Below are 65,948 nucleotides of genomic sequence, written 5' to 3'. Positions count from 1 at the left end.
TACAAGAGAGCAAAATATAATGTTTATTATATTTAAACTGCTACATGTATATGTAAAACTCAATAACTATGTTTATGATAGTTAATGAGTATCTTATACATAGAAAATGTTTACAATGATGACTGTGGAATGTCAACGGAATATATGGCAAAGTAAGACATGCATACAACGTGTACAATACATTTTTTGATCATAATTGTGGAAATACGTGTACATTTGTACCTTAGCATTAAACGCTTAAACGTACGGAATTAACTGTACGATGGTTATTACACCCCTTGTTAGTGTTCTTAACATTTTGATATGAATACAAGGAAATCTTAACCTTGTGGTCATGTATAGTTACTTAGTACACAGAAAAAAGTATGTACAACAAGTTGCTTTCTTTAAAAAAAGAAATGCAATCGTGAACCTAAATGCCTGTTTGGTATATATTATCAAATTGATAACAGTGTTGACGAGACCATTCGTTGGCGCGCTCAGTTATCCAATTGACTGAGTCAGATCATGTAACAGTTTGTCTGTTACGCCCACTTAATACGTTGTTTTTACAAGAGACATTTAAACGTACGGGGTCGCCAAAGGGTTCCCAACGCCTGAAAACAAGTAACTCGAAAAAAAATACTACAGGCGTATTGATTAACATTGAATATTTTGACATTCTTCACCGATAATTGATATTCAAATTATTTATCATATCGCACGTTCTTTAAACATTAAAATACATTTTCACTAGCTTCAAAAGTAGTAATGAATTTGTAAGCAATAACCTTTTTCGGACTTAAAAGCGATTTTACAATTATCGTTTTCTAAAATTTGTACTGGCTCTTCGTATCTCTCAACATTTATTCATTTTTAGAACGAATGCATGGTAAACCTTAAATCGTGGTGCAATTAAAAAAAAGTAAAAAAATATAGTTTTGTACGGTCTTTTTCGTACTTGCAAAATATAGGACAGTAAAATGCTACATGTACATGTATTTGGGCTTAGCATTTACTTAATGAAATAGGAATCTTTCAATTCAATATCCTAATTCAATTAATTGTTGAATAATTTTATTTACTGGAATATAAAAATAAGAAGATGTGGTATGATTGCCAATGAGACAAATCTCCACAAGAGACCAAATGACACAGAAATTAACAACTATAGGTCACCGCACGGCCTTCAAAAATGAGCAAAGCCCATACCGCATAGTCAAGCTAGAATTCAAATTAGTTGGTCCAACGTTCTACTGACTTACTCAGCTTTCGGACTAGGTCTTGAAAATTATTCAGAATAATACATTTTAGTTTGATGAATGGGAAACTGGAATTTTTCTGCTAACCACTTTACTTGATAAAAACCCATGCTTGGTTGCAGATCCGTATTCCTGAATTCCTGATTACGCATATACCACCCCTTTGTTCTGAGTGTGTGTTTTATTTTTTAATTAAATTCATTTGGGGGGAGGGGGTGCTTATATCGTTTCTTATGAACATACTGGAACACTATTTTTTAATCTCAGTGTCGTATTTCTTTTTGTCCCAAATCCTAAATTGAAATTAATTAGTTTTTTCACCTTTTTTTCTGAATGATTGAGGACTGCTAAAAAAAATATGTATCACTCCGAAACATAAATACATTTAATCAGGTCGGGTACACTATGATCAATCATTGGTATACTAACGTTCCAGCTAATATAATCGTTTGTTTGCATAATAAGCAATATCACTGTGTCTAAACTATCCCGGCAAAAATGTTTGGACTCAATAGTATCTAATATCCGGTACGGTGACGGACCATCAACAGACAGAGAAAAGGTAGGATTTCTGTTTTTTTATTTGTTATTTTTATGATATTGAAGAATGTACATACACATATAACTATTTTCGATTGTTGGATCAAATATAATGTTAGCTCTTAACAAGTCACAATTCAAGAAACATGCCGAACATTTAAATTGGGTTAAGATTATATTCAACTTTCTAGGACCATATAAATAATGTTGAGATTGATTCTCATTTCGAAGTTCGTGGTTTTGTGAATTTTGATAATGAGTCTACATTTCGAACAGACATGTTCAGATTATTCAAAAGTTTAATTGTGGAGGGGATAAATGATTGTGAAATCAATATCAGCCTGCAAAATGGTAAACAAATATCTTGTCCATTTCGCAAGGGATATTGTGTTGTACTTTGAATTTTAGGGGGAACAAGACTACATAAATATTCAAGGTGTTATTATTCTGAATTTTATAAAACAACTGTAGTTTTCTTCGTTCCTCTAAAGTTTCCCAACCAAACTCTTCTAGGACAGTCTCAGAATTTGTGAAACCAGGTAAACCTGTTACAATTCTTGTAGCTTCAAGTTGAAGCTGTTCTAATTTAATTGAAAACCCTTTTCCACAACTGGCCCATACTTCAGTTGCATATTCAAAAATTGGTCTAATAAATACAAGATGTAATTTTTCCAAATTTTGTCGGCTAAGTTGATATTAAAGTTTTCGCAGTACATTCAGATGCTTTTTAACACTATTTGATTTAATTGCAATACTCATAGAAGAAGATCGTATATTAATACTGAACGAATAACAATGAGATGAAGAACAACGATCAAGAGTTGTTGACGTATTTTCTAAACTATGTTGAAGTCCTTCCTTTAATCACAAAGTGATTAAAAATTGTTCTAGAGTTGTCTCTCTTTATCTGTTGTTAATTGTAATTCACAAATACCAAAATTAAAATACTACAGACTTTCTGTATATTATACTCATTTGTGTAGAGGTTCCATCCTCTGTTTTTCATTTATAACTTTTACAACTTATACAAAAACAATCATTCTAATTACACATACATTTTATTACACCAACTTGTATTTACATTTTCATGACTAGAATATACATTTTTACTTTGTGGCATTACTTTGGCTACAGAGTATTCTATAATATTTTGTTGAGGCGCCAGGGTGACTACCGATTACCTATACACAATGGCTATCAGCTGACCTATGTTGACATAGTGTCATAAAAACACGGTTACACCACCACCTACCATGGGGAGTGACCGGGGAAAACACTCGTATTACCAATGCTCCAGTTATTAGTGCCCCACCTGTTGGCAGGTGTAGGCCTCCCCTCTATAAGATGAGGTGGAGGAGGTCCCAGAGTTACCCATCTGTAGACCCCACCACTAACCACATTTTCCAAACCTGCAAATTGTAGAACTTGTCAGGCCCAGAGCAAGGGCCGAGTGAAATAATCCCCCAATCACTACCAGTCTCCCTGGACCGCCACATGGGAGCCCAAGTCAGCTACCAAATCTGACTTGGGTTCTCACCTCCACAAAATTTTCATTATTGAAGCATTGGAAAAGTTGAAATTGTTGTGCGTAGGAAAGACTCAACCCCCCCCCCCCCCCCCCCCTTGTATATTATTTAAGAAAACCTGATTTCCAGTTTGTGATAAATGAGTTCCATCTGTTCTGTATAAAGACACTTCACTTGCCCTAATGTTCTCATGTAAAATAGCTTTCCCCCCATTTTCTATTACAAAGTTTTTGACCACTGAATTCACTCTTTTTCTCTTCTGTTCGATTATGGCACCCGCATTCAAGGGTGCAAAATGCCAGTATCTGCGCTGTAGCATTGACGACCATATTATAATAACATTTTTAAATAAAGCCTGGTAACGTAGGATAGAACATTTTACATTTTCAATTAAACCCTTCCCTGTCAATTCTAAATCTGTCAAATCATTAGCTCCACAGTGAATAATAATAAAATTAGAAGAAGGTAAAGATTTTCTTTTTACATACAGTAGGGAGTCCAAATCTTTAATCTGTAAACCAGGTTGCCCAATCCAGTGTGTTGTAACACCTTTGGACTCCGGTCCCAGGTTGGTCCTACCAAATTTCTTCGCCTCTACATTGTCCCAATGAACAAGGGAACTTCCAACAACCCATAAAATCTTGGGACCTGTGAAAACTTGTATCTTGTTAGCCTTTTGAAACTAGAAAAATTGCAACCTAATATAGCGAGAATAAGCATGCGATTTCTATCTGCCTAATTTCATAATTACCTCCTCTGAGACCCCCTGCCTGGCTAGTTCCGTGGCTCCCCCAATTCTAAAACTATGTGACCTAAAATTACCTTTACTAATATGAAGAAAATGTAAAGCCTTTTCCAGTATACTGCTGAATTTGTATCTAGTTAAAGGCATACCATTATAATGAATAAACAAATCTTTATTGTTACAGGTAGGTCGTACCTTTAAGTATTCGTTAATGAGTCGTATCGAAAAGTAGTTTTTTCTGTTCTCAGGTATCAATAAAGTAACGGACTTTCCCTTTTGGTCAGTTTTTGACCACCTTACCCTTAGCTCCAGGACTTTTTTCTTAACTAAAATATCAGAAATTGTTTAAGTTGGAGCCATTTATAACAGACTTAGTTTTTGAAGTAGTGATTTCCCCTACCCTTAGAAAACATAAGAAGGCAACTGAAAAAACTGCTGAAAATAAAGCAGCTTCATATTTATTCTTACATACTTTATCTAAACAACCTATCATATCTGCTAACAATTGCACTGTGATTGGTGCTCTAATGTCATTACGTTTCCCTCCTTGAATTCTTTTTATTCCTTCTAATGCCTTGCCAATTATAAAGAATTTTGTAGTATCCTGTATGCCTTGTATTTTATGATGGTATGAAACTCCTGATATATAAGATGATATGGTACCCCCAGAAAGACCTTGTACTGACAAAAAAGCTATAAAATTTAGCAAATCATTGACTGGCACTGGCCAATGCTGTTTCAATTTGTAAGATGATCTAAAATTACAAAGTTTTGACAGAGCCAAATTGTATGATTTTTGTGTATTTTTGGACACACCTTGATTGACAATATAATCCGCCACCTGACTTAAATGTTCCAGATCTGTGTTGGAATTTTGGTTGGCCACTGGTCTGCTTCTGGAGCTAGGCTTCTGAACTTCCCCCACTGAGAACGAGAAAGACAATCAGCAATTTGGTTTTGTTTTGAAGGGATATAAATTGCCTAAACTGACGTATTGTTTTTAGCTCACCTGGTCCAAAAGGCCAAGTGAGCTTTTCTCATCACTTGGCGTCCGTCGTCCGTCGTCGTCCGTCGTCGTTAACTTTTACAAAAATCTTCTCCTCTGAAACTACTTGGCCAAATTAAACCAAACTTAGCCACAATCATCATTGGGGTATCTTGTTTAAAAAATGTGTCCGGTGACCCGGCCAACCAACTAAGATGGCCGCCATGGCTAAAAATAGAACATAGGGGTAAAATGTAGATTTTGGCTTATATCTCTGAAACCAAAGCATTTAGAGCAAATCTGACATGGGGTATAATTGTTAATCAGGTCAAGATCTATCTGCCCTGAAATTTTCAGATGAATCGGACAACCTGTTGTTGGGTTGATGCCCCTGAATTGGTTATTTTAAGGAAATTTTGCCGTTTTTGGTAAAGATTTGTTTATTCATTATAATGGTATGCCTTTAACTAGATACAAATTCAGTAGTATACTGGAAAAGGCTTTACATTTTCTTCATATTAGTAAAGGTAATTTTAGGTCACATAGTTTTAGAATTGGGGGAGCCACGGAACTAGCCAGGCAGGGGGTCTCAGAGGAGGTAATTATGAAATTAGGCAGATAGAAATCGCATGCTTATTCTCGCTATATTAGGTTGCAATTTTTCTATTATGGATTGTTGGAAGTTCCCTTGTTCATTGGGCCAATGTAGAGGCGAAGAAATTTGGTAGGACCAACCTGCGACTGGAGTCCAAAGGTGTTACAACATACTGGATTGGGCAACCTGGTTTACAGATTAAAGATTTGGACTCCCTACTGTATGTAAAAAGAAAATCTTTACCTTCTTCTAATTTTATTATTATTCACTGTGGAGCTAATGATTTGACAGATTTAGAATTGACAGGGAAGGGTTTAATTGAAAATGTAAAATGTTCTATCCTACGTTACCAGGCTTTATTTAAAAATGTTATTATAATATGGTCGTCAATGCTACAGCGCAGATACTGGCATTTTGCACCCTTGAATGCGGGTGCCATAATCGAACAGAAGAGAAAAAGAGTGAATTCAGTGGTCAAAAACTTTGTAATAGAAAATGGGGGGAAAGCTATTTTACATGAGAACATTAGGGCAAGTGAAGTGTCTTTATACAGAACAGATGGAACTCATTTATCACAAACTGGAAATCAGGTTTTCTTAAATAATATACAAGGGGGGGGGGGGGGGTTGAGTCTTTCCTACGCACAACAATTTCAACTTTTCCAATGCTTCAATAATGAAAATTTTGTAGAGGTGAGAACCCAAGTCAGATTTGGTAGCTGACTTGGGCTCCCATGTGGCGGTCCAGGGAGACTGGTAGTGATTGGGGGATTATTTCACTCGGCCCTTGCTCTGGGCCTGACAAGTTCTACAATTTGCAGGTTTGGAAAATGTGGTTAGTGGTGGGGTCTACAGATGGGTAACTCTGGGACCTCCTCCACCTCATCTTATAGAGGGGAGGCCTACACCTGCCAACAGGTGGGGCACTAATAACTGGAGCATTGGTAATACGAGTGTTTTCCCCGGTCACTCCCCATGGTAGGTGGTGGTGTAACCGTGTTTTTATGACACTATGTCAACATAGGTCAGCTGATAGCCATTGTGTATAGGTAATCGGTAGTCACCCTGGCGCCTCAACAAAATATTATAGAATACTCTGTAGCCAAAGTAATGCCACAAAGTAAAAATGTATATTCTAGTCATGAAAATGTAAATACAAGTTGGTGTAATAAAATGTATGTGTAATTAGAATGATTGTTTTTGTATAAGTTGTAAAAGTTATAAATGAAAAACAGAGGATGGAACCTCTACACAAATGAGTATAATATACAGAAAGTCTGTAGTATTTTAATTTTGGTATTTGTGAATTACAATTAACAACAGATAAAGAGAGACAACTCTAGAACAATTTTTAATCACTTTGTGATTAAAGGAAGGACTTCAACATAGTTTAGAAAATACGTCAACAACTCTTGATCGTTGTTCTTCATCTCATTGTTATTCGTTCAGTATTAATATACGATCTTCTTCTATGAGTATTGCAATTAAATCAAATAGTGTTAAAAAGCATCTGAATGTACTGCGAAAACTTTAATATCAACTTAGCCGACAAAATTTGGAAAAATTACATCTTGTATTTATTAGACCAATTTTTGAATATGCAACTGAAGTATGAGCCAGTTGTGGAAAAGGGTTTTCAATTAAATTAGAACAGCTTCAACTTGAAGCTACAAGAATTGTAACAGGTTTACCTGGTTTCACAAATTCTGAGACTGTCCTAGAAGAGTTTGGTTGGGAAACTTTAGAGGAACGAAGAAAACTACAGTTGTTTTATAAAATTCAGAATAATAACACCTTGAATATTTATGTAGTCTTGTTCCCCCTAAAATTCAAAGTACAACACAATATCCCTTGCGAAATGGACAAGATATTTGTTTACCATTTTGCAGGCTGATATTGATTTCACAATCATTTATCCCCTCCACAATTAAACTTTTGAATAATCTGAACATGTCTGTTCGAAATGTAGACTCATTATCAAAATTCACAAAACCACGAACTTCGAAATGAGAATCAATCTCAACATTATTTATATGGTCCTAGAAAGTTGAATATAATCTTAACCCAATTTAAATGTTCGGCATGTTTCTTGAATTGTGACTTGTTAAGAGCTAACATTATATTTGATCCAACAATCGAAAATAGTTATATGTGTATGTACATTCTTCAATATCATAAAAATAACAAATAAAAAAACAGAAATCCTACCTTTTCTCTGTCTGTTGATGGTCCGTCACCGTACCGGATATTAGATACTATTGAGTCCAAACATTTTTGCCGGGATAGTTTAGACACAGTGATATTGCTTATTATGCAAACAAACGATTATATTAGCTGGAACGTTAGTATACCAATGATTGATCATAGTGTACCCGACCTGATTAAATGTATTTATGTTTCGGAGTGATACATATTTTTTTTTAGCAGTCCTCAATCATTCAGAAAAAAAGGTGAAAAAACTAATTAATTTCAATTTAGGATTTGGGACAAAAAGAAATACGACACTGAGATTAAAAAATAGTGTTCCAGTATGTTCATAAGAAACGATATAAGCACCCCCTCCCCCCAAATGAATTTAATTAAAAAATAAAACACACACTCAGAACAAAGGGGTGGTATATGCGTAATCAGGAATTCAGGAATACGGATCTGCAACCAAGCATGGGTTTTTATCAAGTAAAGTGGTTAGCAGAAAAATTCCAGTTTCCCATTCATCAAACTAAAATGTATTATTCTGAATAATTTTCAAGACCTAGTCCGAAAGCTGAGTAAGTCAGTAGAACGTTGGACCAACTAATTTGAATTCTAGCTTGACTATGCGGTATGGGCTTTGCTCATTTTTGAAGGCCGTGCGGTGACCTATAGTTGTTAATTTCTGTGTCATTTGGTCTCTTGTGGAGATTTGTCTCATTGGCAATCATACCACATCTTCTTATTTTTATATTCCAGTAAATAAAATTATTCAACAATTAATTGAATTAGGATATTGAATTGAAAGATTCCTATTTCATTAAGTAAATGCTAAGCCCAAATACATGTACATGTAGCATTTTACTGTCCTATATTTTGCAAGTACGAAAAAGACCGTACAAAACTATATTTTTTTACTTTTTTTTAATAGCACCACGATTTAAGGTTTACCATGCATTCGTTCTAAAAATAAATACTTTTAGACAAGATAAAAGTTGAGAGATACGAAGAGCCAGTACAAATTTTAGAAAACGATAATTGTAAAATCGCTTTTAAGTCCGAAAAAGGTTATTGCTTACAAATTCATTACTACTTTTGAAGCTAGTGAAAATGTATTTTAATGTTTAAAGAACGTGCGATATGATAAATAATTTGAATATCAATTATCGGTGAAGAATGTCAAAATATTCAATGTTAATCAATACGCCTGTAGTATTTTTTTTCGAGTTACTTGTTTTCAGGCGTTGGGAACCCTTTGGCGACCCCGTACGTTTAAATGTCTCTTGTAAAAACAACGTATTAAGTGGGCGTAACAGACAAACTGTTACATGATCTGACTCAGTCAATTGGATAACTGAGCGCGCCAACGAATGGTCTCGTCAACACTGTTATCAATTTGATAATATATACCAAACAGGCATTTAGGTTCACGATTGCATTTCTTTTTTTAAAGAAAGCAACTTGTTGTACATACTTTTTTCTGTGTACTAAGTAACTATACATGACCACAAGGTTAAGATTTCCTTGTATTCATATCAAAATGTTAAGAACACTAACAAGGGGTGTAATAACCATCGTACAGTTAATTCCGTACGTTTAAGCGTTTAATGCTAAGGTACAAATGTACACGTATTTCCACAATTATGATCCAAAAATGTATTGTACACGTTGTATGCATGTCTTACTTTGCCATATATTCCGTTGACATTCCACAGTCATCATTGTAAACATTTTCTATGTATAAGATACTCATTAACTATCATAAACATAGTTATTGAGTTTTACATATACATGTAGCAGTTTAAATATAATAAACATTATATTTTGCTCTCTTGTACTTCTTGTAAGCGACACTAGTAATTAATCATACTGTAACTGAAATAGGGTATCTTCCCAATTCCCCACAAATCATAAAATTCGGGATTAGATTTTTTAAACGTATTTACTAATATGCATGCAAAAATGCAAATGAACTCTCTCAAGAATTTAAATATTCAAATCCTCATATTTCACACCCATTTGCTAGTATAGGAACAACAGCCGTATATAAATACGGCGATTAGTTATGATACTATAAGTTGAGCAGCCAATCAAGAAAGCAGCCACTTTTTTTTCAGCAGCCAACTTTAATGATATGTCTAAAATAACAAACAAGAGTGCACACGCTGAAATGTCTCGCCTTCTTTACTAATCATTGATATTATGTTGATAGTCCTAAATATAAAGCTTTATTACAACTGTCACATAAACTTAACATTAACCAAGAAAACTAAACATTGACCAATGAACCATGAAAATGAGGTCAAGGTCAGATGAACCATGCCAGGCAGACATGTACAGTTAACAATTCTTCCATATAACAAATATAGTTGACCTATTGCTTATAGTTTAAGAAAAACAGACCAAAACACAAAAACTTAACACTGAGCAATGAACCGTGAAAATGAGGTCAAGGTCATATAAAACCTGCACGACTGAAATATAGATCATAAAATATTTCCATACACCAAATATAGTTGACCTATTGCATATAGTATTAGAAAAAAAGAACAAAAGTCAAAAACTTAACTTTGACAACTGAACCATGAAAACGAGGTCAAGGTCAGATGACACCTGCCAGCTAGACATGTACACCTTACAATCATTCCATACACCAAATATAGTAGACCTATTGCATAAAGTATAAGAAAAACAGACCAAAACACAAAAACTTAACTATAACCACTGAACCATGAAAACGAGGTCAAGGTCAGATGACACCTGCCAGCTAGACATGTACACCTTACAATCTTTCCATACACCAAATATAGTAGACCTATTGCATACAGTATAAGAAAAACAGACCAAAACACAAAAACTTAACTATAACCACTGAACCATGAAAATGAGGTCAAGGTCAGATGACACCTGCCAGTTGGACATGTACACCTTACAGTCCTTCCATACACCGAATATACTAGACCTATTGCTTATAGTATCTGAGATATGGACTTGACCACCAAAACTTAACCTTGTTCACTGATCCATGAAATGAGGTCGAGGTCAAGTGAAAACTGTCTGACGGGCATGAGGACCTTGCAAGGTACGCACATACCAAATATAGTTATCCTACTACTTATAATAAGAGAGAATTTAACATAACAAAAAATGTTAACTTTTTCTTCAAGTAGTCACTGAACCATGAAAATGAGGTCAAGGACATTGGACATGTGACTGACGGAAACTTCGTAACATGAGGCATCCATATACAAAGTATGAAGCATCCAGGTCTTCCACCTTCTAAAATATAAAGCTTTTAAGAAGTTAGCTAACGCCGCCGCCGGATCACTATCCCTATTTCGAGCTTTCTGCAACAAAAGTCGCAGGCTCGACAAAAACTGTATAAGACTCGAACGTTCCAAAAAATTCAAAATCTTAGTTAAATATAATGGTACCTCCTTTGACAGCGGAATTCGACATTTTCACATCTTGTTGTGATTCTCAAAAGATGAAACTCCGTATTATATACCAATGACGCCACCGACACTTCTTTTTATGTTTATTTAATAAAAAAATGTACAATAATTTAAAATCGTGTTTTTTTTTTCGTTCTTTTCTCGTCTTTTTAAATTCCTCTTGATTAGGAGCTACAGAAACAATGTATGAATAGAAAATAAAAAAATATCTAAGTACAACTACCATTATTATGAGTCATTCTCTGTAAGCATCAAAGAATGTCAAAGAAAATGAGAAATGCATACTCCAGGATTTATTTATTTTTATATCATGGGTTTGTCATGGTGCACTGACAAAAAAAATAATAATCATTTCAAAAGTTGAAGTGTTTGTTGCCATGGAAACAAATTACTTTGAATTTGCTTGAAAAACATCGTGAATGATCAATGAAAAGTCCATTTTTACCTATTTTTACCACATTTATTGTAACAAAATGGGAACATATATTGCCACTTTTTCTTTTGCTATTAAAGTATTATATATTAGTGTTTCAAAATAATATTTTTAAGTTTCGAAAATTCTTTCATCTTAAGGTAGATAGGGTGTCTTCCTCCATCTTGGATTTTGAAATACCAGAAAACAATCGGTCTAGATCTTTTATAAAATGTGCAAATTTCGAGAGTAGTAGGCAATTCATGTATAAGAATTTTCATTTCAATATAGAAATTACATGTTTTATCATAATTATGGTTGTATTTTTCAAAAAACAGAATACTTTTGTTTGATTCAATTTTTTCAAACTTTGCCACATAAGGGGAGGCAACTCAAATGTAAGGGCAGATAATTCAGATAAAGTTACTTTTACAATAGAATATGTTAGGAATTTTACTATTTTATTATGTAGCAAGAAAACGAGTCCCGTGAATCCATTTTTTCTTTTTCTTATCTTAAAGCATAACATTAGAGCTATCTTCTCATATTTTATCTCAAAATTCTATGGTGTAGTTTTCGTTTTATGGCAGAAAATTGGGTTTTCCATGCATAATCTATTCAAAATCTGTCAATTTTGCACAACCTGTAGCCTGAAAATAAGCCCAGTGACCCATTCTTTTTATAATTTTTTTTTAAAAGCATGATATAAACTACATTTTGGCAAATTATTAAAAAATTCTATGGATTATAATTTAGACACCCCATCTACCTTAAGTAAAAATTTTGAATTTTAAAATTTTAAGTTTTTCCAAAAATCAGGATTTGCAAAAATTCACAAAATAACCCATTTTTATGGCCCGAAATGTTTTATTCCAGATTTTGTGGCATACATGTAAACGAAGATCATCATTATAGAATATTGCATCTGATGCATTATTGACCAAAAAATCTCACTGACAGAGGGTATATTTTTTTTTTTAATTTGATGGAAAAAAGGTAATTTTTGAGTTTTTTAAATTTTTTTTTTTTTAAATCTTATAAAACATTTCTAGACATAAACACTATTCATGCAAATATTTCAAATTAAATGATCAGTTATGTTCGAGCAATAATAAGAAAACAAACTACACACATTTTGATACCTTACATAAAAGCAATGATAATTAAATACAAATTTCATGTATAAGTACGAAAAATGGGAGATTTTCTCCTTCAAATGATCTTGGTCGGTTGACTTTTTTTTCATTTTTTCCTGATTAGCCAACTGAAACATACATTTTGCATGCAAGTTGTTGGAAACTGGTTGCATAATAATGAAATATCAAGGTTTCAAATAGTTACCTTTTCTTCTTACATGGGTGTCGCAATTGTTTTCGTAACCATAGTAACCATTGCTATCAGTTTACAAAAAATAAAATCGGAATACAAATTTTCAAAACATTAGATTATATAAATAAACATGTAAGTTTGGAAACTAGCGAATAATTTGGTTTAGAATTTGGCAATCTGCCAAATGTTGCATTATTAATTTCAGTGTACATGTGTAGGGGTAACCTACTGAATGAGCTATTGACCAATGATCTCTATCGAACAATGCATACATTTGTCGATCCAAATACTATACTAGGCTTATATCCAACATAATAAGATTAAGAGATTGTAGTTTTAATTTCAAAAAAATATTTTAAGTTCTATAAATGTTTGATGCAGCAATGATTATAATAAAATAACAAGTATATCCGGCACAGAAAAGAATATCGATAACTTTGGTTTATTTTCTTAAACTATTTGATTCAAAATAATAAAACAACTTTGATATGACTGTTTCATTATTTTGGAGTTTAAGTGGGAAGAATAACATATGCAGTATCCTATAAATCTATTAATCGAAATTGGGTTGTTTATATTTTTTATTTTATTCTTTATTTTTTTTTTTGGGGGGGTGGGGGGGGGGGGGGTGGTGTCTGTTTTAATATCATAAAATTGAAGACCGATTGTTGATTCAACAAATTGACACAAATATAATCAATACATGTATTAAACAATATCAGTCAGGGCCCGTATGCATAAAACATCTTAACTTAAGTGTTCCTTAAACTTAGATTTCACTAAGAATTCACTTAGTTAAGTAAAATTCTTAAGTCGTATGTATAAACTTACTTAAGTCTTCACTTAACTAAGGAATACTTAAATCGGAACCTTTCTCTAATTACCGTATGATATATATTAGCTCATCACATGTACTCATCCGTGTATAAGTTTGTTGTGATTATTTTCATTGATTGATCAATACATACTTTTATTTTAAAGAGTTGGGGTTAAATTGATATTGGTATGTAAAACAATTCAATAGTACGTAACATAGTACAATGTTGAAACAGATGAAAAATTGGCGAATAAGAGAAAAGGTTGACGTTTTGATGGATGAGCATGGGAAGAAAAAAAAACAATATTTGTAATCCAAAACTTTACCCTACTTAATCTTTAATTCATATTAGATGGATGTAATATTTTCTGGAGACCAAAATATGTTTTAAACTGTAACAAAACATGATAAAGGTTTCAATGGTGTAGCACCACTGTAGCATTGTAAGCATGTGCTTACAAATGATTTTATAATTTTTTTTCAATAAGAATTTTACTATAATCGTTCATCTTCTTATGGGCTGCGGTCTCCCCTTCCAGACCCCCTGCTTACATTTTCTTTTGGGGTTTAAAAAATCTATTTCGATTTGAAATAAACATTTTTATCACTTACCTTTTACAACAACAAAAAAGGGGGGTAGGATCAATTTTCCACGAATCCATATAAAATCTAGGGCATTTTTCAAAAGTCCTACAATCTTTACTAAACACATTATTAGATTCATGTGTTTACGGTAAGGTATTATCAACATCTTAGCGTACTTAGCAATATTTTCGTTAACAGCAATATATCACTGAATATATAAGGAAATATAATTTAATACGGTTTAGATCTCATAAATACGTTATATAAACTTCGAATTCCATAGGGTAGCAGTGGCGGATCCAGAAATTTTCATAAGGGATGGGGCCACTGACTGCCATAAGAGGAGGGCCGCTCCGGTGATTCCCTAAACAATCAACCAAATTGTTTCAACAAAATGGAGGTCCATGCCCCCCTGAAATCCGCCTCTTGGTAGGTCTTAAAACTTTTCGATTTTGTCCCTGTAAGTGAAACAAATTTAGGGGAAATTTGCCCTACATCTTTAGAATAAAACTAAATAATTGAAATTTCAAATGATGCTCCCCCCTCTCCCCTCCCCCCCCCCCCCCCCCCCCCCCCCCCACACACACACACAGCAGAAAACAGGGCCCGTATGCATAAAGCTACTAAAGTTAAGATTTTCCTTAGTAAACACTTAAGTTAAGGAAACTCCGCCCTTTTCACGTAAGTGGTATGCATAAAAAATCTTAAACTAAGTATTTCCTTAGTCAAATCTTAGTTGTTTTAAGTCACGCCCACAAAACTTAAGTGGTATGCATAAAACCCCTTATACTAAGAAAACGCCTAAGATTATACTTAAGTCTAAGGTACCTATGGAGCTACCTTAAGTTTTCGAAAATAGTTAAAAATCAGTCGAAAGTATGCGTTTTTTGCAGAATATTAATAGATTAGCTACCGTTTAATTGATTATTAATTATATCAGTAATATTTCGTTTGTTTATTACTAAATATAACGATCATTGTAATTTTCTTAAAATCAAGTATAATCAACACATCAAGAGATAACAGAGGGTAGTTTTATAACTTCATTCTACACATATTTCTCAATCTCGTTGTTGTGTATACCGAAAAGTATTCCCTTTTTACACGCATGGAATTCGTGCTATTATTTTACTTTTGTTTACTCTATACGTGCATATTTACACAAATAACTTTTAACGTTAAATTATTAAAATACACCGCGTGGTACCAATTGTAACCATCAGTAAAAAAACAGTATGAAGGAAGGAAGAGATGAAGATCTTCAGGCATGCAACATCCTGTTTTCTGTGTGTGTGTGTGTGTGTGGGGAGGGGCGGTCCATCGGTTGAATATTTTCAATTATTTTGTTTTATTCTAAAGATGTAAGGCAAGTTGTTTCACTTACTGGGACAAAATCGGAAAGTTTTAAGACATACCCCATGGAATTCAAAGTGTATATTACGTATTTATGATACCTAAACCGTATTAAATTAGTTTTCATATTTTCTTATTATATTAAGTGATAGATTGCTGTAAACGAAAATATTGTTAGTACGCTAAGATGTTGATAATACCTTACCATAAACATATGAATCTAATAATGTGTGTTTTAGTAAAGCTTGCAGGATTTTTGAAAAATGGCCAAGTTTTTATATGGATTTGTGGAAAATTTATCCTACCCCTTTTTTATTGTTGTAAAAGGGAAGTGATAAAATAGTTTATTTCAATTCGAAATAAATTTTTTAAAACCCCAACAGAAATTATAAGCAGGGGGTCTGGAAGGGGGCGGCAGCCAACCAGAAGCTGGACGAATATAATAAAATTCTTATTGAAAAAAAAAAAATGTTTTATTAAATTATTCGTAAGCACATGCTTACAATGCTACACTGGTACTACGTCATTGGAACCTTTATCATGTTTTGTTACAGTTAAAAATATATTATTGTCTCCAGAAAATAAACAGGCACCTCCATCCACCAACACCCATGAAAGATGAATTAAAGATTACTAGTAAGTAGAGGGAAGTTTTGGATTACAAATATGTTTTACTTCCCATGCCCATCCATCGACACGTCAACATTTTCTCTTATGCGCCAATTTATCAAATGTTATGTTACGTATTATTGAATTGTTTTACATACCAACATAAATTTAACCCCAGCTACTAATTAAGTATGTATTGATCAATCAATGTAAATATAATCATAACAAACTTTTACACGGATGAGTACATGCGATGAGCTAATACATATCATACGGTAATTAAAGAAAGGTTCCGATTTAAGTATTCCTTAGTTAAGTGAAGACTTAAGTAAGTTTATGCATACGACTTAAGAATTATACTTAACTAAGGAAATTCTTGGTGACATCTAAGTTTAAGGAACACTTAAGTTAAGTTGTTTTATGCATACGGGCCCTGGATATTGCATGCCCGAAGTTCCTCATCTCTTCATTTCTTCCTTCCTTCATACTGTTTACTAACGGTTACAATTGATACCACGCGGTGTTTTATAACAATTCAACGTTCAAATTTATTTGTGTACACATGCACGTAAAGAGTAAACAAAAGAACATAGCAGCATGAATTCCCTGCGTGTAAAAACTGAGTACTTTTTGGAATACACAACAACGAGTTTGAGAAATAAGGGTAGAATGAAGTATATAACTATCCTCTGTTATCTCTTGATTTGTTGGTTATACGTGATCGGAAGAAAATTACGATGATCGTTAATATTTAGCAATAAACAAACGAATTATTAGTAGTTTATTACTGATATAATTATTAATCAATTAAATTGTAGCTAATATATTAATGTTCTGCAAAAAACGCATACTTTCGACTGATTTTTAACTATTTTTGAAAATTTAAGGTAGCTCTATAGGTACCTTAGACTTAAGTGTAATCTTAGGCATTTTCTTGGTTTACGGGGTTTTATGCATACCACTTAAGTATTGTGGGCGTGACCTAAAACAACTAAGATTTTACTAAGGAAATACTTAGTCTAAGATTTTTTATGCATACCACTTAGATAAAAAGGGCGGAGTTTCCTTAACTTAAGTGTTTACTAAGGAAAATCTTAACTTAAGTAGCTTTATGCATACGGGCCCAGGATTCTACTTCGTCAAAATTATCTCCCCATTATGCCACCATTTTTTTTTCAATCGTAAAATTGGAAGCCATTGTAGGGATGACGCGCTGTCAATTTAGTTCTTGAAAACCGATTAATTTATCCACATAGCATCATTACGATCCTAATATGCCAGTTGTATTTTAAAAGACAAATGTATCTACTAGCTATTAAGCATCGTTTAATGTACGGTTAGGTATTTAGTAAACTTTAAAATACTCGGTTGTCAGAGGGAATTTTCGAAAGTTCAAAATCACGAAAAAAAATTCTAATTAATTATTTCATGGAAGGGCAGACTAAAAATTTTCAGAGGTTGAAGACGAATTACCCATGATAATACACACCAAAAATGCACAATTTTTTTAAGATAAGCATTCTTAAGATCCAATTTTAAATATAAAAATAAGAAGATGTGGTATAATTGCCAACGAGACAACTCTCCACAAGAGACCAAATGATACAGAAATTAACAACTATAGGTCACCGAGAGCCTTCAATAATGAGCAAAACCCATACCGCATAGTCAGCTATAAAAGGCTCCGAAATGACAAATGTAAAACAATTCAAAAGAGAAAACTAACGGCCTAATTTATGTACGAAATAATGAACGAAAAACAAATATGAAATAAACGACAACCACTGAATTACAGGCTCCTGACTTGGGACAGCCACATACAGAATGTCGAAACGTACATAAATATTATCAGGAGAAAATTAACAGCTTCAATCATCTCATCACATGTAAAGTCTGTCGTCAAGGGTTTTCAGTGAAAATGTGTTATTCAAACACACCAACTCTGTTGTTATGACTCATTACAAAGGTATCTTACTTGACCCATATATTTCATTTTTTAGTACTGTGAGTTTCTAATGTTATTATATCAACCTGTAGCCTAAATATATAAAAATAATAGAATATGAAGCGAGATGATGTATCAAATATGTTTGCTTTATACGTTTTCGAGACAAAATAGTCAACTCAAACACGCCTGAACATCAATCTTTTATCTTTCTGTGGAATTTTTATATGCGGAATTTATGCTTATGTACAAAAACGATCCACATGTATTCACACCTACCACAATCAGCTGTTTTGTAAAAAATTGTCATTAATTTAAAAGTTAACAAATATCTCAAAGGTCCATACTATAATTTAAGTAAAAACACGTATATAAGATGCACAAAATCCTAAATTATGCACCTATACATTAAACTTTTAAATCCCATAGAAACAGATGTAAACAATTCAAATATACCAACTTGGCCTTTTTTACCTTCTCTAGTAAAGAGTTCAATTTCTTTTGTTTAATTTCAACTAAATATCAGCCTGATATTGACATGTTCAATGAAAATTTGAATTTGAATTTGAAATTATTTTGTAGGAAGAATAAAATCGAGCAGCTATTGTTTTTCTAAAGAGAGATTTTTTTTTTTTATCAAATTCATAGATTCTGCAATTATGAATTATAAAGGCAAACTTTATTAGAATTATGCAAAAACGTATACTAATCATGCTAAAGTTAGTTTGGGAATATCTTGTGCATAAGTTTGTGCTTTTTCAAACTTTTTACTTCTGGAAAGTTTTTGTTGGGTTAATCAGTTTTCTATAAACAAAAGATCAGATATTTTGCACTGTGTCCAGGGCTCTAGACCACTCAGCCACCTAGACTGAACTAAAAACTCAGCTTTCGGTGTCCTAGTGTTACCTTTCATCGTCAGTAGAATCTAGAGTTGTAACACAGTACATGATATATTAGGCATGAAGATGGAATTGATTGCAGATTAGCTAAATTATCTGTTCGTAAAGGATCGTAAGATTCAGTCACAGAAATAATTATTTGATAAAGTACGTCTAAACAAGTGACAAACAAGTGACAACTCTACGACAGATCCGTCCATTGGATCACCAGTGAAGGTGATACACGGCTAAAAACACATATTATATACATATAATTACTTTAAATATCAGCACAACAATGTTAAATTGTTCTTCCCTCGCCGGGATTTAAAATCATGCTATTGGGATATCGTGACAACACCGCCTGCACTGTGTCCAGCGATCTGGAACCGTCTGGACACTACATGGATCCAAAGGTGCTCCTTAACGTATTTTTCATATCAACCACACATTTGCAAGTCCACCGTTTCAGTTATATGTCAGTTATTTGTACTGGCACATTAGACGAGGAAAATTTCAAAATTTAATATTAATAAATTATTATGTCGCATATGCTGTACAAAATAGTCCACGTAGGATTTTAAATACTTGTTCACATTAAAAAACAGATTCACAAAACATGTATATCGAAATGTTTTCATTTCATGTATAGAGAAATAGATATTAAAATGGTTTTAACTGAAATACTGGACATTTAAGGACGCCGAGTGTATGGAAAGCCTGTTTGTAGTTTTTCTGTCGTACATTTCAATTGTTTATTCAGTTCCATGGAGATATATGTATAACACGATTCATCACAACTTACTTAAATCAGTTATTAACAATGATAGTTGTAGTACTTAGATTTTTTTTAATTTTCTATTACATTGTTTCTGTACCTCCTAATCATAAGGAATTAATAAAAAAAATTAACGAGAAAAGAACGAAAAAAAAACGATTTTAAATTGTACTTTTTTTTATTAAACAAACAGTGTCCTCCTAAAAAAATGGCTGCTGGCATCTTTGGTATATACGACGGATTATCACCTTTTGAGAATCACGACAAGACGTGAAAATGTCGAATTCCGCTATGAAAGGAGGTGCTTTTATATTTAACTAAGATTTTGAGATTTTTAGAACGTTCGAGTATTATACAGTTTTTTGGTTTTTATACATATAGAGGTATTTTTAACCGTAGTCCCATAACAGTGTGAACAACCGTAATGATTATATTTTTAATAATACCGATTCATTTACCTTTAACTTGTTTGTCATCGGCTATCGATAACAATGATTTTACGCTCAATCAGTCTGTCAGAGGCCTTCCAGTGGGGATTTGAATAATCACTTGTTTCACATTTCAATACATAAATTTAAACTTTCTTTCAACAAAATTTAAAAGGAATTTGTTTTAAACTTTCTTATTATCATCACACCCAACAGTTTCACTTGAAATGACAATAAATGTGCAGAGCTAATATCATTAAATTATAGAAAAATATATTAAAGGTAAAACATGTCGATTTTTATTTTGTACCATAAATGTAAACACAAATGAAGAAAAAGTATAAAGATGAATTCTTTTTTCGGCAATGTGTTTAAAAATTGTGTTGTATGTCATGCAGAACAATTGTAAACACATAGTAGTCCATCATGCATTGCAACTCATTCAGTGGATTGGTCGGTCAATAGCCCCCAAAAAAATGCATTATTTGTAAACAAACACAAACACTGATACATGTATTGGCGGAAGTATTAGAATGCTAAGTATTACATATCCGTATAAGGAAATCAGATACAGATCCAGTATTTCGAAAAAGAAAAGGGGGTGGGGTTGGGAACTAGACAACGTTAGGAGTAGGACATGTAAAAAGTCTATGCATTAACCATTATATGAAGCTCATTACCCCCCACTTAACTCCGCCTCTGGAAATGTCCCGACCTGTTAATTGCAGCAGTTGAATCACAACAATCTAATTAAAAATTGTACTTACATTTTTTAATCTATCCATGCATTAAATAATGTGTTCATAATATCTTGGTAGTAGAGTAATAAACCAAAAGCCTCATACTAAAAAGATTAATTGTAACACAAAGGTTGTAACACTGTTACGTCTAGGTTAGTCTATGGAAAGGTATATACTATGAAATTTAGAGCGAGGGGCTTGCCCCGAGCTCTTAATTTCATAGTATATACCTTTTCATAGACTATCCAATTTAGCACATACTTACAACTCGAGTAATCTTTTAATTGCTCTATTGATACTTTATTTTGGCTGACTACTTGTATCACAGGTGTTGTAAAACGGAGCTCATTAACGAAGTTTTGTAAATCTACTCACTATAGTATCATTGTAAATTATGTGATTTTAAAAGGCCCTTGACTCCAGAATGAAAAGATGGTAGCTGCTGGTGTAAGTATGTTTATTGATATAAAGCGGTGTTTTAACATCATGTACTTCTTTACATGGTAAGATGACAAAACAAATTGACCAAAAGCAGGCAATAATTAAATTGCAGTGGAAGCTTTACATGTCTTGAAAACATTTTTCAATTTAACAGTAAAACTAAAGCTATAATAAATTTGAAACATATAGATAGTAGGCAGTGGTGAATCCAGGGGTTGGGGTTGGAAACCCCCCTTTTTGGACGATCAATACTTTTAAATGGGACATTTAGTTGGAACACCCCCCCCCCCCCCCTGTAACCTGGGTTGGAACCCCTTTTAAAAATGACTGGATCCGCCCCTGGTATGTCCCCATAGATAGTCTAGCGGATAGTCATTAAAAAATACCAATAGATCAAAGATACTAGGGTTTATGTTTTTTTTTTTTATTTCAAAGTAAAAACTAAAAGATTTATCAGAACATGTATTTATATATAGGTGGCACATTCTCTTCAGACATTATCACGGTTTTTCAATTCATGACATCGTCCTGAACAGGTATGAAATATTTGCCACTGGACATTAAGCAACCAATAATCAATCAATCAATTTATGACGAAATAGATCAAGTTGCCTTAATTTCTCTTCACAAGGTTTCATAGTATACACTTTTTTGTGTACAAAGTAATTGCATGGATGATAAATTATCACAATTTTAAGATGGCGTTGTACTCTAATCAAGGTATAAAAAACCATATTTGTTACTCTTTATTTAAATGAATGAAACTTACAATCGTCAAAAACATTTTTTAGATCCAAAGATTTTAATAGCAGGATATTTAAAAATCAATGTGAAAACTAATAACAAACTATTAAATTAACTTGGAACACAGCATTTTATTTCAAAATAGCCAGTGGCAATTTTTGTTTTAATATCTTGATTACGATACAATGAAATCTTACCCTTGTGGTCATTCATGCGTAGTTACTTAGTACACGGAAAAGGTATGTACTATGAAAATTAGAAGGCAAATTCAAGCAATTTGATTGGACGAGAAGTTGTAAGTATGTGCTAAAGGGTTTTGTTTGTCTAATAAACTACAAGATATCAGGTGTTACAGTTCATCAGCTCTCCGTTTATTATTTTACACTGAGCATACAACTTATGCTAAATATTAAACGTAGACACAAAAGAAGAAAAAGTGAGTTGAAGGTCCCTGTTCTCGATAAAGTACGTAGTAGTCCATCATGCATTGCAACCCATTCAATGGATTAGTTAATTCTCTAAGTCAATAAATATTGCTTATTATGCAATCAAACAATTATATTAGCGGGAACGTTAGTATGCCAATGAATGATAGTGTACCCGTCCTGATTAAATGTATTCCGAACGATTGGATGTCTGACAATGAAACAATTTCCAAACTTAACACATTTATCACTGAATTAGAGGAATCTGAAATAAACCAGTCAAATTTAGACAATAAATATGAAGATTTTGTTAAAATTGTACATACTGAAATGGATTTAAAGCTAAATAAACGTAAAACTAATATATATGATGGCAAAAGTAACAAAAGGAGACGAATGAAAAAATCGTGGTGGAACGACAACTTAACACTACTTTGGAACGATGTATGTAAAGCCGAGCGTGCGTGGCATAAGTGTCATAGCGGATGCAAGAAAGATTTACGCCATATATTTGTAGAAAAACGGAAATTATTCGACAAAAGCAGTCAGAAAGCTGAACGACAGTTTTGGTACCACAGTCAGGAACAACTTCTAGATGACCAACAACGGGTTCCTCGAGAGTTCTGGAAGAAGATTGGTAATTTGAAAGTCGGCGTTGGAAATGAACGACAGAAATCTATACCGATGGAAGTGACACTAGACGATGGGACAACTAGTACAGATACAAACACTGTGTTAAATAAATGGAAAAACTGTTTTGATAAATTATTAAATTGTAATAATCAGACCATTGACACTAATGTACGTTAGTATTAATATTCCAGATGATTTTTTAGATAGGGAAATATTGTTTGAAGAATTAGTAAATGCTTTTGCTAAAAGTATTATGGCAAGTCACCTGGTATTGATCAGTTGTCAGTAGAATTATTTAGAAATAATGCATTGATGTTAACTTTGCATAAGTTATTTAATATATGTTTCAAGTATGGAAAAATTCCTTCTGTATGGGGTAAAAGTATTATAACCCCAATTCCTAAGTCTTCAACTTCAGATCCACGAAACGATACTAAATGATAGATTAGTGTACTGGTTAGAACAAAGAGATATTATTCATGATGAGCAAAATGGCTTCCGAAAAGGTAGAAGTACCATTGACCATCTAAGTACATTAACTTCAATTATTGAAACTAGAAAACTGAAAAAGTTATCAACATTCACAGCTTTCATAGATTTTAAAAAAGCGTATGATACTGTTAGTAGAAAATTATTGTTTACTAAATTGGATGATTTAGGAATTAGTACACATTTTTTACGTACATTGAAAGCTATATATTCACATGTAGAATGTTGTATTAAACTTATTGGTAATATGACAGACTTGTTTAGCGTTAATTCAGGTTTAAAAGAAGGATGTGTATTATCGCCTGTTATGTTCAATATTTTTATTAATAGTTTAATTGATGTAATAAAAGCACTAGACATTGGTGTAGACATTGATGGTGAAAAAGTTGGTATACTTTTATATGCTGATGACATTGTATTTATTGCTGAAAATGAAAATAATTTACAGACTCTATTAGATGTATTAAGTAGTTGGTGTGTTACCAATTGTATGAATGTGAACTTAGATAAAACTAAAGTTATCCATTTTAGGAACCCTTCGGTTCAACAAACATCTAAGTCTTTTTTTGTTAAATAATAATACAGTACAAATAGTATCCTGTTACCTATTATATCTGGGTCTACTGTTGACAGAATATCTCGATTATAATGAGATGGCTAAAGCTGTAGCAAGGTCTGCAAGTCGAGCTCTAAGTTTATTGATTGTTAAAAGTAAAGCACATGGTGGTTTCCAGCACAGTACCTTTACAACATTATTTGATACTCTGGTCTGGTCAGTCATAAGCTACTGTGCATCCATTTGGGGCACTCGTTCATTTTCTTGTATAAACGCTGTCCAGAACAGAGCTATCAGGTTTTTTATGGGTGTTGGCAAGTATACGCCAAATGATGCTATTAACGGGGACATGGGGTGGATACCACCTAGTGTAAAACAATGGACATGTATCTTTAGGCACTGGGCAAGATGTAGTGTCATGACCAATGACAGAATAAATTATAAAGTTTTCAAATGGTCACATAAATGCTGTAAATAATAAGAAAAACTGGTGTCATATATGAAAAAACTTAAAGGTTGTAATTTTGATTTGTATACTAGTATTGATAGTGTGCTGCATAAGAATATTGTTCTACAACTTGAAAACGTTTTATTTAATAAATATATTGCAGAATGGCAAACGAAAATTTTGTCACAGGGTAATGGTAACAAGCTTCGTACTTATAAGCTATATAAATCACAATATTGTACAGAGTTATATTTAAAACAAAATATGTTTATTAAATTTAAAAGTGCTTATGCAAAATTTAGGTGTGGCGTTGCTCCACTTACTAAGTAAAATAGAAACAGGACGATATGAGAATAAACCAATAAATGAAAGATCTTGTTTTATGTGTAAAAATGAAATTGAAGATGAAAAACATGTATTTACTTTATGTCCTTTATATGCAGACCTTCGAAATATATTGTATAGTGAAGCAGTAAAACATAATGATCAATTTTATAACTTGTCTAATGACGAAAAGTTTATATTTTTATTCAGAAATGAAGAACTATGTCAGATAGTTGCTAAAACCTGCTTAAATATTTTATGTAGAAGAACAAATTTCTTATTTATATAAAGCTGATGATGTAATTTAAATCTTAGATATATATAGCTTTAAAATTATGTTAAATATTGTATATAATTAATCATTTAATAGTCTCTCATAATTCTTAATAGAATGGCGCTTGTATATGTTTTAGTATTTAAGCTAATGATATTTTACTGTTAGTTTTAATATACTATATGTTTTATATATGTTTTTCAATATTTTATGTTATACGCAATGTTTCATATGTATATTGGAATGTATAATGTTATACAAGTGGTGAGACTTTAATAAAATATTGAATCTGAATCTGTATTTATGTTTCGGAGGGATACATACTTTTTTTAAGCGGTCCTCAATCATTCATAGAAAAAAGGTGAAAAAACAAATTCATATCAATTTAGAATAAGGGATAAAAAGAAATACGACACTGAGAGAGATTAAAAAATATTGTTCCTGTATGTTCATAAGAAACGACCCCCCCCCCCCCCCCCCCCAACCCCCCACACACACACTCACACACAAATGAATTGAATTAAAATTAAAAAAAACGCACTCTCAGAACAAATGAGTGGTATGTGCGTAATCATGAATTCAGGAATACGGTTCTGCAACCAGCAGAAAGATTCACGTTACCCATTCATCAAACTATAATGTATTATTCTGAATAAACTAGTCCAAATGTTGAGTCAGTCAATAGAACGTTAGACGTAATTTAAAGATTACTATTTCATTAAGTAAATGTAGCTTTTTACTGTTCTATATTTTGCAAGTACGAAAATATATTTTTTAATTTTTTTTTAATTGCACCACGATTTAAAGTTATCATACAATGTCATTCGTTCTAAAAATGAATACTTTCAGACAAGATAAAAGTTAAAAGATACGAAGAGCCAGTACAAATTTTTATAAAGCGACAATTGTAAAATCGCTTTTAAGTCCGAAAAGGGTTATTGCTCACACATTCATTACTATACTTTTGAAGCTAGTGAAACTTTATTTTAATGTTTAAAGAACGTGCGGTATGATAAATAATTTGATTATCGATTGTCGGTGAAGAAAGTCAAAATATTCAATGTTAATCAATACGCCTGTAGTATTTTTTCGAGTTACTTGTTTTCAGGCGTTGAGAAAACTTTGGTGATCACGTACGTTTAAATGCCCCTTGTAAAAACAACGTATTAAGTAGGCGTAACAGACAAATGGTTACCTGATCTGATCCAGTCAATAAGGCAATTGAGCCCGCCAACGAATGGTCTCGTCTACATTGTTATGAATTTGATTCTATATATAGCTGCTGGGGAAAAAAGTGGCTGCTATCTTTATTGGCTGCTAAAAGTGGCTGCCAGCTTGGGTCTGGTTGAAGTGTTACTATAACATGTATAAGTACGTTTATTATACTAGTATAAAATTTGAATGAAAGCGAGATGTCTCATATTCTTTAATGAATCAGCAACCCAACAAAAAATGAAATCGGTTATATTTATTACACACCACCCTTTATCATGTTCATTTCGAAAAACTACGAAAGACTGGTAGGATCACACGGTTTTTTTTTTTTTGGTTTTTTTCGTTTTTATTTCTCATTTCCACTTTAGACATGGATTTTTGTCTTACTTCCAACTTGACATTTCTCATGCACTTCAAACTTGACAATTGTTGCTGTTGTTACTCAATTTATACTCTGACGCATACGAACTTTACCGATGGCACTAGAGGCTGTTGCATTTGATTTAGTGACAGCTTATATAAAAGCTAGACTTTTGTTGGAAACAATGGGTGATATACCTAAAAACTTTCTAAATTCAAAATTCCATCTTTTATTCGAAAGGGTGTCTATCTTTGAAGCAGAAAATGAAATTAACGTAACGAAACTCCGTGCAGCAAGGCGACAAAGGTAAAGAGCACAATTTGAAGAGTATTTTAGAATATATTTGTGTAATCATTTCATTGATCATGTAATAAGTCATCTGAACACCAGATTTATAGAGGGAATAAAACCCGTGCTCTTAAATTTGTATTTGCTGCCACGTTACCTCGACAAACTAAATGACACTTATTGAAAATATTGACAGAGGAATACAAAAAATATGTTCCGTTCCTGACAATTTTGCCGAATGAACTTCATCGGAGGCGAAATAACGTGCGCAATAATTCAGTCCCGAAATCTTGCACACTTGAAACTTCGCTGAGCTAAACTGATGAACTGATGAATTGATGGACATCAGTCATATTATGCAATTATTGTTATGTTTGCCATTTGGTTCATGTTGCTGTAAACGTTGGTTTTTTAAGCTCTTAGGAAGCTTAAAACATGGATAAGATCATACATAACCGTGTCTTGGCCACTCAATGTTACACATACATAGAAGTGACACAGTGAGTGAAAAAGACACCATGTCAGTTCTACATGTAAAAAATGAAATCATCTGGCCATCGTAATATTAATCTTGGTTTTGGCCATTTTAAACAACATGACAAGTAAATGAACTTAAAGTATTGTTTTCTATCACATTATCCATTTTATAAGTGAATGAATTAAAATGTATCGTTATTTGAATTGCATCTTTTCCCGAAACTCCTTTTCAGTCATGATTGGGATTTCGCAAAATAAGAATCTGCACCATAAAATGCTAAACATATGGGGTATAGGCGGCCCAAAGACAACCGTCTGAATATTTGATTCTACCATAACGAAGGTTAAGTTACGGCCTAAAATGAACAGTAGATAGAACAAACCATAAATCTTTGTATCCCCCAGTTCTTTCTTTATATGAAAATCTTGTTTTTGTCGAGCCTTCGACTTTTGTCGAAAAAGCGAGACATAGCGATCCTACATTCCGTCGGTGTCGTCGGCGTCGTCGTCGTCGCCGGCGGCGGCGTCCACAAATATTCACTCTGTAATTAAAGTTTTTGAAATTTTAATAACTTTCTTAAACTATCCTGGATTTCTACCAAACTTGGACAGAAGCTTGTTTATGATCATAAGATAATATTCAAAAGTAAATTTTAAATTTTGTAAAAAAAACAATCCATTTTTTCCGTATTTTGCTTATAAATGGACTTAGTTTTTCTGTCAGGAAACATTACATTCACTCTGTGGTTAAAGTTTTTGAAATTTTAATAACTTTCTTAAACTATCCTGGATTTCTACCAAACTTGGAAAGAAGCTTGTTTATGATCATAAGATAGTATTCAGAAGTAAATTTTGTAAAAAAAAAAATCCATTTTTTTTCGTATTTTACTTATAAATGGACTTAGTTTTTTCTGCCAGATAACATTACATTCACTCTGTGGTTAAAGTTTTTAAAAGTTTAACAACTTTCTTAAACTATCCTGGATTTGTACCAAACTTGGACAGAAGCTTGTTTATGATTTAAAGCTAGTAACTAGAAGGAAATTTTGTTTAAATTTTGTTCCATTTTTTCCGTATTTTACTTATAAATGGACTTAGTTTTTCTTCCAGTTAACATTACATACAGTCTGCAGTTTTAAGTTTTTAAAACATTTATTAGATTCATAAACTATCCTGGATTTTTACCAAACTTGGACAGAAGCTACTTAAAATCAAAAGATAGTATAGAGAGGAATATTTTTATTAATTTTTTTCCTCATTTTTGTTGAGCCTGCGATAAACAGCAAAAGTAGGCGAGACACTGGGTTCCGCGGAACCCTTACGAATTTTTAATGCTGTAAAGTACATGTTTCGATATTCTTTCGAATATCTAAAAAACATTTCAAATACAAAAATCTATTTGTATTTGAGAAATGTATTTTAATCTTCAAATTCAACCTTTTCCTTTTCTTTCGAAAGTTCATTACAAATGTTTAAACCAAATACCACAAAAGGATTGTTACAGGACAAAGAAAGGCACACTTCTTAGAAAATCATTCTAAGTTTTACACAACTTCGATAAAGATATCCTTGATTTCTTAAAGAAATTGACATAGTTTATTTTCAATTATTAATTAACTACTCTGTTATTGGACTTAATATGATGAAAACTGCCTATGCAATATAAAAGTGTCAACTCGGCCAATACAAAATAACTCGGCCAATATTGATTTTTATCTGTATTGGCCGAGTTCTAATCCGGCTAATACAGGATTTCGGAACGTCTCTACTTTTTAGATTGAAAGTCATGATAAACACAATATAAAGGTAAACAGTCGTTTGGAAGACGCAGTTTTCATTTACTCACCATAAACATGCCGAAATGTTCAGTATGGCATATATTTCAGGCTAAAGACAGTCACATTCATTTAAAAAGCATTTTGTAAGCAGACAATTGAATTATTTCAGGTTTGGGCAACGAGTAGATTATCACAAAGTTCATTTCTTGTCGACCTCAGGTACGAATCGATTTACTGTTTACTTTCGCTTTTCATGTTTTGTAAACTGTCATTTATGTTTCAACCCGAACCAGGCATATGCATTGTGGAAGGGTGACCTGTAGTTGTTCAAATCTTCGTGCTTCGGTCAGTTGGCTTATGGATAGTTGTATCATTTTCAAACATATTCAACTCCTACATTAACTTTTTTAAATAATCAATTTGTTTCTGCATTACACATGCAATGGCAGTACCTTTCCAATTACTATTTATGAGTTGCGTCTAAATATGAATTGTAACACTTTATAGTGACTTGAAAGGGTAGAAAAATGCATCAGATGAGAAAATGTAGAAGACACCCTGAAATTAAACAGCACCAGATCATTTGATATTGCAGCTTATAAATGGGAACTCAGATTTGGATAGTTCTACTCCAAGGTAAAAAAATGTTTATCTCTTGTGAAATGAAATAAAAAAAACCATTTAAACACCGTAGTTAATTAATAAAGATATTATGACGTTAGTATTTCTGTATTGGCGTTGTTATTGGTCCTCGGCCAGCTGTATTAGCCTTCGGCTTCGCATCAGGCCAATACAGCAAGCCTCGGACCAATAACAAGGCCAATACAGAAATACTAACGTAATAATATCATAATATATTTTGTCACGAAGATAGTATGTTAATAGATGCGACCTCGTAATTTATACATCCAACGTCTTACTTGAAATTTAACACCAGTACTTTTTACAATTAAGAAACTGACACCTACCGACAGAAAAAATACATTGAAAATCATAAGGCTGGTGTCGTACATTTCTAGAATTTTTGTACATGTATTCGATGTTGTTTGCATCAGTCGAGGATCGATTCGTACACTAAAAAGGTTCGATACAATTGATTCTTTTCAAAGGATCAGAAAAGGTATTTTAAGTATACAGAAAAAAATACACTTGTTGTCATTCAACCCGAAGATTTTGTATTTGATAAGTACCCGCAATGATGAAGTATTTTATATTTTCAACGAACCTCAACTGTCCTTCAATCTGAAAACAACAATGTATTACGTAACGTAGACACAAAAACATGGAATAGCATATTCCGTATTCTGACAGTAACTTACTAGCTCTTGTGAATGCATAATTCTCATTTACACAAATATACCAGATTAACACAAACACAGCCCATACTGGCTTCATCCTTAAACAGTGCAAATGTTAAACAAGGAAGTACTAACTAATACTTCTATTTATGGTCTTTTATATTTACGTGACGCGCACATCTATAAATTTTAAACAACCGTATATTTTTAAATGTTAAAAACTATTTACTGTGACATACACGTATATTCTAAATACCTTTTCGGGTAGCATTTAAATAGAAATTGCACTCTCGCAACTTTCAAAAGACGCCAACCATATCAGCTCTTTATGACTAACACTTTATAATCATAATAATAATTAGATTCAATCGTTAAAAATTGGGGGATCCATTTATTTCAATCACAATACAATAGTGGATTGTCTTTTTGATAATATGTTTTAACATATTATTTTCCTCGATCTGATACATAACCGGATTGAAATTGTAACAATGAATCATTAAATTGCTTGATATTTTTTCACGTTATCTATTTAAGTCGTATACAAGTAGAAGATAAAACTAATGGATGAATCTTTTTTTTTTCGCATATCAATTAAACGGCTTACACAGGCATTATCCTTTAATTGTTTCAACAGGTAGCTAGCTATTCGACACGTGCTTATATTTAGGCTTTACATTAGCAGCATTCCGATATACTAGTAAATGAGCCAGTAACCCTAAAACAAATTAAAATCAATAACAAAAAAGACACAGGATGCTTCTTAAATCTATAGGTTTACAGATTCATAAGACTTAGTGCGTTGTAGCGCAATTCATTATAAAAAAGTTCCCTCAATAAAATTTAAAATAACGGCAGACGGTGTACATCCAGACGAGAAGGATTCACTTCCGTCTGGGTGCCCATGTTTATCGGAAAATGTTCCTGTACATTCAAAGTCAATTGGGTGAACTTTGAATAATAGAATACGTCAAAATGACAAGATCATTTACATTTTTTATAACCGACTTTATTTTATTTATTTCCTCGTCTAAAAAGGCCTGTTCATTGTTAGTGTATATACAAGTTACATGTATATTTATTTTTGTTAAGATTTGAATGTAAAAGGTAAAAGGTAAAATTCATTTAGGAACCGATATAAACTAAAATTGTACAGCATTTAAACATAATTTTATGAATAATTAAAGATGTGAAATAAATGTTTAGATGCACTCTCAAGTTGATATCCTTCCAAGAATGTTAACACATATACAAATATAATTACAGTTAGAAAATTATTACTCGAAAAAATATTCGAACAAAATTGACAACTTCATTTGAACTTGGGTGGATAGTACTTGTCTCATTGGCAATCATACCACATCTCCTTATTTCTATAAAGATTAACCCATGTATACCACATCATTCTCCATTTTCCGTGTGTAAGAAAATATATAAGTCTTCTGTTCTTTAACTGGAAACTTTTATCACAATTCGTTGATAGTCAGTGTATGCGTTTGTGTTTTTTTGGAACTTTCTGATAATTTGACGAAAGGTACGTATGCTTGACGAATATTAAGAACCATTACACTGGATGTAACTACACATGTCAAATTGAATTTTTGAGGGCAACAATATGTAGGTTTTTTTTTTAAAATAGTCAGTTAGAATATAAAATACATCCGTTTTCTAAGTTATCGTATCAACCTACATGTACATGCGGAATATTTAATACATGTACAGGTAGCAAGTTTTAGCGTAGTTACGAACATGAACCTTATGTCCTCCTTTACAATGTTAATTTTCAAATAATCCTTAAAAAGTTTCCTTGTTTCAATGCAATCAACATGACATTCATTTGTACAACGTGATCCCTTTGTGATGTGAGAAGAAACGATTTGATGGCATATTGTCAAGTGATACAACTATGAAAGTCCGTATTTTATTTCATTCTTTTTTAATCTTTGTCATAGATTAAAATCAAGATACAATTACTTTATATAAATTTATCTTCATGAGCTTTTGTTTGATAACTTAACTGAATAATTTGCATGTTAAATTATAAAGATTCACCGTGGTTTATGATATTATGATAGATACGTTTACTTTGTATATGCCCCCAAAGCAAGTAAAAGTTAAATCATAAGATTATTATATATTAATTTTGATCACAGCAACCTCAATGCGATCCTTATTTTATTAAGAAAAAGAAGAGGCGGATGATACCATAGGGGCATTCAAAACTTATAAGTCGATAGAAATTGACGACGAAAGACAACAAGTTCACCAAACACTATATACAAAAACTAAAGACTAATAACAACTATGGGTTCGTTAACCGTTATGGATATCAGTGTCTCAGATGATCACGGATATGTTCCAATTTTCGTAACCACTACCCCGTCTTCTTTTTCCTCGATATAATCGATTGAACCCAATCATCGAATTTGTATTTACCGTTTATGTATGTCCCTTTGGTTTTAAGTTCCGTCTTTGTTTTCTGATGAATAAGGATGACATTAGTTTGCTGTTTTAGTTGTTAAAATTGTTTTTTTTTTACTTCAATTGATATTGAGCTAATTACTTTTCATATCGAGCGCCTGTGGTGGTTTTTGGTTTTTTTTATTTGTGTTGGTTTTTTTTGTTTTATAAATCACATAGCATTTATGGCAAACAAAGTATAACGTCTTTTCAAGCGAAGAAAAATGTTTATGAAACAAGAGGAAGACATATAGTATTTTCAACTATTATAAAACGTGACTTTTTTTGCTTTCACTTGTTTTAGTTTGCTGTGTAATAATTATGGTTCTGAAATCACCTTTACATCTTCATGTAATCTGCAGTATGGCTACATTCCGTGTGCGATCTTGTTCAATATTAAACGTGTCTTTATATTTATTTTTTTTATCTTAATTTATTGTTGGAAATGTGTGGTAGTCGAATCTTAAACTACATGTGCATTGTATCATCCATGGTAGAATTACTGATTTATCATAATATTATTTTTAAGTTTTAGTAATTATAAAACATACAGCTGGAATTATACGCAATACATGGAAACTTAAACACAAAAGAAAATCTGAAATATATAAGGATTTTTGTAAATACATGTAACTAGACACTGGTAGTGTGTTCCTAAGTTATGTTAATAACAACATGGACGTTTTCTTTCTTCGTTTCTCCGTAAATAATTACCAACAAAATGTTGCAATCAATTGACCTGTCATGTGAATTATTTCTGTTCGGTAGTATGATTCGTATCGAATGGGTATCCGTATGAGTGTGGTGAATGTACAGACACGCCAAATCCAGACTATGAATACGATATTACAAATTGATTGTGAATCCGGTGTCACGTGTCGGAAGAGTTTCGTGGTTATCGTGTCTACAAGTTCTGGTAATATTCGACTATAATTCGCTAGTAAGTTGAAAAAAAATCGTTCAATTACATGACTAGATATTGACAGCGTTAAATATTGCATTGAACTTAAAGTAGGCTCATAATGCAAATATTATAAAAATTAAAAAAATGACGTACTTCTTTGCATATTGAAGTTTAAGTAAGGGACTAGACATTGCAATACTTTCATAGATTGTTGTTTACAGTCCCAACTTTTTAAAGCGTTGTTCTCATCAGTCTGATGAACGTTTATGTGGTTTCTTTGTAGAATTGGCGGTTTAGATTTTCGACATCCTCACTCCTCCCCCCCCCCCCCTTCTTTGAAAAATGCTGTAGATAATTTGGAATGGTTTAAAAGTGATGGAGCGAGCAATGCGAAAATTTTGTTCCTTAATAAACTATAGATTACATCGAATGTGACCTTACAGTGCTTTATTTTTCAAGGTTTTTTAGTCCTATTTTTTTTAAATGATGTTCTTATTTCTATAAAACGTTTGACATTTGCTCTTTACTTTTTACAGAAACTGTAGTTACCAAGTAATTCCAAATGCTCATCCCGGCTCCCATTTGAAAATTCGGTTAAAAGATCAAGACTGTTTCTGACAATGTTTACCACAGAGCAACAAGTAAATTCTACTTTTTAAGTTCAAAACACATATTTTGAAGCATCCTTAACTCAATAATCTTTGATTGATAGATACAAATCTGCTGTCTAACGTGAAAAAAAATATGCTTGTAGTTTCGATATTAATGGACTATTTGAAGTTTTAAATAACAACCAATGTTCATATTGGGGGGAAACACGAAAATGAGATTGCTATAGTGACAAAACGAAGTCGGTGATCCCCAATTGTTTTCCTCATATTTTCTCCCAAAATCATGAAATATCTCGAGTCCATACAAAATTTAAAGAAAAAAATCATTGGTAGAACTGAATAGGCTGTTTGATCTTTAAAGTGACGTTATCTGTATGCCGTCACACATACAGTTATACCAGAACATATTTCGCCACAAGTACACTTACTGTAAATGAAATTACATAGATATTTAACACGATTCGAATATTAGGAGTGTGTTGCTTTTAAATATAATAATTATATAATAATATATATTATCTTGACAAAAAAAAGAAGAAAAAACGTATACAGTACATGTTGAAAGAAAAACTTTAATCATGATGGATAAAATTATGATAACTGTAAGCATTCTTGTTTTATTAATTAATCGGTTAAAATTTAGGTTTGTTTGTTTTTGTTTTTCCTTCAATCAATTAGCCAAGTAACTAAAAGTCTTTCTTTATACTTAGATGCATTATAGAGAGGAACACGCATAGAGGGAGTAGGGGCGTAGCCGCCGTTAGGCACTTTAGGCACGTGCCTACACATAATTTTTTCACAAATATTTTTTTTTTTATGTCTCTAATTAACAAATATCATTTGTACACTAGTCTATCATCCGTGAATGGAGTATTGGATAGAGTTGTATGTACATTATATTCCACCTCATGAAACTGAAAACTAGATTTTTGGCCCAGATCATTTCACTTCTATCAACAAATACTTGAATGGACCTCAACATGCTCAAAACCCTGACAGTTTATTCTTCGATACATGATTGTTTTATTAGTTGTTGGCTTTCAACTAGCTTTCCACTTGGTCTTCATCCGACCTACAATAAAACCCTTGACAAAGTGGGGTGTCCGTTTGACTGTGTGGGATGTATAAATTCGCAGTCACGTCTGGTCAGAATGGGGACGTTAAATCCGATGCCTAGTGTAGAAAGAATTCCACGCTCTCTGCACGTTAAGAACACTTGCAACACCTCTTCGAGGGGTCCGACGGTGGTCTCAGCTGCTGAAAGGCAAAATGTCTGTCCCTTTCCTATAAACCTTCATTTTCCGATGGCATTTCCAAATTTTCAGACCTTCATCCTAGACGACCCATATTACAGGACCTACCTGTAGTATTAATTGTAAACTTGTTTGTTTCCTGAACATGCATGAGCTATTTGCCAATCGTAACTTCGACCGGGACTCTCAGATCTACGTCGTGTAACGACCATAATTATTCAAATTCTTAGCAAGTAGGGATTTTACAGTACAGGTTATCAGAAAATATGAATTTTTTTAATTTTGTTAGATAGTATGAACAGAACCAAGCTTTTGCATAAGGCATCGACTATGTGTGATCATGTGTGTGTATGTTTGTGAGGCCGGGGGAAGATGAAGGTTTAAGAAACAAAAGATGAATGGTCGATGCCTAACCCAAAGGGAAGTATTATTATACGGTATTCTCAGTGTTTACGTACCTATTTTTTTAATAAGGATTGTAAATATGTACTATCAATTGACGTATATATCAATTATCCTCTGTCAGAAGGGAATAGATTTGAAAATAATAAACAAGATGTACTACTTAATTAAAGGGCTACGCCGATCTACGCTGGGCAATTCATATTGTAAATGGAAAAAAAATAGAATTCCGATTGTACTGCGTTAGTTCATTAGTCAGATGTTATTGTAAAATTATTTATAATTCTTCGAACTTTTCTTCATGTATAAATTATCATCATGATAAAATCACCAGTAAATATTATGTTTTTTGTACACAAAATTTGCAACTAAAAATGCTGAAAACCGTTTTCCATAGGGGGGCGAAGCCCCCCTGAACCCCCTACAAGGGCTCTGCCCTGGACCCCAGACGCCCCTGAAGTTAGTCCGAATGAGTGTATGTAATTTACAACCAGATATCATAGTCAATGCAGAATGATCGATTTCAAAAATTTAGGAGGGATTCTACAGCGAGTTGATCATACAATATTGAAAAGCTTTATAAATGCAGGGTATCCAATTTCATTTAACGACACCTTGGTGTAAATAATGGTACATAATTGTGTAATTTATACTTTACCTAAGTATCTGACGTATAATGAATTTGTTCACATCAAAATGAACATGATTCAAATTGGATTATCTCCCCTTTACCAGAGACACGCGAGAGGTCAGATACATTTTTGTACTTATTGCAAGGTATACATTATGAAGATTGTATGTTGTTTTTTTTTATTATTATTTCATAATTGTGAAAATTTGCCTTTCCTAGTTCTACTACATGCATCTGCTGGTTCCGTCTAATCTGATTTTCTCCAATGTAACAATGTACACATGTACTTCAATTTCAGAAATGACAAATAATGAGGGGTTATAACATGTAAATTTAGTTATGTATCTGGGATTCTAGATCTTAATCGGACGTGGTTGTGCATTAATATTCTGCACAGCAAAAAGTTTTTGAATGAGATTTTATACATTCCACCCAGCCATACGGACACTAGAACAGTTGTTAGGGATCTTGTCCTCTTGGTATATTGTGGGTAACTTTGCTCCAAATGAAAATAACGTCATGCCATTGGATGAATCAACATTGTTTATGACTTTATTAGCCATTCACAACGGTATGGTGTATTTTTGAAATACTACCCAGGATGCAAATAGATTTTGAAAACTGCGAATTGTCACAAATTCACAATTAAGGGAACGACATTTACCTTCAAAGGGGAGTTGGGTTATGGTTTTTTCCTAAAAAAATATTCTGAACCCCAATTTGATGAAAAAAAATATTGTGGTCAGGCAGATGACAAAAAAAAATATTCTGAATCCAGATTTTTCCCATACCTTATGGTGTTAAATTTAGAAAAAAATAATTTTATTGATAGCGTCGAAAAACTAAAAAAAAAATGTTCGCGCATTTCACGAAAAAAAAATGTTCGCGCATTGCACGAAAAAAAAATTTCGGACTCAAAAATTTCAAAAAACCATACCCCTCCCCTTGAAATTAAAAGGTTGCTCCCTAATGTGACGTTTGTATCCTGTACACGTACTATGTATATAATATAATAGTGCAATCAGTGTAACTTTTTCAGATTAGAATATCTTATAGTTCCTTGTATTGAATCAGGAAAGAACATAATTTTAGTTTTCATCCTGTCTTGGGCAGGGTTATTTTTTCAAATCTTCTTAGACAAGAATATTCATTTCTTAAGTCCTTAATGTTTTTTCTTTTCTTTTTTTTGGGGGGGGGGGGGGTTGGGTGGGGGGGAGGGGGTGTGTGGACTTTTTTTGTTCCTTTTCAGTTACGACTGAATGATAAATCGATTGTCAATTTCTTTTAAAAAAATAAAAATATTCAAATGATTTGAGTTATTAGTATAGAACTATCTACAGGAAATTTTTTCGTCCTTATTATGAAAGTGATAACAGTTATGAACTACAGACTCAACTGATCGATTATCCCTTTAGGAAGAAAACCACTTATTCATAGCTCCTATTGCTTTTTATGTTGAATTATGGCATTTCAAGTATTCATAGCTATTTCGTCTTAAGTTCAAAGAAAGAGACAGTCATTTCATGTCAGAATTATACCTTATCTGTACTTGTGCTGAAAATTTCAACAAAATACTTTTAATTGCATATTAGAGCACACTGGGTTCCCAGCAGCTTGTTAGTACAAACACTGGTACTTCTGATCTGAGCAATAAGGCAAATATGCCCTCCTATTCAAATTTCATATATGTTTTTTTTATTATTCGACAGAAAATGTCAATAAGAATTTATTTCGTGATTTAACCAACTGATCAGTTTGCAAAAGTTTACAATTATAATAATTGATAACATGTAACAGTTACTTCAAAAGTAATAAAGATAAAAAAAAATCCACCAAAACTGCTGGAAAGGGAAGACATACGCTCGATTCCTACTAGACTTTGCACAACAATGTGGCCAAATTCTAATAGCCATGATTAAATTTCCAGTAAACCATGGCATGTCCTAATTGATGTCTTTAACAATTAAATAATTTTCCGAAACATGAAGGTCATACATGTATGACGATGTCGGTTCCATCGGCATCCGTTTAGGTAAAACTAGAAGCAGAAATATCACAGTCGATGCATTTCAAACGGAGTAAGACCACGTGTTCTAACATAAAAGTGCATATTCTGCTAGACATACATCACCTGTCATACATTCAGCTAAGTTCAAAATTATCCTGTTGCAAGCACAGCCGCTTGAGGCAAGGACTTTTTTTCTTTTCGTTGACATTTTGTCGAGCCTGCGACATTTATATCGCGAAAGCGAGACATAGCTCTCCTAGATTCCGTCGTCGACGTCGTCATCATTTAGGTTCAGTCTGTGGTTAAAGTCTTTTTTAGACATCAGTAACTTTGTCAAACTCTCATGGAATTTTATAAAATTTAAACAAAATCTTGTTTTTCACCAAAATACAGTATCCAGAGCAAAAGTTTGAAAATAAATATTTTCAGTTTCCCGTATTTAACTGATAAATGGACTTTTTTTATAGTTAACAAGTAGATACGGTCTGAGGTTAAAGTTTGTTACACGTCAATTTCTTTGTCAAACCTTCATAGAATTTAAGAAACTTTGGTAGAAGCAAGCTTTTGAAAATATGTTTTTTTTTTCCAATCTCAGTATTTTTCTGAAAGATGGTGTTAGTTTTTTTACGGTTAACATTTATGGAGTCAGGGATTAATTTTTTTTTTTTTTCGTTTTTTTTTTGCTTTATAAATTTTTAAACCTTCATTGATATTTATGAAACTTGGACAGAAGCAAATCTTCAAAACAAAGAAATAACAAAATTTTGATTTTTTATAAATGCTGTATTTTACTGATGAATGGACGTTTTGATAATACATGTATATCAATGAACAAACCTCATTCAAATGTTTTATGTTACTGGTCAAAATCTCATATTAAACGATCAGCTTTATCTCCTACGCCAGCTGCAGATGAAGGCTCGCATTATCAGAACGTTAAAGTTACAATGATTGATAAGTCTAGTCCGTATACTGACCATACTATTCAAAATTAAAACCAATTTTAGGGTCAATTGGTTTCAGAACAGGTTACATATGAGAATGAACATGCAGTTTATTCAAACATTTATAGAAATGCAAGCAATTGACGATAACTGTCTATTAAGAAGGGTTGTGCAATAAAACACTTAATTATTGTGGCAAGAAGTTGAAGTTTTCAACCTGAAATTCAACTGATGGGTTCACACATAGGGTTCTGCAGTACATTTTTTATAACTATAAAGCAAACATTTACTCTTGTCATATATTTTCAGTATTTTGGAGAATTTTACTTTTTTTAAGTTATGCAGCAGTTCTCGTGCAGGATTTGTTTACATTATTGTAAACGCAAAAGCGACATGATTTTTTTATTTTCGAATTTTCCTTCCCGTGGATCTAACATAACTCCGCTGCAACTGGCTCAATGCACTGTATAATAAATGTTTGCGTGTGAGTGTTCATTCATAATGTTTGTTTTGTTTAAAAAAAAATACATTACATGTATGTTTCATAAGAATCCATAATTAAGATTGACTGACAATATCATGCGCACAGTTTATAATATGAATCACTTCCGCTGTATAGTTGTTCTGTGAAACCTTTGTAATCGGGTTTTGAAGTCTCATTTTTCATTCATTAATATCGTTGCAGTATAATATGTAAACTCTAACGTTCGTTGTAAGCAGAGCTCTCTCTCTGTTGTAAGTATGAAAATAATATATCAGAAGCAATTTTTTCTCAAATTGTTACTCAAAATTGGCTACTTTATTTTAAAACCATTTCCCCATTAACTGTATATTTGATATGGTTAATTGAACACGATGATTAGCAACGAGTTCAGTTCAGTTCAGTTTCTTGCATATTCCTCCATTAATTGTGGAGCACTACCCATAGGGTATAATTGTAGCAACTATATACACCTTAGAACATAAGGAAGCATTTAATTATGTACAGATGACTGAATTTAGGCAATAATAATTATTAAAAATTAATATTATAACTAATTCATAGGATTGTCATCATAAAATTTTAAAAATAATATTCATAATGTGCTGAAGTGTAAGAATAAGTTCAGTAAGAACTGGATATATTTACAAATAAGAATTTAGAATTTAAGTGGTCTTAAATTAAACTTTCTTATAATTGTTAGTTAAAGGTGCTATACGTACATCAGAATTTATAATGAGCAGATTATTTTATAGGACTTATGTAAAAGGGTTGGGGTTTAGAACAATTCATCATATATACATAAGTTTACCTTCACAGTTTAAAGTTACCTTATTTCGGATCTTATCATTATTCTTTAAAGGTAACTGGATATCTAAAAACTTTGCAAATTTTTTTATTTAATTTAGGTCCTAATACGTCATAAAATAGTAAGATGGTAAAGTAGGGAACTATTTTATTTTAAAAAAGTTTACTTATACTGTACTTGTGTTCTAGTTTTTAATCCTTTTTGTGCGCAGCATGTGCATCTCGTAGCACATATTTCTAGCCAGAGTTTCAATGCTTTCATACACAGTTGAGTAACAGTTTATGTTCTTGCTAGTACAGTCCATTATGAGCTGCAGTAAATTCCCTTCTTGTATGATCTTCTTGTATGTTGAGGTATCGATTTCATCCATTGTCTGTTCTATTTTTGAGCAATATTTAGATCTTATTTGCTCCAATTCTTTGCAGCGTAGAATAAAATGTTCCAGATCTTCATTTTCCTGTTCACAGATTGTACATATCGGGTTAACTTTCGGATCGAACTTAGCTCTTTTGGCTTGTAATATGTACGTTTGAGTACTTATTCTTGCTTTTATTTCTCCTGCCTTTACATCTTTACTATTGTTTTTTACGCTTTTCCATATATTGTGTGCTTCATTTAATGGATTGTTCTGTATCTCTATGTATTTAAGTGATGTTTTTTCCATTTTTTCATAGTGACATTCATTTTTCCAGTATTCCTTGATCTTTATTCCTACTAGTCTTTTCCATTCGATTTTCTTAAGTGGTTTTTCTATGTAGTAACTACTAGATTTCAAATTGTATTTTGATAGAGTTATTTCCACTCTGTTGATAAAGTCTTTTCCTCTTTGGTCTGAGAATGCTATTTGTCGACGCAGAATTTCACATTCTATGGTTCCTGAATTTCGAACAATATTCATGAAGAAGGTAAGTAGATTTTTGTCTAATGTGATGGCAATAGGTTCTGCTCCTACCAGGGTATAGACAGCCATATTTGCTGTATTATTTGGAAGCCCTTGAATTTGTCGGATGATTTTTCTCTCTGCCAGTTCTAGCATATCCTTTTCTTTTGCAAGTAAGTTCATCACCTCAAGTCCGTAGATGCTTCTTGGTACTGCATATGTTCTCCATAGCTTGTATGCGACCATGGGTGAGAATCCCCTTCTGACATGTAAACCGGCTCCGAGAAGGCTGTATATTGTTGCCCTGCCGGTTCTTATTCTTTCAGAGATATTTGCCCGGTTTTGCTCGTTTCTTTTGATACCTAGATGTTTGGTTTCATTGGTTATATTGATGTCATCGTCTTCGAATTGCAGTGTTGTTATGTTTGAGCCTTTTGCATTATATAAAACTGCTTCAGATTTAGTAGGATTGATTTTAACTAGATCTCTGCTTGTATGGTGCTGTACTATGTCTAATATTCCTTGTGCGTCTGCAGTACTATTTGCCAGGACAGCAATGTAATCGGCACATGTGGGTGCAGGGACTTGTATATTACCAATACATGCTCCAAGTCCACTTTTTAAAATGCTATCCAGTATGACGTTGTTGTAGCATTTATATAGCGTTGTGGATAGTTTTGCACCTTGTTGAATTCCTTGTAACACCATTACATCTTCTGTACATTGACCTTCCCATTTGACCTTAATGCTCATGCCTTTATACATGTTTCTCAGTAGTATCCAGAGTTTTCCTTTTATTCCATAATGGTACAACTTGTTGAATAGTATTTCATGGTTTAGTTTGTCAAATGCTTTTTCTGCATCAAGAGTTATTAAAATCATCAGTATCTTTAATTTCTTACTTTCTTCGATTGCTTCTGATGTGAGGAAAGCTACGCATAGTGATGATACTCCTTCTGTAAAGCCTCTCTGCAAGGAGTTTTGTATGTTATTAAATACAGAGTCAACTCTATCCTTCAATATACTTTGTAATATTTTTGCAAAGGTTTTAGTCACAGTTATTCCTCTATAGCTAGATGGTAATGCTTTGTCTTTTTCTTTCTTTAGGATTGGTGTAAGAATCCCTGTCTTTAGGAAGATTGGTACATCCAGATATGTTAAAATTAAATTTAGCAAATGTACTATAAAGGGAGTTAACTCATCCATCCCATATTTGTAGTGTTCTGCCGAAATTCCATCCTCATCTGGTGCTTTTCCTGCTTTTTCGAGTACCAAGTTGACTTTTGGCACAGGCTGATTGAAAAGTCAGTTGATTTCATTATTAAAGTAACTGTTACTACCAAACTCCTTAATATATCCAAGGATTTGGTGCTCCTAAAACATCGTCTTTGTGTCCTTAGTGTCAAAACTTTGTCTCTAATGCTGAAAAGAATGGTGATCTTCAGTCTGTTAAATGTCTGTCCAATCCGTTGTGTAAAATGAGACAACATATTTATGCTAATTAATTAAAAGATATATTCAAAAGTATTAAAATTAAAATTCATTTCTGATTTTTAATATTCTGCACTATGCAGATTGTAAAATCAAGAACACGATTACAAGTGTGTACAAGGTGACATGTACATGTAAATTTCATATTTTACACTACTCACGTGTTAGCCTTAATACACATATAAACTTTTTTATGTTTCTATAAATGTTTTATGGATTACAGTATGAAACATGGTTTTCAGTGTATAAGTTTATAATACGCATACAAAGAAACAGGACTGAAGAATTATTAAGCATGACATCTATACTAGGACTTTATATATATACAGTTGAAAGTGACATCAACTATTAACAATGACAGATAAGGCAGGATGTAAGTAATTATTCAATATTTTATATAAAGTACAATTATTTAAAGGTCCATTTGAAATGTAAGATACATAGTAAACAAACGATAAAAACTGGGTAACAAACAAATGTAATATTCGGAAACCAAATATTTTCAAATGCTTTCGTTGTGCATGATGATGATGATCTCGATGGGGCGAATTTATATATTATTTTAAAATATGTAAGGGAGAACTACTATTTAAATTCAAATCCATCCTATTTTTGATTTTTTTTTTTTTTTTGGTCCTCAGTGGATTAAGGGGTATTTATGGGGTTTCACGGGTGAAAACGAGATATTCAAGCGCAGTTTTCGTCAATTTTCCTGGTATCTGATAACCTATTCCGAAGAAAGGGGGACCCTTCCCAGTTCGGAACAGCCCGTTGTCATTTACTAATATGAAATAAGATGAACCGTTTTTTTTAAGTACATTTTTTGTTGATTCAGTATATCTTTTAGTTGTGTATTACAAGTATAGCGGTTGCTACCAAGATGATGATCAACGTTTATTTGACGACGGACCCCATTACAGTGGCAATGAAATGTCCTCTCAAATTTGTTTTCAACACTGCAGTTTCAGTGGAAAATTTGAAATAAACAGGTTCTTTGCTACCTCTGTAAGTATAGCATATACATGTAAGTTACATGTTTATCCATATTTAAATAATTACATTACATATATGTTTCATTATAATACGTTATTTTTTATTGGCTAACAGCAATCTCGCGTCATTCTGAAATCAACCTTCATTTCAAAATGAAATGTAACATTCATGATGACACGAGCTTCCACAATAAATTTCACAGGTAAATAAAAGAAAAACTTGATAGAAATCGTTTTTTTCGTGATCCTAGCAAAAAATGTAATTATAAGTATTGAATGCTTCTTTTAGTAACTTTAGAGAGATGAAAAGGCGTTGCCCGTGCGCACATTTTAAGAATGAAGCGCTTCCGTGCTTCATAAAAAATGTATTTCGGTCAACGCTTTTACACCTCAATAAATTTACAAAAAGAAGCATTCAATTCTTAAATGAAGTTTTATATTTAAAAATAAGAAGATGTGGTATGATTGCCAATGAGACAACTCTCCACAAGAGACCAAATGAAACAGAAATTAACAACTATAGGTCACCGTACGGCCTTCAACAATGAGTAAAACCCATACCGCACAGCCAGCTATAAAATGCCCCGAAATTGTACATTTATCATTTAATCAAAAATGGTAAACGGTCTATGTGCACAGATAAAATTATTAATTGGTGTTCTTTTCGAACAGATAACTAATTTGAAATCGGTACCTTGATGAACACAGGTCAACTGTGTCGTCAATCAAAGTTAAAGTATTCAATTTAAGAAAACATACAGACACCAATATGAGACGGTTGACTGTTATTCAATATCTGTGTCACAGATAATAACAGATATGTGCAAATTGTCTTCACTGTTCCCCGCCATTTTTTCGTCATCGAGTGAGACTCATCCCCGAATGTTTACTTACCATGAGCAACACGAAGGGTTACATGTGGAGCAGGATGAGCTTACCCTGCCGAATTACGTGATACATTATCATGTCTCAACTCAGTTTTTGCTCAGTCTTTAGATTTGTATGTAGTGTTTACCCGCTGCAATTGTTTGCACCTGTCCTAAGTCAGGAATCTGAATCAGATGTTCAGTAGTTGTCGTTTGTTGATGTGGTTCATAAGTGTTTCTCGTTTCTCGTTTTTTATATAGATTAGACCGTTGGTTTTCCCGTTTGAATGGTTTTACACTGTAATTTTTGGGACCCGTTATAGCTTGCTGTTCGGTGTGAGCCAAGGCTCCGTGTTGAACACCGTACTTTGACCTATATTGGTTTACTTTTATAAATTTTGACTTGGTCGGAGAGTTGTCTCATTGGCACTCATACTACATGTTCTTGTATCTACTTTGTAGAAAGTAAAAATAACAAAAACACCGAACTCCAAGAAAAATTCAAAACGGAAAGTTCCTCATCAAATGGCAAAATTAAAAGGAAAACAACTGTCATATTCCTGACTTGGTACAGGCATTTCCTTATGTAGAAAATGGTGGATTAAACCTGGTTTTATAACTAGCTAAACCTCTCAAATGTATGACAGTCGTATAAAATTCCATGTAGTCTGTTGAATGTATTTTATTCTTCGTTCTTTCGTTCCATAGATTCCAGGTATTGACTTTATGATGACCTTGAGTCATTTTATTACTTACTTTTTTGTCCTTCAGTTCTTTATGATAGATAGCTGTGACATTGGAAACCTGAATTCATGTTCATATCTAAAACACAAGAAATTTCATTCTGTTACTGAAAAAATCGACCATCTAATCGTTGCCAATGCATCAAATATATATAACAAGAACATGCATTGTATGTTAAAACATTTTACCACATTAAAACTATACAACCACATAATGGATTATTACATGCATTGGCATGTATGACTAAGTTATACCGATGCATTTTGACTTCTCAATACTGTCTTCTTTTTAATGAGTAACATACATCAAAATATGTCTTATTAAAGTATATAAACCAATATTGATATCTACCATTACATTAGTTTATGTTTCATAACTAACGTTTGCGTGTTTCTTTTCTTTTGAGAATAAAGTGTTTCCAGGTATACTAAATATATCTCAATATAATATATTACCTAACGGTTACAAATATATCAATGGAAAATTGGAAAATTGGAAAATTGAGGTCTTCACATCTCTTTAAAAAAGGAACATTTGATCTCTGACTTATAAGAATCGATTTCAACCGTTGGTAGTGAATTTCAATGGTAGACAGACTGACTAATGTCAAACGTTGAAAGTACCCTTACAAGCGTCATAGTGTAATGTTTCATTAAACTCAATTTAAATTAAGGAAATGTGGCATCATTGCCTATGAGGCAACTATTCAATAGCGTTCAAATGAAGTGGACTTCAACTATGTACAAAACCAATACCGTATGATCCCGTATCAATAGTGTACACACCAACTTACATGACTTATCAACCCAATCAAAGTAAAATCTTAATGAGTACAGAAACAGCTTTATTTATTTGTGAAGTATAGTTAGCATCATTACATTTCATAGAACAAAAGTTCTTGTTATTGTGGTAGTGAAGAAGAACTCGGATCTTATAAATACCAAAAGCGGGAGGATTCCGAATGTAGCATGGATTGTACGGGACATTTGGATGAAAAATGTGGAGCTGTGTTGCGGGCCTCAGTTTATGAAATTTGCATAGGTGAGGATAATTTAAGTCAGTCTAAAATACTATGATAAAAGATAAGTATTTGTACTTTATTGTGACATATGTCACACTCATATTAATGTTTCATTACAAATTTATGTGTGTGTAATTTACAAAATGATTGATTTATGTCTACATTTACACCATCGTACAGTTTATGTATTTTGTACTGGCAGTATCTTCCACAAATATGTTACAAGAGCCTGGAGCCATTTTAATGTTTGTATCAGTTTTTAGAAAATCCATTTCAACACTTTTGCTGGAAATATAAATATGTATATTGTTTACTTGAAAGTTTAATACGTTGCAGAGACATAATCCAAACATAACAATAAACGGACGCCAAAACCTGCTAAGATACATCGAAGATCGGTTATAAAAAGTTAAAACTCTTAAATAATTATTCAATCGAAATTTGTCAGGATGCATTGATGGATTTGTGTTTAACTTCATGGGGCAAATCTTACATGCATTCCAGGAAGTTTTATGCATATGAGTATATATTAAATAGTTGTCTCGTCGGCATTTATACCACATCTCCTTATTCACTAATGAATCCTCGCAGGAATTAATGCCAATGTAGTATCAAATACAAAAAACACTATCTACCGAGCTAGTGCCATTTACCTTTTGCGCAGAAAATATGATCGGTTCAAATTTGCATGTGTACAAAGAAGAAAATTATATTTTGAACACTTTTAAAAATAATCTAAAGGTGTAAATATATTGATTGATGATACCCGATATCGTTTAAGTTTTTCAGTTCGTACAAGGGTTGACTGGGTACAGACAAATGGTCACCTAGCCTCTCCCGTTGCGACAGCAAAACACTTACTTAACAAGGAGTGCGTGTGACTGTGCGGGATGTAAGAATACGCATTCACGTCGGGTCAAAATGGGAATCTAAATCCGATTGAGTGCCACCGTTATCGAACCAGCAACAACTCTTGAAGCTGATCAGTGCAAGGCAAAATTTCGGCCACTGTCCGGGATACCCTGATATTGAGTGGCAGTACTTTCCCACCCTTCAAACAGGTCGATCTACCTTGCAGAACATAATTAAATGTACATGTATTGTATTAATTGTTAAATCATTTTCGTCCTGATTATACATGAAATAACTGCCACTGGACGTTAAGCAAGCAACAATCAATCATTCAATATGTAATAAATATATGATAAAATTCTATCCTTTGGTCTCTGTGCCTTTTTTATCACTATAATCATTTAGCACCCACTTCTTTGTAGCGAAACCTCTTCAGAATGTAATTTTAGTTCGAGGAATTAAACTTGTATGACGTTTATTGTTATACAGTTTGGATCAGTTATTATATAACCTCTCTTAAATTCGGCCAGGGACTGTCAGGAAAACTGTCCTAGTTAAGTCGTTAGATGAGATTTCTTGACACCTTTTTCTACCCTAGATCATTTTTGTACAGTTCTAACTAAGAATAGATTTTGACGTTTAATTCATTTCATTTATTGCATTAGTCTTATTAATTTTATTTGTTTATTTCTTGTTTTGTCTCTTTCATTTGTTCATTTTTCTTTTATTTTAGTGGTTTACTATTTATCAATCGATTGATCATTAAGTATAATTGTTTATTTTTTTGTTGTTGAAATTATTATTATTATTTTTTATAGTGATTAAGCTTCTAAACTTTAGCTTACATTAGAAAATATTATACTAAATCACATAAGATTGTATAATGTCAGGTTTACTCGGGACACTCCCGGTGAAAATAGTATTGCTGCTGTGTACTAACGCCAAACTATTTTACCTGTAATAAGCGCTCCTCGTATATTGTCTTTCTGAATACTTAGGTTGACTCAAGACGACATTGGTGGTATTGAGACATACCGAATTCCCCACTGCTTGAGCATTATTATATACAAATAAAAATATCTCTGATTTAAAATTAATTCAAAATATGGATAAAAAACAGAACTAACTTAAACTTAATGATATATTTTAATTTTTACTATTTAATAATATGACGTACAGGGAAAATAAAAGCTGGCTGTAATTTTCTGTTCTACATGTACCTTAGAAATGTTAGAATAGATTCCGACATTCTATCCTGAAACAAATTTGGATAGTCCCACCCTTGAACAGGTTTGCACAGTTCTACATAAGAACTAAAATGACAATTATGACAGTTCTCTGGTGGACTGAGTCCCCGAAGGTACACGTATCACTAGTAGCCCAGTAGCCAGTACTTCGGTTCTGGTATGCAAATACGAATATTGTGTTATTAAAATTTGTTGTGCAATTTTTTTTTTTTTTAATTTGGAAATTATTTTGAATTAAGGAAGATATCTCCATCATGCTACGCTCTGATTCCTTGTCCGACCTTTGCTATACTGTTTGTCCTTTTTCAATTTATATTAAACTCTTCATCTTTTTTAATAAGTTTAATATTTTCAAGTAGTTTGGCCTCTAACATCACTGAAAAAACATTTATTGTCGAAATGCGCATCTGGTGCAGAACAATTGGTACCGTTAATGTTATTCTATCTAAAAGCTGATTATGTCAGTTCTACCTAAGAATTGATTATGTCAGTTCTACATAAGAACTGATTATGACAGTTCTACCTAAGAATTGATTATGTCAGTTCTACCTAAGAATTGATTATGTCAGTTCTACCTAAGAATTGATTATGTCAGTTCTACATAAGAACTGATTATGACAGTTCTACATAAGAATTGATTATGTCAGTTCTACCTAAGAATTGATTATGACAGTTCTACATAAGAACTGATTATGACAGTTCTACATAAGAATTGATTATGTCAGTTCTACCTAAGAATTGATTATGTCAGTTCTACATAAGAACTGATTATGACAGTTCTACCTAAGAATTGATTATGTCAGTTCTACCTAAGAATTGATTATGACAGTTCTACATAAGAACTGATTATGACAGTTCTACATAAGAATTGATTATGTCAGTTCTACCTAAGAATTGATTATGTCAGTTCTACATAAGAACTGATTATGACAGTTCTACCTAAGAATTGATTATGTCAGTTCTACCTAAGAATTGATTATGACAGTTCTACATAAGAACTGATTATGACAGTTCTACATAAGAATTGATTATGACAGTTCTACATAAGAACTGATTATGACAGTTCTACATAAGAATTGATTATGACAGTTCTACATAAGAACTGATTATGACAGATTTACATACGAACTGATTATGACAGTTCTACATAAGAACTGATTATGACAGTTCTACCTAAGAATTGATTATGACAGTTCTACATAAGAACTGATTATGACAGTTCTACATAAGAATTGATTATGACAGTTCTACATAAGAACTGATTATGACAGATTTACATACGAACTGATTATGACAGTTCTACATAAGAACTGATTATGACAGATTTACATACGAACTGATTATGACAGTTCTACATAAGAACTGATTATGACAATTCTACCATAGAACATATTGAGGGTAAAACTGGTGTAGAGTAGAACTTTTATGACAGATTATTATGACAGTTTAAAAAAGAGGTTAGATTTGACCCGAACTGCATTTCATAACATAGACGTATTTAATTATATCATTGTCACTAAATGATCTTGGTGCTCAAATGACTGTCCCAGCACGGGCTTATAGTGTAGTTCAGGAGCTTGGTGCACTAAGGCGGCAGCGATGGTAGTAAGACATACCGAATTCTATTTGATCATAAATGTGTTACACGTTGTTCTCATTCTTTAAGTTAGCTTAATTAATATTGAATTATTAATCTAATATTTAAATTTCCATTAAAAATGTATATGTAGGGAATGCATCAGAGGTTCAGGAAGCAGAAGCAGCTCTGAACAGAACAATCCCCGTTAGCAGTGATGTATCAACGACCCAATCATACCATGGTCTTACAAGACACGACGGTGATACAGGTACGCTGGTACATTTTGTAATATTTATAAGTATTGAACTACTGTATTATTGGCCGTCCCTACAATATGAAATCCTTGCAATATTTAAACTCAGCTTGGACAATACTGAACAACCATCACGGATGTATTTCTACCATGTTACATGTAGACTGAAAATGTACAAAAGAGTAAGGCATCGAGGTCTACGTTGGCCCACACATATGAAGTTTTTGAAAACTACTTTAATTCTGTACTGTATGTGGAAAATACATAAGTTCAAGAAATTGAATCTATAAATGAATTGGACACAATTTTCAAAGTTGTGACGTTGTAATTACTTCAGAAAATTTCACGAAACGAAGAAGACTAATGATTTCATATAATATTTCATATAAAATTTAGAAAATGTGGTATGATTGCCAATGAGACAACTCTCCAACAGAGACCAAATGACATAGAAGTTACAAATGTATCAACTATAGGTCACCGTACCGCCTTCAACAGTGAGCAAAACCCATACCGCATAGCATATTGCGTTTTTGTAGAAACACCGTGCATAGCCAAGAAAGAACAAAATAATTTTAGGCATGATTCCTTATACTTTATTACACAACCCCCAAAATATTAAGTTGTTTTGTTGGTGTGCATAAATTATAATTTTCTAATCGAAAATATACCGAACAGTTGATACAAATAAAACCAAAATCGTCAAAGTTAAAAAAAAATATAGTAGACTTTTGCCATCATGGTAATTCATCAAAAATAATGTATATCAATTTATGTTTTCTTTCATAGCAAATTTCACCTGGCTTACTTTAAAAGTTACAATAATTAAGTAAGATCCTTTTAAAAAAGCTTAACTTGGAAATAACATGATTTATTGCGTCTACACCTTTTCGCAGATTTTACCTCACAATAGTTATATTTATGGTATACATTAATCAATTATGATTATTTGAACAACATAAATGGAAAAAATATTGAAAGAGAGTTTATTTTTAAAGAATAACTTCATTAAACTACACTATGGAATGAATAACATCTCAATTTAAGACTTGTCGATATAAGTATAGACTCATTTATATCATTATTGAGCTTTCGAGATCTGGAAGAATCAATGATATACCAACAACTTAGAGAGGACACAAAATTAGCAACAAATCAGGGACGATTTGTGTCTGTGGAACGATGCAACCCAACGCTACACATCATCTGTAATTTGCTGACCTTTCTCCTCCACCCTTAATTTTCATTCTGTGGTGAACCCTGAATCATTCAAGTAAAATAAATCTGTTTATATCGTTTGAGGACAACTAAAGATTTTATGAATATGATTTTTTTCAGAAATATATGAATTAAATATGGGGTTTAATTGCCATGGAGGCAGCAACCCTACGACATAAAATATCAAAGGACATCTGGAGGTCAACTTGCGATCGTCAACAATCGTCTTTTTATATACATAGACAAATATACATTAACCCGCTGCATTTTTATGCATCTGTCCTAAGTCAGGAGCCTGTTGTTCAGTGGTTGTCGTTTGTTGGTGTGGTTTATAAGTGTTTCTCGTTTCTCGTTTTTTTTTATATAGATTAGACCGTTGGTTTTCCTTTTTTGAATTGTTTTACCCTAGTCATTTTGGGGCCCTTTATAGCTTGCTGTTCGGTGTGAGCCAAGGCTCCGTGTTGAAGGCCGTACTTTGACCTATAACTGTTTACTGTTTATACATTATGACTTTGATGGAGAGTTGTCTTATTGGCACTCATACCACATCTTCTTATTTATAAAAAAGTTATGCTATATGTCGTACCGAATCACGAAAATATAAATAGTAACTTTCACAATCTGTCAGCGACCCGAAATGCCTAGAGGTCAAAACATTCAAAACCAATATTAACTAAAGACAACCACTAGTGACGATGTACCGGACTTTAGATAGGCACGTGATCATGTACATGTGGTAGGGTGTAACTCGTTTTTGGAGATCACGGTGTTTTCACAACTGATGTTTGAAAAAAATACGGAAATCTGGTATGGTTCTCAATGAGACCAAAGGACAAGGAGGTATATATAAATAAGTCCCCGAACGGCCAAATGAGCAAAACCAATACCATAAAGTAATCTATAACAGGTACCCGCCTTATAAAATGTGAAACAATTCAAAAAGGAAAACTAACAGCTTGATTTCTGCAAAATAAAAACAATAAAGAGAAAAATATGACAGACAACAACCAACAACAACCACTGTATTACAGGCACCTGAAGATTGTGAAGGGATTAAACATGTGAATGATCGCTCAATCCTCCCCTAACGGTGGTGTAACAGCACAACATAAAAATAAACTGTATAATTAAATTGAAAGCTGTTGGACTTATCAGATTGACAGGAAGCAAAACCAACAAAAAGACGAAATACATAGAGTACAGATCTTAGAGTATTCACAGTACTGAAAGCTAGTTCAAAAACAATTTCAAGTTTTAAGTTATACCAGTTTAATTTTCCAAGTTTTAAAATCAATCAATGCACATCATACGTATTTTGTGTAAAGACGTCTTAAACAGACTGAGAAATGCAGGACCTTGTGCAATGTCATAATATAGGTATCGATAGGATGTATGACCACATCTTGCCACGTGTTCAGAACTATATAGTATAACTACATCTTCTGTTCTTTGTAGGTACTGCAATTGGTATGTCAACAGTCCTTGTCTATTTACTCATTGCAAGTCTTGTATATGTATTCATACTTCGAAGGTAAATGATAGTATTACATGTAAACAATGTAAAAATTTATATAAAACAATTGCCCCGATTACACTTATGTTAGATGTCCTTCGTATTCTCTTGTTTATTACGTCCTGTCTTTTCACATTTTAGTTGTTCATTACTTAAAAGTTGACGAACAAAAAGTAACTGTGCGAGTGATTTTTTAGTACTTTTGTGTAAATTTTTGTCCTGCTTCTCTTTAAAACAATAGTTACTCACTTGTTTTAACAACTGTTTTATAAAATTAAAATCTGGTTATTAATGGGGACAACGTATTATTCAATTCTGAAAAAAAACACGTCTGCTTCAAATATCTTAAACATTGATAAAAGGTGGACATAGGTTGAGAGTAAATGAAACAATTATTTCTTTAACTAAAAGGAAATTCATCCAAGGTAGGACATTCAAACTTTGATCAACTTGTGACTAATATAGTTTGTTATATATTAAAAAAAATAAAACAATCTGTAGATGAATATGAAATAATGTTTAGCCAACATAGCATAAGTACATTTATATTTGAAAGAAACAAGGACACACAAACAATAATGCACAGTTATATCATATCACACTTCAAAGTACTTATTCTGCAGATATGAAATCATGTCGTCATTCAGCCTACTTTGTGCATCTTTCTAGTATACATTTGTTTGTATTATGAAAGTCTAGTGTTGTATACACCCAACCTATATCTGTTTACGATACTTGGCCTAATTTGTTGTTTGTTGCCTCTTTGAATTTATCCCCTAAAAGTACTGATAACAAAAACGATAATACACATCAATAAAAAAATAATTATACTTGAATAGAATGGAAACGAGTACTGTGTCAAAGAGACAACAACCAGACCAAAGAGCAGAATACAGCCCAAGGCCAACGGGTCTTCAACGCAGCGAAAAAATCTCGCACCCGGAGGCGGGCTTCAGTTGGCTTTAAGCATGTCTTAAAGAGAACAACACTTTATGAATTGTGTGCGTCCGAAATGCTTTTCTTGATGACCATGTATCAAGATGCTTACACCCAAACATTTGAAAGCCAAGGATGTATAAATATGTATGAATAAAGGCAACAGTAGTATACCACTGTTCAATAGTCATAATTCGATTAAGCAAAAAAAATTCCGGGTCACAAACTAAAACTGAGGGAAACACATCAACTATAAGAGGAAAACAACGGAACAACAGAAACACCGAACTGCAACAAAAACAAACACCAACATACATAGAAACGGACTATGTGTTAAGAACTTCCATATTCCTGACTTGAATAAACGTTAGGAGCTATATGACTAAAAGCGACACAAAAAGATCATTGCAAAATTCAAGGTCAACTTTGCCTGAGGAGTATCACAGTATTTTAAATTTATGAATCATTAAACGATCATATTGAAAGCTATTCATCTTATAAATAAGTCAACGTTAAATTCTAGATAAATAATTGCGGTAAATATAAAAACAGGAGATGCGGTTTGGTTGTCAATTAGAGAACTGTCTATACCTGCGCACGTTAGAACAAATAACAGATCGTTTTGTTTTGGATATTACATAGACATAACAATGTAATATAAAATGTCTCTATTTCTATATTTTCAGACCAAAATCATCAAGTCCAAGGAGACTTACAGAATCACGTCCTCACAACCAACATGTAAGGAACCACATTAGTGTTCCTCCTATGACAGATATTTCTGAACAGACGCTAATTATTCAGAACGAGACTCCTATATATGAAAACTTAGATTCTGTTAATTTCCCCACTCAAATAAGTGAAACATCTGTTTAAATTCATTGGATAAAATGATCCAAAGCAGGAACTAAATGTTGACACAAAAATAGATTGGTGTCGATGACTTTCCGTCAAAGTCAAGAATGAATACCGGAAACCAGGGAAGACTTTTCTGATAAGTTTCTGATGATATTGTACTTACTTACCTCACGATGAGGAAGTTCGGGCACAGCTTATTAATCATAAACATGAATTATTTATGATATCAATGATGTACATATATGTAAGAAAATTTAATTTAGTGTTTCAAAATAGTTTAAACAAATCAAATAAAAAAGATTCAAATACACATGGAAAATATACAGAAACATGAACCACAAAATCATAACGTCTCCTCGTATTATTACGAATTCATATGACGTACGAAAACATATGATCTGATGATACTAATATATCAATATCAGAGATTTTAAATTTTCAAATGTTAGAAGATCAGCTGCCTCTATCAAAATTCAGTTTTTGTTCACCACCAGTGTCAAATATCTTCAGTTGACAGGATCTCGATCGTCGGACAAATTAAACTTCCAGACGTTTACTATAACGATGTGCAAGACTGGTCACTGCTCAAACCTCGATTAACTTTCTGTGTATACTGACCGCGAAAATTAGTTCCACTACATTCTACAATGTACATGTGTGAAAAACACATGTACAAAAAGCATAATTCCTTTAAAAATTATACACGAACCACAAAGAAATTAAATCGTTAGTTTGAGAATTTAATGTTGAAAGCAGATGTTTGATTGCTTCTGTTTATTTTGACAATTTCTTTATAGACCCTGGACAGTTTATAGCTTGACATACATGTATTGCAATAGACACATGTGTCTATTACTGTGTGGTGTTAAGTTGAATATTCATCAGCGTATCCCTTTCATCTGCTCTTCTTCATAGTAATAGCATATGGAAATCATGTTTGCCCTTTTTACTATTTTTTTTCAATATTACGTAAAAGAAAGAAATTTGGTTTAAAATGCAGGGACATTGTTATCTACCGATTTATGTTGAAATATCACAAGTTGAGGTATACAATATACAATTCGATGTGTTTGTTTATTGGTTGTTTAACGCCACTTAAGTTTAGGGACCTTTGTTTTGTTGTGACGATCAGTTTTTATTGATGGAAGGTGCTTGGGAAAACCACAGTTGTCAGAAAGCTGGCAACCTTGTCAATTTAGGCCGGGGTCGAATACGTTGAGTATCAAGATAGATTCTACCTCGTAACTTGAGAGGCCCTTGATCACTTTAGACGAACTTCTTTGACCGTTTGACTTAAGATTCAGAATTACATTTGATGTATCAAATTCAAATTACCAGCTTTTTAATCATAGGTGCTTGAAACCATACATTGAATTAATAGAAACACAGATAAAAGAGTAATATTTGCAAATACGTTACCGAAGTACATTCGGGTTATGTTTCCATTAAGTGTAAGTTTAAGTTTTAGATTGCTTTTGGTTAGGGTTAGAGTTAAGTTTATGCACGGGTTACAGATGGGTATATAATAAGGATAAATTTAGTTTTATAGTTGTACACATGTATATTGATTTTGTCCGCTAAAGTAGATGATGGATGACCAGGTCAGTAGAAAAGATATTAACCCGGTTTGTATAATTTACATAACTGTAAAACCTGAGTTTTGTTAATTTGGGATTGGTGTTTATGTCGTATCTTTGGGTAATCTCTGTTAATCTTAATTTTGTTTATTTGGTGCTATTTAGGGACTAGTTCATGTTTTAAAAGGCACGTACAGATCTACATTGTTTTGTATACATGTATATGGAGATCGTATTAAGTTGACCTCTAGATGTCTTGTTGTTTTCATTGGTGTTGGATTGTAGTGTTTTTAATGTAAATAGAACATCAACTCTTTTGCATATTTCTTCCGTTATATATAACACATGAATATGGTAGCTAGTGTTGCCTTCATGAAAACGGCAAAACCGGTGAAAATATCAGACAAACGAGAGAAGACATGTCGGATCAACATGTATGTCGAAGTTGTAAAAAACCCTGATTAGATACGGAAATTACTTTGTATTGTAAAGAGGAAGTAATGCTTGAAGTCGAAGCACTTATGAGGTGAAGATTCCAGTCTTCCTCCTCAACTTTCCTGGAGAAGTTTTAGAGAACATATTGAACTTTATTTCTATGATTTATTAAGCGAACAAATGCTACGACAAATCGTATATACCTTGATCGGGCGTTATAGATTTTGACAATAGGAACTGAAATAACTGCGTTTGACATGGACCGAGTTTTGAATTGTTTATACATGTATGGGTCAATTGAAATGGGAATATCTAAATATGAATTTATTTTGTCTGTAGTAGCATCATGCTTACTATAATTTAATTCAGTGGGATACATAAGATTTAAAAATTCATCTATAATATTAAAATTGAATGAATGGATTTATCACAGTGAAGAATATTATATATTTTTTTATTTTGAGTTGACAATTTCCTTCAATTGATTAGCTCCTTTAAGAATTTTTTTTGCATATTTAATGTTATGTTATGCTATCAAACAATAACGCTTAAAACAATAATCAGTTTTGAACGATATGATTGCTAAATTTCATCGTAGTAAACCATCAAAATACGCGTGGTCATATTTGTTGCAACACGTTCAGTCTTTCATTAGAAAATTTGGTATTCACGATGACTCTGATGGCACAGGAAACAATAATACAGTCCTACACTACTTGGGCAAAAACTGCAACTGCCGAAAAACAGGTCATGTAACAAAACCGGAAGCTATACTAGAAAAAAAGGCTTTACGTAGAAAAGCTTATGAGTCAGCACTTATAGCACGGGGAAAGCGGAGCTAATGGCGGCTTTGAATCTTCTCGAAACACAAATGTAGGAGCTATAGAAGCCATGGCCCGTATCCTAGAGTACGACGAGAGGCAAGCCCCTAGCTATCCATCTGAGGAGACTGAAGACCTTCTCTGACGTGTACAACTTTGCCAATAATGAACCTGACTTTGTGTCATCTGTTGGACTTAACCTTGTCAAAGCAACCACCAAATACTGCTGTGCCTGAAATGCTGCATATCCGAGGATACTATTTCTCCAGAGATTAGAATTGTAACGAACAAACAAAAGCGGGATGTTTGTGCAGTTTTCTAACCATAGCACATAAGTCAACATCGGTAATTTAAACTTTCACGACTCCAGAAAAATATTGCTAGAACATCAGACTCATCAGGGACGCTTGAATAAAGATAGCTGGAAGACCAAACTACGCATAAAATCAACAAAAACAATAATTCAAAAATACAGAATCATGAAATTAAAATATCATATGACTGGAAACATATTTTAATTTGGTATTTTAACTTAATAGAAGTTTAAATAAAGCCCGAATTCTCATGTCCCTATCTTAAAATGTAAAAAGTCTATATTTGTACAGTGTTACGATTGCTATATTTTTTTATATCCCCTATTTTTTAAGTGGTGTTCAGAGGAAATATCCAAAAAGTAATCATTTGCGTTTAAGATATTTTTCATAATATATTGACTAGTAATTATTAAATATAAACAATGACAGACGAAGCGATACACATATCATGTATATCTAAATGATACAAGTTGAAGGAGAGTTTTGCGGAAATATTCATACATGATCATCTCTCGTTTCATAATACACTTGATCATTTCCGCTCACTTCAACAATTATCAAAACAAAGATGGGCGACGAAAGAGAAGGTAAAATCCATATTTATAGAAACGATTTATTAACATTACATGTATTATGAACACACATATGTATTAAATCAACTTAAAGCATGATGATGATGATGATGATAATTTAAATCGAGCAGTAAATCATAACGCTTTGGACTCCTGATGCAATAGCTCCCTTGTCAACATCTCTATATGAAACACAAACCCAAACATGAGAGACATTTACTCTATATTTAGGCGCTTGCTGGAATGTTGCTACTTAATATTGGAAAATTTATAATGGTAAAAGTGAGGTGAAAGATACCAAAGGGACATGATTCGAACTCATAAGTCGAAAATAAGCTGACAACACCATGGCTAAAAAAGAAAAAGACAAAAAAAAAACAAACAATATTACACAAAACAAAACATAAAAAACTGCAGATAAATTCAATTCACCACTTTGGTCGTAAAGATGACCCACATTGCGAATTTCTATATGTAACTGTGTTTGTGCTACCCTTTATTTCAAATTTATTTGGGATATATGAGGTTAACATATTCAAAAAATGTTTACTTGGCAGAGAACGTGGCACAGTGAACTTCCACAAGAATATAGATTGCCTATTGAAAAACACACTATTCAAATGTAAAAAAATGGATGTTGTCACTAAGAATATCGTGCATTTGTATGATATCAAATTCAGTGAACTTTTTGTTCGAATCAGAGAGATTCAAGTCATGAATAATATTCTAGTCTACAATGTTGGAGAATGCCCATTGACGAAGATGCACATAGACACAGGCTCTTAAGAGTCACTACACTGCCTATGGAATGATTGTGAACATTTTACACTACTAGATACTTTAAAATAAAAGTGAGTGAGAAAAAACATTATTGAAAAGAAACAAGAGGGAGGGTATCCATTCAAGCACTTGTGGTGTACTTTATGTCTAAATTTGTGATGATATTTTCAAATAAAAAATGGAATAAATTGATAATTTTAGACAGTTTCTCTGATAATTGGTTGGTAAACTTTGATTGGTTTCCAAACCTTGTCTGTAAGTCTCCAGATTCAAATTTTATCGACTAAAACCTTGTTTTAGGGCATTTGAATAAGTTAAAATTGATTTGGCGTACTCTTATTTAACACATTCCAGACGATTTATAGTATATATTCTTTTTTAGTGGACTAATGACAATATAATTCATCTACGTTGCGACGTATGTATCCTTCTAGGTAATAAAAAGTATCAAACACCACACATAAGTCCCATATATCTTAAGACTAAGAATTTGAAAATATCAACATCTACAAAAAAATCATGCATTGTCTAATTGCATTGCATTCTGAATTAATTTAAGGTTTAGATTACATATATGTTGGCTGCTACGATAGGCGTATACGAAAGAGGTTTGATTACAATTATAAAGAGCCCGATCGGGATAATAAAATGTCTCCATTAGTTTGTGTGAAACATTGCCAACCAATAGAGCGGAGTAAGGTTTTTGGAATAACGGTTAGTATATGTTAGATTTAAACGTCTGTAATTAATAAAATTAAGTCAGAATGAAATGATTAAAATGGGATGGTCTCGTTACAATCCTCGCGACTCCGACTGTCCTTGCGACTAGAGCATCTATGGCAATATAGCTACATGTAGCATAAATAAGAGTCACTTTGTTCCATTCAACCGCATCGATATTATGTTAAAACAAGAAGATGCTTAAAACAGCCTACTTTTGTCCTATGTAAATGTATGGTCTTCACTCGGTATAAAATGATTGTGTAATGATCAAATATTGCATTAAAGATATTTTGACATTCATTGTTTTTACAAAATCACAAAAGGCAGATGGCTCATTTACATTGTAGAAACATAGAGGTATTTGTTCAGTACAGGTAATAGAGAGGCGAAAGATACCAAAGGGACATTCAAACCCATAAGACGAAAATAAACTGACAATGAACTGGCTAAAAAAGAAAAAGACAAACAACAGTACACAAAACACAACATAGAAAACTAAAGACTTAGCAACACGAACCCCACTAAAAACTGGGGGTGATATCATGTGCTCCGGTATATTATCTTAGATAAAGAAAAGTATTTGAACGTTCAACAATTTTGGGTGATTATGTCCATACATTGTAATACCAAGGATTTCATTTCACCATACAATGAACATTTAAATCACAAATATTACCGAGACATTCGAAGCTTTTCTTTATAAAGAAACCCTAGTAAGGAGGTATTTTCTTCACTTGAAATTTAAAATTTAAAAAATCCTAATTTCACTTCAAAATATGATGTATTTCAGTTTTCTTCTACAAAAATGATTAGATGTATATACTTTAATGATTACAGCGTGGTGACATGTGCATGTGTGGAATATTGTACCGAAAGTGGCATTTTCCATACACCTTCGATACGCTCGAGCGTTATAAAGAAAACAACACTGAATGTAACATTGATTGTTTTGGTAATAGAGGTGAAAAGTGTGGTGGTAGTTCGACTTATTCCATGTACAAAATTTTAACAGGTAAGCAGACGTGTATGAAATTCAAAGACAGACTCAATATTGGGAACTTAAACATGTATAGTCCTTCTATTTTCAATTTAGTTATCTGTTTTCATATACATTGCAGAAAATGAATATTGGTTGCATTTTAAAGAGATGACATTACACGAAGTAATCAACGTCTAAAAGGAAAAATCATTGTGCCAAAAAACCTGTTATTTTCCAAAAAAAATATACCTGGAAGATTTAAAAGGGCTTGAGAGACGAAGAAAAGAGCTCACATCATACACTTCTTAAAGAAATTCATATAATTTATTATGTTTTTATAATTTGAATTATACCGGTATTTAAACTATTCAATCAGCAAAGCATGAAATGTTAAAAAAATCACATGATATTGAATATCTTAACATTGAATAATAAAAATCCATTACATACACTATTTTCACATTTGCTAACGTATTTTAAAATATGGTTATATTCTGTAAATGTACGAGTGGAAATTCTGCAAAAACAAAATCATGTTGCTTTAAAGGTAGAACACTTAAAAGTGTACAATTTTTTTTACACTTCCCGCAAAAAAATGAAAACAACACGTTATAAATTTCATGCGTCCGAAGCGCTTTTTCTTGATTAAACTTCACCAGGAACGCTCAAAGCCGAATATTTGTAACATGTTATAAATTTCATGCGTCCGAACGCTACACGTTCTCTTGCTACACGTACTCTTAGACAAAGAGTGAACAATTTCATTCAATCATAATTTCCACAAAAGCTATACATATTGTGTAGCTTGAGTAAGAATGATTAAAATGATTAGAAAACGAGGTAAACAAGGTAGACTTAACATTAAAAGTTTACATAGAGGGATAATGTTTGGTAATACAATAAAAAAACGTAAAGATTAGTGCAAACCATTCAGTGATCTTAAAGACAAAAAGAATAAGAGTTTGCGTAATTTCAGTTGAAAAAACTATCACGACGTAGGACACGCCAAAATAAAAAAACATTTTTTTTTTCTTTGACATTGAGAATATAAATTTAATCGTAAGATATCTTGTGAAAAGAGTCGTTGGACTGTACATAAATGTTTATCTTATATTGGATTTGTAATTTTGAAGACACAAGTTCACCAGTGCCAACTTCAAACCCAACCACAGCATATGCACAAGGAATAACTACTGATGATTTAAATACAACATCTTCACCAATCAAGAATGGAAGAACAACAGAACACGGAATAAAAAATAGTGAGTATCATACTCAATGATAGTGAACATTATCGATTTTATAATTTTAAACAGTACAGTCGCCAACTTTCAGAATGACCATATTCGTTTTATATAAGACTATTATGGTAGCAAATACTATATTTAGAACAAGGAAAACTATTAACAAGACTCAATAGCTGTAGTAACCATAATTTAAGATAATAAATATATTAACAATTCTAACAGGATCATCAGATGTAAAAAAGCATCTATATCTTAGTTGAGCTAAGTTTCTATTTAATTGAACATAACGCTAAGAAAAAAAGTCTTGTTAAAAGTTATTTTCAATTGATGATGAGACGTATTGTATATATATATATATATATATATATACAACTCTAAATTGAAAACAACGTTCAAACCTATGATTGCGTTGGATAAAAACCGCAATTTTTATACGTGTGCATGCAAAACAAATTTCTTGTTAGAGGGGCCTAAAAACAGCACAAACAACATTTTCCAAAAGACCAAAAAAGGGAAAAAGTATATTTTAACAAAACGCATTTGACTAACAGGTCGAACAACAAATGTTCTTAAATCCTGCTGACTGCCATTGGCGATTGCCAAATAAACGGATCACCGATGTAATAAATGGATCTTAATTATAAATTTAATACTAAACAGAAAACAATTAACTTGCGGAAAAGATGGTATACCGCAAACAAAAGGTGCAAAGGTTTTTGTACACCATATCCGGATTTCGACAATTAATGTCTCTTCAGTGATGTTAGGAATCGAAACGGTATTTAGAAAGCCATACAATTTAAATATATATATATATTTTATATATGTGTGTGTAATTACAATATGTATGTACATATGTTTTCTCGTATTTTTAATTGCTAAAGGCTATATCAAATATCATGTTTTGTAGGTATTGTTGCAGGTGTTTCAGTTGGAGTTGCTTTATTTTTGATTTTGGTAATACTACTCGTGTTGATTAGAAAAAGGTAAACGAAGTTAATATTTGAACTATAATATGTGTGAACATTTGACCTGAATGTAAAAGAGTAACTTATTATTAAGTTTCCAAAAGCACTTTAAATACACAACGCATGTTCGATCAAACCTTCTTCCCAAAAGGCAAATATCGTAAATAAACATAGCATTTCAACAAGCTCGTCGTATCATGGCTGCCGCTAGACATTGGCTTTCTTTATTATGAAATTTAAATCACTCATTTGATTTAAAATTTTGCAAGGAGTATCATTTTCACCAGCCCAGTAGTCGGCACTTCTGTGTTTACAATTTAGTTATCATTGATTATGGTCATACCTATAAAAACACTGTTTACACAACTTTGAATTGTTCGAAAAACAAAGGATTTTCTACCCCAAGAAATAGTCTAAGATTACCGTAGCTGTATTTGGCAAAAACTCTCGAAATTTTGGGTCCGCAATATAATTTATGCTCTTCAACTTCATATTTTATCAGATATTTCTTATTTCTTAAAAACTTTACAGTTTTAACCATATTTTATTGAAATGTTTAAGACTGCAAATATTGTTGTTTTATTTTTGTAATATGCTACAGGTCAAAGAAAAATGTTTCAAGAACTTTGCAATCTAGTTATAATACAGATGAATCAGTGCGATATGACAACGTTCCACAGTCTATACAGGGGGCCTACAGCCCATATGCAACGCTTACTGTTTCTACTGTTTCTAATGATTGTTCGACCTATGACGATTTAATGCCCAAAGAAGTAACATATGAAAATACCGAAACGATGGCGACAAACTATGTAGAATTGGCTAAAAACACAGAACACAAGTCACGAAAGAAAAAAAGACGAAAAAGATGATTTAAGTATAAGATATACACGTTCTAGCAGTGACCAGCAGATGATTCTTTTCCAAGGAATTTATATCTAACATTTTCAACTTTCCTTTACTTGTTTTATATTTTGAAATCTTCATATTTTTCTGGACAATGGATTTAAAAAATTGTCGATCAAGACCAGTCCCATGTTTGTCAATATCAGAGATTACAATACATGAACATCTCAAATACATTTCTAACAAAATATTTATAATTTTTCTTTATTTCTACTCCATGATTCTTTCAGTTAATAGGGTGCACACGTTGAAACGTCTCGAGTCCGTAACTGATTATTATTAACATTTTATGTTTAATGTTTTGATGTTGAAAGTCTTTTAGATCAAGGTCCTAATACATATACAATAGAAACTTTAAAATATGTAGTGATCTATGATAATAAGGTTAATTTAAGATAGATTGTGGCAGACGAACTAGTTTATAGAAATATGAAGATGTGGTATGAGTGCCAATGAGACAACTCTCCATCCAAGTTACAATGTGTAAAAAGTAAGCAATTATAGGTCAAAGTACGGCATTCAACACGGAGCCTTGGCTCACACCGAACAGCAAGCTATACAGGACCCCAAAATGTTTATGCACACAATAGTTTACTATAGTATCTCAGAAACGGACATAATCACCAAAATTAAACCTTGTCCAATGAACCATCAAAATGAGGTCAATATAGGTGATGGTAATCTACCAATGTTCAATTACCGCCTAGCGACCACAAGGAGACAAAACAAGGCAACAAACAAAATAAGAGGGAATCTAAAGAACTCCATACGTT

At 32.6% G+C, this 65,948-nt stretch overlaps 2 protein-coding genes across 2 annotated transcripts; both read left to right on the top strand.

The window, feature by feature from the left end:
* Positions 1-43,864: 43,864 nt before the first annotated feature.
* LOC127707521 (uncharacterized) lies at positions 43,865-56,163 on the top strand. Its single transcript, XM_052212104.1, has 6 exons — positions 43,865-44,147; positions 44,622-44,779; positions 47,264-47,417; positions 51,227-51,343; positions 54,002-54,077; positions 55,682-56,163. The coding sequence occupies exons 1-6, from the start codon at positions 44,129-44,131 to the stop codon at positions 55,869-55,871; spliced, it is 714 nt and encodes a 237-aa protein (XP_052068064.1). The 5' UTR covers positions 43,865-44,128; the 3' UTR covers positions 55,872-56,163.
* Positions 56,164-59,523: 3,360 nt separating this feature from the next.
* Positions 59,524-65,365, top strand: LOC127707517 (uncharacterized). The gene is made up of 6 exons (XM_052212098.1): positions 59,524-59,587; positions 60,912-61,066; positions 61,913-62,087; positions 63,188-63,316; positions 64,212-64,287; positions 64,871-65,365. The coding sequence occupies exons 1-6, from the start codon at positions 59,569-59,571 to the stop codon at positions 65,139-65,141; spliced, it is 825 nt and encodes a 274-aa protein (XP_052068058.1). The 5' UTR covers positions 59,524-59,568; the 3' UTR covers positions 65,142-65,365.
* Positions 65,366-65,948: the final 583 nt, after the last annotated feature.

This window comes from Mytilus californianus, unplaced genomic scaffold (genome assembly GCF_021869535.1).
Source record: "Mytilus californianus isolate M0D057914Y unplaced genomic scaffold, xbMytCali1.0.p SCAF_7, whole genome shotgun sequence".
Taxonomy (NCBI): Eukaryota; Metazoa; Mollusca; class Bivalvia; order Mytilida; family Mytilidae; genus Mytilus; species Mytilus californianus.
Note: the sequence above shows the minus strand (reverse complement) of the source record. Positions and strands in the feature narration are given on the sequence as shown.

Excerpts from the sequence above, each read along its gene's own strand:
- LOC127707521 (XM_052212104.1), top strand. Across the intron at positions 44,780-47,263 it reads ACAGGTTCTTTGCTACCTCT|AACAAAAGTTCTTGTTATTG; the intron begins GTAAGTATAGCA and ends TACATTTCATAG. Across the intron at positions 47,418-51,226 it reads AGTTTATGAAATTTGCATAG|GGAATGCATCAGAGGTTCAG; the intron begins GTGAGGATAATT and ends ATGTATATGTAG.
- LOC127707517 (XM_052212098.1), top strand. Across the intron at positions 61,067-61,912 it reads GTAAGGTTTTTGGAATAACG|CGTGGTGACATGTGCATGTG; the intron begins GTTAGTATATGT and ends TAATGATTACAG. Across the intron at positions 64,288-64,870 it reads CTCGTGTTGATTAGAAAAAG|GTCAAAGAAAAATGTTTCAA; the intron begins GTAAACGAAGTT and ends AATATGCTACAG.